The following is a 71,930-nucleotide window of genomic DNA, read 5'->3' as shown; positions in this document are numbered from 1 at the left end:
CCCACAGAATTTTTACATGTCGGGGGGCCATGTCTAAATTTCTTGTGTATGCGTAAGTATTTTTTAGGTGCCGAGAGTTCGGGTCGAATTTTTTTGTATTCTACAATAGTAGCGTCCATAAGGACCTGGAGAACGACTCCAGTTTCCCCGGCGGCGCTATAGAGGGGTTTAGGAGCATTTTATTGGCGGCGCAATAGGAATTAGGCAATTTTACCACTTTTTCATGTGTGTTAGCCCACGGATATTTTAGGTGTCGGGGGTTCGGATCAAGTTTTCATGGATTCTTCCATAGTAGCATCCGTAATGACTCCAGTAGCCCCGACGTCGCTGTAGAGGCGTTTAGGAGCATTTTATTGGCGACGCAATAGAAATTAGGCAAATTTGCAAGTTTTTCGTTTGTGTCAGCCCACAGATTTTTTAGGTGCCGGGGGTCCGGGTCGAATTTTCTTCCATTCTTCCATATTAGCGTCCGTAACGACCTGGGGAATGACTCCAGTTTCCCTGGCGGCGCTATAGAGGGGTTTAGGAGCATTGTATTGGCGACGCAATAGGAATTAGGCGATTTTGCCAGTTTTTCGTGTGTGTTAGCTCATAGATTTTTTAGGTGCCGGGGGTCCGGGTCAAATTTTCATGGATTTTTCAATAGTAGCGTCCGAAACAACATGGGCAACGACTCCAGTAGCCCCAGCGGTGCTTTAGAGGGGTTTAGGAGCATGTTATTAGAGAAGCAATAGGCATTATGCGATTTTGCCAATTTTTCGTATTTGTTAGCCCACAAATGTTTTACGTGCCGGTGGGTCCGTGTTGAATTTTCTTGGATTCTTCCATAGTAGCGTCCGTAACGACCTGGGGAACGACTTCAGTAGCCCTGGCGGCGCTATAGAGGGTTTAGGAGCATTGTATTGGAGATGCAATAGGAATTAGGCGATTTTGCCAGTTTTTCGTGTGTGCTAGCCCACGGATATTTAAGGTGTTGGGGTCCGGGTCAAAATTTCTTGGATTCTTCCATAGTAGCGTCCGTAACGACCTGGGGAACAACTCCTGTAGCCCCGTCGGCGCTTTAGAGGGGTTTATGAGCATTTTATTGGCGACGCAATAGGAAGTAGGCAATTTTGCCAGTTTTTTGTGTGTGTTAGCCCGCGGATTTTTTAGGTGCCGGGTGTTTGGGTCAAATTTTCTTGGATTCTTCCATAGTAGTGTCCGTAACGACCTGGGGAACGACTCCAGTAGCCCCGACGGCATTATAGAGGGGTTTAAGAGCATTTTATTGGCGACGCAATAGGATTTAAGCGATTTTGCCCGTTGTTCGTGTATATTAGCCCACGGATTTTTTAAGTGCCGGGGGTGCGGGTCGAATTTTCTTGGATTCTTCCGTAGTAGCGTTTGTAATGACCTGGGGAATGACTCCAGTAGCCCCGGCGGCACTATAGAGGGGCTTAGAAGCATTTTATTGGTGACGCAATAGGAATTAGGCAATTATACCACGTTTTCGTGTGTGTTAGCCCACGAATATTTTAGGTACCGAGGGTCCGGGTCAAATTTTGTTGGATTGTTCCATAGTAGCGTCCATAACGACCTGGGAAACGACTCCAGCGGCCCCGGCGGCGCTATAGAGGGGTTTAGGAGCATTTTATTGGCGGCGCAATAGGAATTAGGCAATTTTGCCACTTTTTCGTGTGTGTTAGCCCACGGATATTTTAGGTGTCGGGGTCCGGGTCGACTTTTCTTGTATTCTTCCATAGTAGAGTCCATAACGACCTGGGAAAAACTCCAGTAGCCCGGGCGGTGCTATAGAGGGGTTTAGGAGTATTTTATTGGCGACACAATAGGAATTAGGCGATTTTGCTAGTTTTTCGTGTGTGTTTACCCACGGATTTTTAAGGTGCTGGGGGTTCGGGTCAAATTTTCTTGGATTCTTCCATAGTAGCGTCCGTAACGACCTAGGAAATGACTCCAGTAGCCCCGACGGTGCTTTAGAGGGCTTCAAAAGCATTTTATTAGCAACGCAATATGAATTAGTCGATTTTGCAAGTTTTTCGTGTGTGTTAGCCCACGGATATTTTAGGTGTCGGGGGTCTGGGTCGAATTTTATTGTATTCTTCTATAGTAGCGTCCGTAACGATTTAGGGAATGACTCTAGTAGCCCCGGAGGTGCTTTAGAGGGGTTTAGGAGTATTTTATTAGAGACGCAATAGGCATTAGGTGATTTTCCAGTTTTTGGTGTTTGTTAGACCACCGATTTTTTACATGCCGGTGGGTCCGTGTCGAATTTTCTTGGATTCTTCAATACTAGCGTCCATAACGACCTGGGGAACGACTCAAGTAGTCCCGGCGGCACTATAGAGAGGTTTAGGAGCATTTTATTGGCGGCGCAATAGGAATTAGGCAATTTTGCCACTTTTTCGTGTGTGTTAGCCCACATAATTTTTTGGTGCCGGGGGTCTAGGTCGAATTTTCTTGGATTCTTCAATAGTAGCGTCCGTAACGACCTGGGGAACGACTCCAGCAGCCCCGGCGGCGCTATAGAGGGTTTAAGAGCATTTTATTGGCGACGCAATAGGAATTAAGCGATTTTGTCAGTTTTTCGTGTATGTTAGCCCACGAATTTTTTACGTGCTGGGGGGCCGTGTCGAAATTTCTTGGATTCTTCCATTATAGCGTTCGTAACGACCTGGGGAACGACTCTAGTAGCCCTGGTGGCGCTTTAGAGGGTTTAGGAGCATTTTATTGGCTACGCAATAGGAATTAGGCAATTTTGCAAATTTTTCGTGTATGTTAGCCTACGGATTTTTTAGGTGCCGGGGTGCGGGTCGAATATTCTTCGATTATTCCATAGTAGTGTCCGTAACGACCTGAGGAATGACTCCAATAGCCTCGGCAGTTCTTTAGAGGGATTTAGGAGCATTTTATTGACGACGCAATAGGAATTAGGTGATTTTGCCAGTTTTTTGTGTGTGTTAGCCCACGGATTTTTTACATACCGGGGGGCTTGTCTAAATTTCTTGGATTCTTTCATTGTAGCATTCGTACCGACCTGGGGAATGACTCCAGCAGCCCCGACGGTGCTATAGAGGGGTTTAGGAGCATTTTCTTGGCGGCGCAATAGGAATTAGGCAATTTTGCCACTTTTTCGTGTGTGTTAGCCCACGGATATTTTAGGTGTCGGGGTCCGGGTCGACTTTTCTTGTATTCTTCCATAGTAGAGTCCATAACGACCTGGGAAAAACTCCAGTAGCCCGGGCGGTGCTATAGAGGGGTTTAAGAGCATTTTATTGCCGACGCAATAGAAATTAGTCAATTTTGCCAGTTTTTCGTGTGTGTTAGCCCACATATTTTTTTACATGCTGGGGGGCCGTATCTAAATTTCTTGGATTCTTCGATTGTAGCATATGTAACGACCTGGGGAACAACTCCAACAGCCCCGGCGGCACTATAGAGGGTTTAGGAGCATTTTATTGGCGGCATAATAGGAATTAGGCAAATTTTCCAGTTTTTCATGTGTGTTAGCCCACGGATATTTTAGATGCCGGGGGTTCGGATCAAAATTTCATGGATTATTCCATATTAGCGTCCGTAATGACCTGGGGAACGACTCCAGTAGCCCCGACGTCGCTGTAGAGGCGTTTAGGAGCATTTTATTGGCGACGCAATAGAAATTAGGCAAATTTGCAAGTTTTTCGTGTGTGTCAGCCCACGGATTTTTTAGGTGCCGGGGGTCCGGGTCGAATTTTCTTCCATTCTTCCATAGTAGCGTCCGTAACGACCTGGGAAATGACTCCAGTTTCCCTGGCGGCGCTATAGAGGGGTTTAGGAGCATTGTATTGGCGACGCAATAGGAATTAGGCGATTTTGCCAGTTTTTCGTGTGTGTTAGCTCATAAATTTTTTAGGTGCCGGGGGTCCGGGTCAAATTTTTATGGATTCTTCAATAGTAGCGTCCGAAACGACATGGGCAACGACTCCAGTAGCCCCAGCGTGCTTTAGAGGGGTTAGGAGCATGTTATTAGAGAAGCAATAGGCATTATGCGATTTTGCCAATCTTTTGTATTTGTTAGCCCATAAATATTTTACGTGCCGGTGGATCCGTGTTGAATTTTCTTGGATTCTTCCATAGTAGCATCCGTAACGACCTGGGGAACGACTTCAGTAGCCCTGGTGGCGCTATAGAGGGTTTAGGAGCATTGTATTAGAGATGTAATAGGAATTAGGCGATTTTGCCTGTTTTTCGTGTGTGCTAGCCCACGGATTTTTAAGGTGTCGGGGGTCCGGGTCAAAATTTCTTGGATTCATCCATAGTAGCGTCCGTAACGACCTGGGGAACTACTCCAGTAGCCCCGTCGGCGCTTTAGATGGGTTTAGGAGTATTTTATTGGCGACGCAATAGGAAGTAGGGAATTTTGCCAGTTTTTCGTGTGTGTTAGCCCGCGGATTTTTTAGGTGCCGGGTGTTTGGGTCAAATTTTCTTGGATTCTTCCATAGTAGTGTCTGTAACGACCTGGGGAACGACTCCAGTAGCCCCGACGGCATTATAGAGGGGTTTAGGAGCATTTTATTGGCGACGCAATAGGATTTAAGCGATTTTGCCCGTTCGTGTATATTAGCCCACGGATTTTTTAAGTGCCAGGGGTGCGGGTCGAATTTTCTTGGATTCTTCCGTAGTAGCGTTTGTAATGACCTGGGGAACGACTCCAGTAGCCCCGGCGGCACTATAGAGGGGCTTAGAAGCATTTTATTGGTGACGCAATAGGAATTAGGCAATTATACCACGTTTTCGTGTGTGTTAGCCCACGAATATTTTAGGTACCGAGGTTCCGGGTCAAATTTTGTTGGATTGTTCCATAGTAGCGTCCGTAACGACCTGGGAAATGACTCAAGCAGCCCCGGCGGTGCTATAGAGGGGTTTAGGAGCATTTTATTGGCGGCGCAATAGGAATTAGGCAATTTTGCCACTTTTTTGTGTGTGTTAGCCCATGGATTTTTAGGTGCCGGGGGTCTGGATCGAATTTTTTTGGATTCTTCCATAGTAACGTCCGTAACGACCTGGGGATTGACTCCAGTAGCCCCAGCGGCGCTATAGAGGGTTTTAGGAGTATTTTATTGGCGACACAATAGGAATTAGGCGATTTTGCCAGTTTTTCGTGTGTGTTTACCCACGGATTTTTAAGGTGCTGGGGGTTCGGGTCAAATTTTCTTGGATTCTTCCATAGTAGCGTCCGTAACGACCTAGGGAATGACTCCAGTAGCCCCGACGGTGCTTTAGAGGGCTTCAAAAGCATTTTATTAGCAACGCAATATGAATTAGTCGATTTTGCAAGTTTTTCGTGTGTGTTAGCCCATGGATATTTTAGGTGTCGGGGGTCTGGGTCGAATTTTATTGTATTCTTCTATAGTAGCGTCCGTAACAACTTAGGGAATGACTCTAGTAGCCCCGGCGGTGCTTTAGAGGGGTTTAGGAGTATTTTATTAGTGATGCAATAGGTATTAGGTGATTTTGCCAGTTTTTGGTATTTGTTAGACCACCGATTTTTTACATGTCGGTGGGTCCATGTCGAATTTTCTTGGATTATTCAATACTAGCGTCCGTAATGACCTGGGGAACGACTCCAGTAGCCCCGGCGGCACTATAGAGAGGTTTAGGAGCATTTTATTGGCAGCCCAATAGGAATTAGGCAATTTTGCCACGTTTTCGTGTGTGTTAGCCCACGAATATTTTAGGTACCGAGGGTCCGGGTCAAATTTTGTTGGATTGTTCCATAGTAGCGTCCGTAACGACCTGGGAAATGACTCCAGCAGCCCCGGCGGTGCTATAGAGGGGTTTAGGAGCATTTTATTGGCGGCGCAATAGGAATTAGGCAATTTTGCCACTTTTTCATATGTGTTAGCCCACGGATTTTTTAGGTGTCGGGGGTCTGAGTCAAATTTTCTTGGATTCTTCCATAATAGCGTCCGTAACGACCTGGGGAACGACTCCAGTAGCCCCGGTAATGCTATAAAGGGGTTTAGGAGCATTTTATTGGCGACACAATAGGAATTAGGCGATTTTGCCAGTTTTTCGTGTGTGTTAACCCACAGATTTTTTAGGTGCCGGGGGTTTGTGTCAAAATTTCTTAGATTTTTCCATAGTAGCGTCCGTACCGACCTGGGGAACGACTCCAGTTGCTCCAACGGCGCTTTAGAGAGGTTTAGGAGCATTTTATTAGCGACGCAATAGGAATTAGGCAATTATGCCAGTTTTTCGTGTTTGTTAGCCCACAGATATTTTAGGTGTCGGGGGTTTGAGTCAAATTTTATTGGATTCGTCCATAGTAGCGTACGTAATGACCTCGAGAATGACTCTAGTAGCCTCGGCGGTGCTTTAGAGGGGTTTAGGAGCATTTTATTAGAGACACAATAGGTATTAGGCAATTTTGCCAGTTTTTCGTGTGTATTAGCCCACGAAATTTTTACGTGCCAGGGGTTCGTGTTGAAATTTCTTGGATTCTTTCATAGTAGAGTCCGTAACGACCTAGGGAACGACTCATTTAGCCCCGACGACACTTTAGAGGGGTTTAGGAGCATTTAATTATAGACGCAATAGGAATTAGGCGATTTTGCCAGTTATTTGTGTGTTTTAGCCCACGGATTTTTAAGGTGCCGGGGGTCCGAGTCAAAATTACTTTCATTCTTCCATAGTAGCTTCCGTAACGACTTGGGAAACGACTCCAGTAGCCCCGATGGCGCTTTAGAGAGGTTTAGGAGCATTTTATTGGCGACGCAATAGGAATTAGGCAATTTTGCCAGTATTTCGTGTGTGTTAGCTTGTAGATTTTTTAGGTGCCGGGGGTCCGGGTCGAATTTTCTTCCATTCTTCCATAGTAGCGTCGGTAACGACCTGGGTAATGACTCCAATAACCCCGACGATGCTATAGAGGGGTTTAGGAGCATTTTATTGGCGACGCAATAGGAATTAGGCGATTTTGCCAGTTTTTCGTGTGTGTTAGGCCACTGCTTTTTTAGGTTAAGGGGGTCCGGGTCAAATTTTTTTGAATTCTTCCATAGTAGCATTCATAACGACTTAGGGAACGACTCCAATAGCCTCGACGATGCTTTAGAGGGGTTTAGAAGTATTTTATTGGCAGAGCAATAGGAATTAAGCAATTTTGCCACTTTTTCGTGTGTGTTAGCCCACAGATATTTTGGGTGCCGGGGGTCCGGGTCGAATTTTCTTGGATTCTTCAATAGTTGCATCCGTAACGACCTGGGGAACGACTCCAGTAGCCCCGGCGGCGCTATAGATAGGTTTAGGAGCATTTTATTGGAGATGCAATAGAAATTAGGTAATTTTGCCAGTTTTTCGTGTGTATTAGCGTAAGGATTTTTTAGGTACCAAGAGTCCGGGTTGAATTTTCTTGGATTCTTTCATAGTAGCATCCGTAACGACCTGGGGAACGACTCCAGTAGCCCTGGCGGCGCTATAGAGGGGTTTAGGAGCATTTTATTGGAGATGCAATAGAAATTAGGTAATTTTGCCAGTTTTTCGTGTGTATTAGCGTAAGGATTTTTTAGGTGCCAAGAGTTCGGGTTGAATTTTCTTGGATTCTTTCATAGTAGCGTTTGAAACGACCTGGGGAACGACTCCAGTAGCCCCAACGACGCTTTAGAGAGGGTTAGGAGCATTTTATTGGCGACGCAATAGGAATTAGGCAATTTTGCCAGTTTTTCGTGTGTGTTAGCCCACGGATATTTTAGGTGTCGGGGGTCCGGGTTGAATTTTATTATATTCTTCCATAGTAGCATACGTAACGACCTAGGGAATGACTCTTGTAGCCCCGGCGGTGCTATAGAGGGGTTTAGGAGCATTTTATTAGAGAAGCAATAGGCATTAAGCGATTTTGCCAGTTTTTCGTGTGTATTAGCCCATAGATGTTTTACGTGCCAGGGGTCCGTGTTGAAATTTATTAGATTCTTTCATAGTAGAGTCCATAATGACCTAGGGAACGACTCATGTAGACCCGACGACGCTTTAGAGGGGTTTAGGAGCATTTTATTAGAGACGCAATAAGAATTATGCAATTTTGCCAGTTTTTCGTGTGTGTTAGCCCACGGATTTTAAGATGCCAGGGGTCCGGGTCGAATTTTCTTCCATTCTTCCATAGTAGCTTCCGTAACGACCTGGGGAACGACTACAGTAGCCCTGATGGCGCTTTAGAGTGGTTTAGGAGCATTTTATTGGCGACGCAATAGAAATTAGGCGATTTTGCCAGTTTTTCGTGTGTGTTAGCCTGCGGATTTTTTAGTTGCCGGGGGTCTGGGTCGAATTTTCTTCCATTCTTACATAGTAGCATCCGTAACGACCTGGGGAATGACTCTAGTAGCTCTAGCGGCGCTATAGAGGGGTTTCAGAGCATTTTGTTGACGACGCAATAGGAATCAGGCGATTTTACCAGTTTTTCGTGTGTGTTAGCCCACAGATATTTTAGGTGAAGGGGGTCCAGGTCAAATATTCTTGAATTCTTCCATAATAGCATTCGTAACGACCTGGGAAATGACTCCAGTAGCCCCGACGGCGATTTAGAGGGGTTTAGGAGCATTTTATTGGCAGCGCAATAGGAATTAAGCAATTTTGCCAGTTTTTCGTGTGTGTTAGCCTACAGATTTTTTAGGTGCCGGGGGTTTGGGTTGCATTTTCTTGGATTCTTCCATAGTAGCATCCGTAACAACCTGGGGAACTACTCCAATAGCCCCGATGGCACTTTAGAGTGGTTTAGGAGCATTTTATTGGTGATGCAATAGGAATTAGGCAATTTTGCTAGTTTTTCATGTATTAATGCCCACAGATTTTTTAGGTGTCGGGGGTGCGAGTCGAATTTTCTTGGATTCTTCCATAGTAGCGTCCGTAACGACCTGGGGAACGACTCTAGTAGCCCCGGCGGCACTATAGAGGGGTTTAGGAGCATTGTATTGGCAACGCAATAGGAATTAAGCGATTTTGCTAATATTTCGTGTGTGTTAGCCTACATATTTTTTAGGTGCCGGGTGTTTGGGTCAAATTTTCTTGGATTCTTCTATAGTAGCGTCCGTAACGACCTGGGGAACAACTCCAGTAGCCCCGGTGGCACTGTAAAGTGATTTAGGAGCATTTTATTGGCGACGCAATAGGAATTAGGCGATTTTGCCATTTTTTCGTGTATTAATGCCCACGGATTTTTTAGGTGTCGGGGGTGCGAGTCGAATTTTTTTGGATTCTTCCATAGTAGCGTCTGTAAAGACCTGGGGAATGACTCTAGTAGCCCCGACGGCACTATAGAGGGGTTTAGGAGCATTGTATTGGCAACGCAAAAGGAATTAGGCGATTTTGCCAGTTTTTCGTGTGTGTTAGCCCATGGATATTTTAGGGTTCGGGTCAAATTTTTATGGATTCTTCCATAGTAGCGTCCGTAACGACCTGGGGAACGACTCAAGTAGCCCTGGCATCACTGTAGAGGGGTTTAGGAGCATTTTATTGGCGACGCAATAGAAATTAGATAATTTTGCAAGTTTTTCGTGTGTATGCGTAAGGAGTTTTTAGGTGCCGAGAGTCCAGGTCGAATATTTTTGGATACTTTCATAGTAGCGTCCGCAAGGACCTGGGGAACGACTCCAGTTGCCCCGGCGGCACTATAGAGGGGTTTAGAAGCATTTTATTGGCGGCGCAATAGGAATTAGGCAATTTTGCCACTTTTTCATGTGTGTTAGCCCACGGATATTTTAGGTGCCGGGGGTCCGGGTCGGATTTTCTTGGATTCTTCTATAGTAGCGTCCGTAACGACCTGGGGAACGACTCCAGTAGCCCCGACGATGCGATAGAGGTGTTTAAGAGCATTTTATTAGCGACACAATAGAAATTAGGTAATTTTTCCAGTTTTTCGTGTGTGTTAGCCCACGGATTTTTTACATGCCGGGGGGCCGTGTCTATATTTCTTGGATTTTTCCATTGTAGCGTCCGTACCGACTTAGGTAACGATTCCAGCAGCCCCGACGGCGCTATAGAGGGGTTTAGGAGCATTTTAATTGCGGCGCAATAGGAATTAGGTAATTTTGCCACTTTTTCGTGTTTGTTAGCCCACAGATATTTTAGGTGCCGGGGGTTCAGGTCGAATTTTCTTGGATTCTTCTATAGTAGAGTCCGTAACGACCTGGGGAACGACTCTAGTAGCTCCGGCGGAGCTATAGAGGGGTTTAAGAGCATTTTATTGGCGACGCAATAGGAATTAGGTGATTTTGCCAGTTTTTCGTGTGTGTTAGCCCACGGATTTTTTACATGCCGCGGGGCCGTGTGTAAATTTATTGAATTCTTCCATTTTAGCATCCGTAACAACCTGGGGAATGACTCCAGCAGCCCCGGCGGCGCTATAAAGGGGTTTAAGAGCATTTTATTGGCGGCGCAATAGAAATTAGGCAATTTTGCTACTTTTTCATGTGGGTTAGCCCACAAATATTTTAGATGCCGGGGGTCTGGGTCGAATTTTCTTGGATTCTTCAATAGTAGCATCCGTAACTACCTGGGAAACGACTCTAGTAGCCCCGGCAGCACTATAGAGGGGTTCAGGAGCATTTTATTTGCGACGCAATAGGAATTTGGCAATTTTTCCAGTTTTTCGTGTGTGTTAGCCCACAGATTTTTTAGGTGTCGGGGGTCCGAGTCGAATTTTCTTAGATTCTTCCATAGTTGCGTCCGTAACGACTTGGGGAACGACTCCAATTGCCCCGGTGGCGCTTTAGAGGGGTTTAAGAGGATTTTATTGGCGACGCAATAGGAATTAGGCGATTTTGCCAATTTTTCGTGTGCGTTAGCCCACGGATTTTTTAGGTGCTGAGGGTCCGGGTCGAATTTTCTTAGATTGTTCAATAGTAGCATCCGCAACGACCTGGGCAATGACTCTAGTAGCGCCGGCGGAGCTATAGAGGGGTTTAGGAGCATTTTATTTGCGACGCAATAGGAATTAGGCAATTTAGGCAGTTTTTCGTGTGTGTTAACCTACGGATTTTTAAGGTGCTGGGGGTTCGGGTCTAATTTTCTTGGATTCTTCCATCGTAGCGTCCGTAACGACCTAGGGAACGACTATAGTAGCCCCAGCGGTGGTTTAGAGGGGTTCAGGAGCATTTTATTAGAAACGCAATATGAATTAGTCGATTTTGCAAGTTTTTCGTGTGTGTTAGCCCACGGATCTTTTAGGTGCGGGGGGGTGCGGGTCGAATTTTCTTGATTTCTTCTATAGTAGCATCCGTAACGACCTGGGGAACGACTCCAGTAGCCCCGGCGGTGCTTTAGAGGCAATTAGGAGCATTTTATTTGGGACGCAATAGAAATTAGGCAATTTTGCCAGTTTTTCTTGTGTGTTAGCCCACGGATTTTTTCCGTGCAGGGGGGCCGTGTCGAATTTTCTTAATTTCTTCCATAGTAGAATCTGTAACGACCTGGGGAACGACTCCAGTAGCCCCGGCGGTGCTTTAGAGGGGTTTAAGAGCATTTTATTAAAGACGCAATATGAATTAGGCGATTATGCCAGTTTTTCTTGTGTGTTAGCCCACGGAATTTTTACGTGCTGGGGGGCCGTGTCGAAATTTCTTGGAATCTTCCATTGTAGCGTCCGTAACGACCTGGGGAACGACTCCAGTAGCCCCAGTGGTGCTTTAGAGAGGTTTAGGTGCATTTTATTAGAGACGCAATAGGAATTAGGCAATTTTGCCAGTTTTTCATATGTGTTAGCACACAGATTTTTTAGGTGCCAGGGGTCCGTGTTAAATTTTCTTAGATTCTTCCATAGTAGCGTCCGTAGCGACCTGGGGAACGACTCCAGTAGCCCCAGCGGCGCTTTAGAGAGGTTTATGAGCATTTTATTGGCGACGCAATAGGAATTAGGCAATTTTGCCAGTTTTTCGTGTGTGTTAGCCCACATATATTTTAGGCGTCGGGGGTCCGAGTTGTATTTTATTGGATTCTTCCATAGTAGCATCCGTAACGACTTAGGGAATGGCTCCAGTTGCCCCGGTGGTGCTTTAGAGGGGTTTACGATATTTTTATTAGAGACGCAATAGGCATTAGGCGATTTTGCCAGTTTTTCTTATTTGTTAGCCCATCGTGTTTTTACGTGCCGGTGGGTCCGTGTCGAATTTTCTTAGATTCTTCAATAGTAGCATCCGTAATGACTTGTGGAATGACTCCAGTAGCCCCGACGGCACTATAGAGAGGTTTAGGAGCATTTTATTGGCGACGAAATAGGAATTAGGCAATTTTGCCAGTTTTTCGTGTGTGTTAGCCCACAGAATTTTTAGGTGCTGGGGGTCTAGGTCGAATTTTCTTGGATTCTTCCATAGTAGCATCCGTAACGACCTGGGGAACTACTCTAGCAGCCTTGGCGGCGCTATAGAGGGTTTAGGAGCATTTTATTGGCGGCGCAATAGGAATTAGATGATTTTTGCAAATATTTCGTGTATGTAAGCCCACGGATTTTTTAGGTGCCGGGGTGCTGGTCGAATTTTCTTGGATTCTTCCATTGTAGCGTCTGTTACGACCTGGGGAATGACTTCAGTAGCCCCGGTGGCGCTTTAGAGGGGTTTAGGAGTATTTTATTGGCGACGCAATAGGAATTAGGCAATTTTGCCATTTTTTCTTGTGTGTTAGCCCACAGATCTTTTAGGTGCCGGGGATCCGGGTTGAATCTTCTTGGATTATTCTATAGTAGCGTCCGTAACGACCTGGGGAATGACTCCAGTAGCCCCGGCGGTGCTATAGAGGTGTTTAAGAGCATTTTATTGGCGACGCAATAGAAATTAGGCAATTTTGCCAGTTTTTCGTGTGTGTTAGCCCACAGAATTTTTAGGTGCCGGGGGTCTAGGTCAAATTTTCTTGGATTCTTCCATAGTAGCGTCTGTAACGACCTGGGGAACTACTCTAGCAGCCCAGGCGGCGCTATAGAGGGTTTAGGAGCATTTTATTGGCGACGCAATAGAAATTAGGTGATTTTGCAAATTTTTCGTGTATGTAAGCCCACGGATTTTTTAGGTGCCGGGGTCCGGATCGAAATTTCTTGGATTCTTCCATTGTAGCGTCCATAACGACCTGGGGAACGACTCCAGCTGCCCCGACGGCGCTATAGTGGGTTTAGGAGCATTTTATTAGCGGCGCAATAGGAATTAGGCAATTTTGCCACTTTTTCGTGTGTGTTAACTCATGGATATTTTAGGTGCCGGGGGTCCGAGTCGAATTTTCTTGGATTCTTCAATAGTAGCATCTGTATCAACCTGGTCAACGACTCCAGTAGCCCCGGAGGCGCTATAGAGGGGTTCAAGAGCATTTTATTGGCGACGCAATCGGAATTAGGCTATTTTGCCAGTTTTTCGTGTGTGTCAGCCCACGGATTTTTTAGGTGCCGGGGGTCTGGGTCAAATTTTCTTGGATTATTCTACAGTAGCGTCTGTAACGACCTGGGGAACGACTCCAGTAGCCCTGGCGGCGCTTTAGAGGGGTTTAGGAGCATTTTATTTGAGACGCAATAGGAATTAGGCGATTTTGCCAGTTTTTCGTGTGTGTTAGCCCACACATTTTTTACGTGCTGGGGGTCTGTGTCGAAATTTCTTGGAATCATCCATTGTAGCAGCTGTAACGACCTAGGGAACGATTCCAGTAGCCCCGGCGGTGCTTTAGAGGGGTTTAGGAGCATTTTATTGGCGATGCAATAGGAATTAAGCAATTTTGCCAGTTTTTCGTGTATGTTTGCTCACAGATTTTTTAGGTGCCGGGGGTCCGGTTCAAATTTTCTTGGATTCTTCAATAGTAACGTCCGTAACGACCTGGGGAATGACTCCAATAGCACCGACGACGCTTTAGAGGGGTTTAGGAGCATTTTATTGGCGACGCAATAGGAATTAGATAATTTTGCCAGTTTTTCGTGTGTGTTAACCCATGGATTTTTGACATGCCGGGGGCCTTATCTAAATTTCTTGGATTCTTGCATTTTAGCATCCGTAACAACCTGGGGAACGACTCTAGTAGCCCCGGCGGCGCCATAGAGGGGCTTAGGAGCATTTTATTGGCGGCGCAATAGGAATTAGGCAATTTTGCCACTTTTTCATGTGTGTTAGCCCACAGATATTTTAGGTGCCGGGGGTCCGGGTGCCGGGGGTCCGGGCGTCCGTAACGACCTGGGGAACGACTCCATTAGCCCCGGTGGTGCTATAGAGGGGTTTAGGAGCATTTTATTGGCGGCGCAATAGGAATTAGGTAATTTTGCTAGTTTTTCGTGTGTGTTAACCCACGGATTATTTAGGTGCCGGGGGTTCGGGACAAAGTTTCTTGGATTATTCAATAGTAGCGTCCGTAAGGACCTGGGGAACGACTCCATTAGCCCCGGCGGTGCTATAGAGGGGTTTAGGAGCATTTTATTGGCGGCACAATAGGAATTAGGTAATTTTGCTAGTTTTTCGTGTGTGTTAACCCACGGATTATTTAGGTGCCGGGGGTTCGGGACAAAGTTTCTTGGATTATTCAATAGTAGCGTCCGTAAGGACCTGGGGAACGACTCCAGTAGCCCCGGCGGTGCTTTAGAGGGGTTTAAGAGCATTTTATTGGAGACGCAATAGGAATTAGGCGATTTTACCAGTTTTTCGTGTGTGTTAGCCCACAGATTTTTAAGGTGCCGAGGGTCCAGGTCAAAGTTTCTTGGATTCTTCAATAGTAGCGTCCGTAACAACCTGGGGAATGACTCCAGTAGCCTCGGCGGCGTTTTAGAGGGGTTTAAGAGCATTTTAGTAGCGATGAAATAGGAATTAGGCAATTTTATCCACTTTTTCGTGTGTTAGCCCACGGATATTTTAGGTGCCGGGGGTTCGGGTCAAATGTTCTTGGATTCTTCCATAGTAGCGTCTGTAACGACCTGGGGAACGACTCCAGTAGCCCCGGCAGCACTATAGAGAGGTTTAGGAGCATTTTATTGGCGACACAATAGGAATTAGGCGATTTTGCCAGTTTTTCGTATGTGTTAGCCCACGGATTTTTAAGGTGCCGGGGGTCTGGGTCAAATTTTCTTAGATTCTTCCATTGTAGCGTCCGTAACGACCTGGGGAACGACTCTAGTCACCCCGACTGTGCTTTAGAGGGGCTTAGGAGCATTTTATTAGAGATGCAATAGTAATTAGGCGATTTTGCTAGTTTTTCGTGTGTGTTAACTCACAGATTTTTTACGTGTTGGGGGTCCGTGTTGAAATTTCTTGGATTCTTCCATAGCAGCATATGTAACGACCTAGGGAATGACTCCAGTAGCCCCGGCGGTGGTTTAGAGGGGTTTAGGAGCATTTTATTAGAGACGCAATAGGAATTAGGCGATTTTGCAAGTTTTTCATGTGTGTTAGCCCACAGATTTTTTAGGTGCCGAGGGTCCGGGTCGAAATTTCTCTGATTCTTCTATAGTAGCGTCCGTAACGACCTGGGGAATGATTCCAGTAGCCACAGTAGCGCTATAGAGGGGTTTAGGAGCATTTTATTAGCGGCGCAACAGGAATTAGGCAATTTTGCCACTTTTTCGTGTGTTAGCCCACGGATATTTTAGGTGCCGGAGGTCCGGGTCGAATTTTCTTGGATGTTTCAATAGTAGCATCCGTAACGACCTGGGGAACGACTCTAGTAGCCCCGACGGTGCTATAGAGGGGTTTAGGAGCATTTTATTGGCAACGCAATAGGAATTAAGCGATTTTGCAAGTTTTTCGTGTGTGTTAGTCCACAGATTTTTTAGGTTTCGGGGGTACGGGTCGAATTTTCTTAGATTCTTCCATTGTAGAGTTCGTACCGACCTGGAGAACGACTCCAGCAGCCCCAACAGTGCTATAGAAGGGTTTAGGAGCATTTTATTGGCGGCGCAATAGGAATTAGGTAATTTTGCCACTTTTTCGTGTGTGTTAGCCCACGGATTTTTTACATGCCGGGGTACTTGTCTAAATTTCTTGGTTTCTTCCATTGTAACATCCGTAACGACCTGGGGAACGACTCCAGTAGCCCCGGCAGCGCTATAGAGGGGTTTAGGAGCATTTGATTGGCGGCGCAATGGGATTAGGCAATTTTGCCACTTTTTTGTGTGTGGTAGCCCACAGATATTTTAGGTGCCGGGGTTCCGGGTCGAATTTCTTGGATTCATCCATAGTAGCTTCCATAACGACCTGGGGAACGACTCCAGTAGCCCCGGTGATGCTATAGAGGTGTTTAAGAGCATTTTATTGGCAACGCAATATAAAATAGGCAATTTTTGCCAGTTTTTTATGTGTGTTAGCCCACAGATTTTTTACATGCCGGGGGGCCGTGTCTAAATTTCTTGGATTCTTTCATTATAGCATTCGTATCGACCTGGAGAACGACTCCAGCAGCTCCGACGACGCTATAGAGGGGTTTAAGAGCATTTTATTGGCGACGCAATAGAAATTAGGCAATTTTGCCAGTTTTTTGTTTGTGTTAGCCCACGGATATTTTAGGTGCCGGGGGTCCGGATCAAAATTTCTTGGATTCTTCCATTGTAGCATCCATAACGACCTGGGGAACGACTCTAGCTGCCCCGATGGCGCTATAGTGGGGTTTAGGAGCATTTTATTAGCAGCGCAATAGGAATTAGGCAATTTTGCCACTTTTTCGTGTGTGTTAGCCCATGGATATTTTAGGTGTCGGGGGTCCGGGTCGAATTTTCTTGGATTCTTCAATAGTAGCGTCCGTAAAAACCTGGGCAACGACTCCAGTAGCCCCGGCGGCGCTATAGAGGGGTTCAAGTGCATTTTATTGGCGATGCAATAGGAAATAGGCTATTTTGCCAGTTTTTCGTGTGTCAGCCCACGAATTTTTTAGGTGCCGGGGGTCTGGGTCGAACTTTCTTAGATTTTTCCATAGTAGCGTCCGTAACGACTTGGGGAACGACTCCAGTAGCCCTGGCGGCGCTTTAGAGGGGTTTAGGAGCATTTTATTTGAGACGCAATAGGAATTAGGCGATTTTGCCAGTTTTTCATGTGTGTTAGCTCACACATTTTTTACGTGCTGGGGGTCTATGTCGAAATTTCTTGGAATCATCCATTGTAGCAGCTGTAACGACCTGGGAACGATTCCAGTAGCCCCGGCGGTGCTTTAGAGGGGTTTAGGAGCATTTTATTGGCGATGCAATAGGAATTAAGCGATTTTGCCAGTTTTTCGTGTATGTTTGCTCACAGATTTTGTTAGGTGCCGGGGGTCTGGTTCAAATTTTCTTGGATTCTTCAATAGTAACGTCCGTTACAACCTGGGGAATGACTCCAGTAGCCCTGACGGTGCTTTAGAGGGGTTTAGGAGCATTTTATTGGCGACGCAATAGGAATTAGGTGATTTTGCCAGTTTTTCATGTGTGTTAGCCCACAAATTTTTTAGGTGCCGGGGATCCGGATTGAATTTTCTTGGATTCTTCCATAGTAGCATCCGTAACGACCTGGGGAAGGACTCCAGTATACCCGACGGTGCTATAGAGGTGTTTAAGAGCATTTTATTGGCGACGCAATAGAAATTAGGCAATTTTGCCAGTTTTTTCGTGTGTGTTAGCCTACGGATTTTTTACATGCCGGGGGCCGTGTCTAGATTTCTTGGTTTCTTCCATTGTAACATCTGTACCGACCTAGGGAACAACTACATCAGCTCCAACGGCGCTATAGAGGGGTTTAAGAGCATTTTATTGGCGGCGCAATAGGAATTAGGCAATTTTATCCACTTTTTCGTGTGTTAGCCCACAGATATTTTAGTTGTCGGGGGTCCGGGTCGAATTTTCTTCGATTCTTCCATAGTAGCATCCGTAATGACCTGGGGAACAACTCCAGTAGCCCCGGCGGCACTTTAGAGGGGTTTAGGAGCATTTTATTTGAGACGCAATAGGAATTAGGCAATTTTGCCAGTTTTTCGTGTGTGTTAGCCCACAAATGTTTTACGTGCTGGGAGGCCGTGAGGAAATTTCTTGGAAACTTCCATTATAGCATCCGTAACGACCTGGGGAACGACTCCAGTTGCCCCGGCTACGCTTTAGAGGGGTTTAGGAGCATTTTATTGGCGACGCAATAGGAATTAGGCAATTTTGCCAGTTTTTCGTGTATGTTTGCCCACGGATTTTTTAGGTGCCGGGGGTACGGTTTAAATTTTCTTAGAGTCTTCCATAGTTACGTCCGTAACGACCTGGGAAACGACTCCAGTAGCCCCGGCGGTGCTTTAGAGGGGTTTAGGAGCATTTTCTTGGCGACGCAATAGGAATTAGGTGATTTTGCCAATTTTTCGTGTGTTTTAGCCCACGGATTTTTTACATGCCGGGGTCCTTGTCTAAATTTCTTGGTTTCTTCCATTGTAACATCCATAACGACCTGGGGAACAACTCCAGTAGCCCCGGCAGCGCTATAGAGGGGTTTAGGAGCATTTGATTGGCGGCGCAATGGGAATTAGGCAATTTTGCCACTTTTTTGTGTGTGGTAGCCCACGGATATTTTAGGTGCCGGGGTTTCGGGTCGAATTTCTTTAATTCTTCCATAGTAGCATCCATAACGACCTGGGGAACGACTCCAGTAGCCCCGGCGATGCTATATAGGTGTTTAAGAGCATTTTATTGGCAACGCAATATAAAATAGGCAATTTTTGCCAGTTTTTCATGTGTGTTAGCCCACAGATATTTTACATGCCGGGGGGCCGTGTCTAAATTTCTTGGATTCTTCCATTATAGCATTCGTACCGACCTGGAGAACAACTCCAACAGCCCCGACGACGCTATAGAGGGGTTTAAGAGCATTTTATTGGCGACGCAATAGAAATTAGGCAATTTTGCCAGTTTTTTGTTTGTGTTAGCCCACGAATATTTTAGGTGCCGGGGGTCCAGATCGAAATTTCTTGGATTCTTCCATTGTAGCGTCCATAACGACCTGGGGAACGACTCTAGCTGCCCCGACGGCGCTATAGTGGGGTTTAGGAGCATTTTATTAGCAGCGCAATAGGAATTAGGCAATTTTGCCACTTTTTCGTGTGTGTTAGCTCATGGATATTTTAGGTGTCGGGGGTCTGGGTCGAATTTTCTTGGATTCTTCAATAGTAGCGTCCGTAAAAACCTGGGCAACGACTCCAGTAGCCCCGGCGGCGCTATAGAGGGGTTCAAGTGCATTTTATTGGCGATGCAATAGGAAATAGGCTATTTTGCCAGTTTTTCGTGTGTCAGCCCACGAATTTTTTAGGTGCCGGGGGTCTGGGTCGAATTTTCTTGGATTTTTCCATAGTAGAGTCCGTAACGACTTGGGGAATGACTTCAGTAGCCCTGGCGGTGCTTTAGAGGGGTTTAGGAGCATTTTATTTGAGACGCAATAGGAATTAGGCGATTTTGCCAGTTTTTCATGTGTGTTAGCTCACACATTTTTTACGTGCTGGGGGTCTATGTCAAAATTTCTTGGAATCATCCATTGTAGCAGCTGTAACGACCTGGGAACGATTCCAGTAGCCCCAGCAGTGCTTTAGAGGGGTTTAGGAGCATTTTATTGGCGATGCAATAGGAATTGAGCGATTTGTCCAGTTTTTCGTGTATGTTTGCTCACAGATTTTTTAGGTGCCAGGGGTCCGGTTCAAATTTTCTTGGATTCTTTAATAGTAACGTCCGTAACGACCTGGGGAATGACTCCAATAGCCCCGACGGCGCTTTAGAGGGGATTAGGAGCATTTTATTGGCGACGCAATAGGAATTCGGTGATTTTGCCAGTTTTTCGTGTGTGTTAGCCTATGGATTTTTTACATGCCGGGGGCCTTATCTAAATTTCTTGGATTCTTGCATTTTAGCATCCGTAACAACCTGGGGAATGACTCTAGTAACCCCGGCGGCGCCATAGAGGGGTTTAGGAGCATTTTATTGGCGGCGCAATAGGAATTAGGCAATTTTGCCACTTTTTCATGTGTGTTACCCCACAGATATTTTAGGTGCCGGGGGTCCGGGTCGGATTTTCTTGGATTCTTCCATAGTAGCGTCCGTAACGACCTGGGGAACGACTCCATTAGCCCCGGCGGTGCTATAGAGGGGTTTAGGAGCATTTTATTTGCGGCGCAATAGGAATTAGGCAATTTTGCCAGTTTTTTGTGTGTTTTAACCCATGGATTATTTAGGTGCCGGGGGTTCGGGACAAAGTTTCTTGGATTATTCAATAGTAGCGTCCGTAAGGACCTGGGGAACGACTTCAGTAGCCCCGGCGGTGCTTTAGAGGGGTTTAAGAGCATTTTATTGGAGACGCAATAGGAATTAGGCGATTTTACCAGTTTTTTGTGTGTGTTAGCCCACGGATTTTAAGGTGCCGAGGGTCCAGGTCAAAGTTTCTTGGATTCTTCAATAGTAGCGTCCGTAACAACCTGGGGAACGACTCCAGTAGCCTCAGCGACGTTTTAGAGGGGTTTAGGAGCATTTTAGTAGCAATGAAATAGGAATTAGGCAATTTTATCCACTTTTTCGTGTGTTAGCCCACGGATATTTTAGGTGCCGGGGGTCCGGGTGAAATTTTCTTGGATTATTCAATAGTAGCGTCCATAACGACCTGGGGAACGACTCCAGTCGCTCCGACGGTGCTTTAGAGGGGCTTAGGAGCATTTTATTAGAGATGCACTAGTAATTAGGCGATTTTTCTAGTTTTTCATGTGTGTTAGCTCACAGATTTTTTACGTGCTGGGGGTCCATATTTTCTTGGATTCTTCCATAGTAGCATTCGTAACGACCTAGGAAACGACTCCAGTAGCCCCGGCGGCGGTTTAGAGGGGTTTAGGAGCATTTTATTAGAGACGCAATAGGAATTAGGCAATTTTGCAAGTTTTTCATGTGTGTTAGCCCACAGATTTTTTAGGTGCCGAGGGTCTGGGTCGAAATTTCTCTGATTCTTCCATAGTAGCGTCCGTAACGACCTGGGGAACGATTCCAGTAGCCACAGTAGCGCTATAGAGGGGTTTAGGAGCATTTTATTGGCGGTGCAACAGGAATTAGGCAATTTTGCCACTTTTTCGTGTGTGTTAGCCCGCGGATATTTTAGGTGCCGAAGGTCCGGGTCGAATTTTCTTGGATTTTTCAATAGTAGCATCCATAACGACCTGGGGAACGACTCCAGTAGCCCCGACGGTGCTATAGAGGGGTTTAGGAGCATTTTATTGGAAACGCAATAGGAATTAGGCAATTTTGCCAGTTTTTCGTGTGTGTCAGCCCACGGATTTTTTAGGTGCCGGGGGTCCGGGTCGAATTTTCTTGGATTCTTCCATAGTAGCGTCCGTAACGACCTGGGGAATAACTCCAGTTGCCTCGGCGGTGCTACAGAGGTGTTTAAGAGCATTTTATTGGCGACGCAATAGAAATTAGGCAATTTTGCTAGTTTTTTCGTGTGTGTTAGTCCACGGATTTTTTACATGCCGGGGGGGCATGCCTAGATTTCTTGGATTCTTCCATTGTAGCGTTCGTACCGACCTGGAGAACGACTCCAGCAGCCCCAACAGCGCTATAGAGGGGTTTAGGAGCATTTTATTGGCGGCGCAATAGGAATTAGGCAATTTTGCCACTTTTTCGTGTGTGTTAGCCCACGGATATTTTAGGTGCCGGGGGTCCGGGTCGAATTTTCTTGGATTCTTCCATAGTAGCGTCCGTAACGACCTGGGGAACGACTCTAGTAGGTGTCGGGGGTTTGGGTCAAATTTTATTGGATTTGTCTATAGTAGCGTATGTAACGACCTAGAGAATGACTCTAGTAGCCCCGGCGGTGCGTTAGAGGGGTTTAGGAATATTTTATTAAAGACGCAATAGGCATTAGGCGATTTTGCCAGTTTTTCGTGTGTATTAGCCCCCGGATTTTTTACGTGCTAGGGGTCCGTGTTGAAATTTCTTGGATTCTTCAATAGTAGCGTCCGTAACGACCTGGGGAACGACTCCAGCAGCCCTGGCGGCGCTATAGAGGGTTTAGGAGCATTGTATTGGAGATGCAATAGGAATTAGGCGATTTTGCCAATTTTTCGTGTGTGCTAGCCCACGGATTTTTAAGGTGTCGGGGGTCCAGGTCAAAATTTCTTGGATTCTTCCATAGTAGTGTCCGTAACGACTTGGGGAACGACTCCAGTAGCCCCGACGGCATTATAGAGGGGTTTAGGAGCATTTTATTGGCGACGCAATAGGAATTAGGCAATTTTGCCAGTTTTTCGTGTATGTTAACCCACGGATTTTTTAAGTGCCGTGGGTGCGGGTCAAATTTTCTTGGATTCTTCTATAGTAGCGTCTGTAATGACCTGGGGAATGACTCCAGTAGCCCCGACGGTACTATAGAGGGGTTTAGGAGCATTTTATCGGTGACACAGTAGGAATTAGGCAATTATACCACGTTTTCGTATGTGTTAGCCCAAGAATATTTTAGGTACCGGGGGTCCGGGTCAAATTTTGTTGGATTTTTCCATAGTAGCGTCCGTAACGACCTGGGAAACGACTCCAGTAGCCCTGGCGGTGCTTTAGAGGGGTTTAGGAGCATTTTATTTGAGACGCAAAAGGAATTAGGCGATTTTGCCAGTTTTTCGTGTGTGTTAGCCCACACATTTTTTATGTGCTGGGGGTCTGTGTCCAAATTTCTTGGAATCATCCATTGTAGCAGCCGTAACGACCTGGGGAACGATTCCAGTAGCCCCGACGGTGCTTTAGAGGGGTTTAGGAGCATTTTATTGGCGATGCAATAGGAATTGAGAGATTTGTCCAGTTTTTCGTGTATGTTTGCTCACAGATTTTTTAGGTGCCAGGGGTCCGGTTCAAATTTTCTTGGATTCTTCAATAGTAACATCCGTAACGACCTGGGGAATGACTCTAGTAGCCCCGACGGCGCTTTAGAAGGGTTTAGGAGCATTTTATTGTCGACGCAATAGGAATTCGGTGATTTTGCCAGTTTTTCGTGTGTGTTAGCCCATGGATTTTTTACATGCCGGGGGCCTTATCTAAATTTCTTGGATTCTTGCATTTTAGCATCCGTAACAACCTGGGGAACGACTCTAGTAGCCCCGGCGGCGCCATAAAGGGGCTTAGGAGCATTTTATTGGCGGCGCAATGGGAATTAGGCAATTTTGCCACTTTTTCATGTAACGCCCACGGATATTTTAGGTGCCGGGGGTCCGGGTCGGATGTTCTTGGATTCTTCCATAGTAGCGTCCGTAATGACCAGGGGAACGACTCCATTAGCCCCGGCGGTGCTATAGAGGGGTTTAGGAGCATTTTATTTGCGGCGCAATAGGAATTAGGCAATTTTGCCAGTTTTTCGTGTGTTAACCAACAAATTATTTAGGTGCCGGGAGTTCGGGACAAAGTTTCTTGGATTATTAAATAGTAGCATCCGTAACGACCTGAGGAACGACTCCAATAGCCCCGACGGTGCTTTAGAGGGGTTTAAGAGCATTTTATTGAAGACGCAATAGGAATTAGGCGATTTTACCAGTTTTTCGTGTGTGTTAGCCCACAGATTTTTAAAGTGTCGAGGGTCCAGGTCAAAGTTTCTTGGATTCTTCAATAGTAGCATCCGTAACAACCTGGGGAACAACTCCAGTAGCCTCGGCGGCATTTTAGAGGGGTTTAGGAGCATTTTAGTAGCGATGAAATAGGAATTAGGCAATTTTATCCACTTTTTCGTGTGTTAGCTCACGGATATTTTAGGTGCCGGGGGTCCGGGTCAAATTTTGTTGGATTTTTCCATAGTAGCGTCCGTAACGACCTGGGAAACGACTCCAGTAGCCCCGGCAGCACTATAGAGAGGTTTAGGAGCATTTTATTGGCGACACAATAGGAATTAGGCAATTTTGCTAGTTTTTCGTGTGTGTTAGCCCACAGATTTTTTAGGTGTCGGGGGTCCGGGTCAAATTTTCTTAGACTCTTCCATTGTAGCGTCCGTAACGACCTGGGGAACGACTCCAGTCACCCCGACGGTGCTTTAGAGGGGCTTAGGAGCATTTTATTAGAGATGCAATAGTAATTAGGCGATTTTGCCAGTTTTTCATGTGTGTTAGTTCACAGATTTTTTACGTGCTGGGGGTCCATGTTGAAATTTCTTGGATTCTTCCATAGTAGCATCCATAACGACCTAGGGAACGACTCCAGTAGCCCCGGCGGCGGTTTAGAGGGGTTCAGGAGCATTTTATTAGAGACGCAATAGTAATTAGGCAATTTTGCAAGTTTTTCATGTGTGTTAGCCCACAGATTTTTTTGGTGCCGAGGGTCCGGGTCGAAATTTCTCTGATTCTTCAATAGTAGCGTCCATAACGACCTGGGGAACGATTTCAGTAGACACAGTAGCGCTATAGAGGGGTTTAGGAACATTTTATTGGCGGTGCAACAGGAATTAGGCAATTTTGCCACTTTTTCGTGTGTGTTAGCCCACGGATATTTTAGGTGCCGGAGGTCCGGGTCGAATTTTCTTGGATTTTTCAATAGTAGCATCCGTAACGATCTGGGGAACGACTCCAGTAGCCCCGACGGTGCTATAGAGGGGTTTAGGAGCATTTTATTGGTAACGCAATAGGAATTAAGCGATTTTGCAAGTTTTTCGTGTGTGTTAGTCCACGGATTTTTTAGGTTTCGGGGGTGCGGGTCGAATTTTCTTAGATTCTTCCATTGTAGCGTTTGTAACGACCTGGGTAATAACTCTAGTAGCCCCGGCGGTGCTATAGAGGGGTTCAAGAGCATTTTATTGGCGACGCAATAGGAATTAGGCAATTTTGCCAGTTTTTCGTGTGTGTCAGCCCACGGATTTTTTAGGTGCCGGGGGTCCGGGTCGAATATTCTTGGATTCTTCCATAGTAGCGTCCGTAACGACCTGGGGAATAACTCCAGTAGCCCCGGCGGTGCTACAGAGGTGTTTAAGAGCATTTTATTGGCGACGCAATAGAAATTAGACACTTTTGCCAGTGTATTCGTGTGTGTTAGTCCACGGATATTTTACATGCCGGGGGGCCGTGCCTAGATTTCTTAGATTCTTCCATTGTAGCGTTCGTACCGACCTGGAGAACGACTCCAGCAGCCCCAACAACGCTATAGAGGGGTTTAGGAACATTTTATTGGCGGCGCAATAGGAATTAGGCAATTTTGCCACTTTTTCGTGTGTGTTAGCCCACGGATATTTTAGGTGCTGGGGGTACGGGTCGAATTTTCTTGGATTCTTCCATAGTAGCGTCCGTAACGACCTAGAGAACAACTCCAGTAGCCCCGGCGGCGCTTTAGAGGGGTTTAGGAGCATTTTATTTGAGATGCAATAGGAATTAGGCGATTTTGCCAGTTTTTCGTGTGTGTTAGCCCACGAATATTTTACGTGCTGGGGGGACATGTCGAAATTTCTTAGAATCGTCCATTATAGCGTCCGTAACGACCTGAGGAACGACTCCAGTAGACCCGGCGGCGCTTTAGAGGGGTTTAGGAGCATTGTCTTGGCGACGCAATAGGAATTAGGTGATTTTTCCAATTTTTCGTGTGTGTTATCCCACAGATTTTTTACATGCCGGGGTCCTTGTCTAAATTTCTTGGTTTCTTCCATTGTAACATTCGTAACGACCTGGGGAACGACTCCTATAGCCCCGGCATCGCTATAGAGGGGTTTAGGAGCATTTGATTGGCGGCGCAATGGGAATTAGGCAATTTTGCCACTTTTTTGTGTGTGGTAGCCCACGGATATTTTAGGTGCTGGGGTTCCGTGTCGAATTTCTTTAATTCTTCCATATTAGCATCCATAACGACCTGGGGAACGACTCCAGTAGCCCCGGCGATGCTATATAGGTGTTTAAGAGCATTTTATTGGCAACGCAATATAAAATAGACAATTTTTGCCAGTTTTTCATGTGTGTTAGCCCACGGATATTTTACATGCCGGGGGGCCGTGTCTAAATTTCTTGGATTCTTCCATTATAGCATTCGTACCGACCTGGAGAATGACTCCAGCAGCCCCGACGACGCTATAGAGGGGTTTAAGAGCATTTTATTAGCGACGCAATAGAAATTAGGCAATTTTGCCAGTTTGTCGTTTGTGTTAGCCCACGGATATTTTAGGTGCCGGGGGTACGGATCGAAATTTCTTAGATTCTTCAATAGTAGCGTCCGTAACAGCCTGGGCAACGACTCCAGTAGCCCCGGTGGCGCTATAGAGGGGTTCAAGTGCATTTTATTGGCGACGCAATAGGAATTAGGCAATTTTGCCAGTTTTTCGTGTGTGTCAGCCTATGGCTTTTTTAGGTGCCGGGGGTTCGGGTCGAATTTTCTTGGATTCTTCAATAGTAGCGTCCGTAACGACCTGGGGAATGACTCCAGTATGCGTGGCGGTACTTTAGAGGGGTTTAGGAGCATTTTATTTGAGACGCAATAGGAATTAGGCGATTTTGCCAGTTTTTTGTGTGTTAGCCCATACATTTTTTACGTGCTGGGGGTCTGTGTCCAAATTTCTTGGAATCATCCATTGTAGCAGCCGTAACGACCTGGGGAACGACTCCAGTAGCCCCGGCGGTGCTTTAAAGGGGTTTAGGAGCATTTTATTGGCGACGCAATAGGAATTAAGCGATTTTGCCAGTTTTTCGTGTATGTTTGCTCACAGATTTTTTAGGTGCCGGGGGTCCGGTTCAAATTTTTTTGGATTCTTCAATAGTAACGTCCGTAACGACCTGGGGAACGACTCCAGTAGCCCCGACGACGCTTTAGAGGGGTTTAGGAGCATTTTCTTGGCGACGCAATAGGAATTAGGTGATTTTGCTAATTTTTCGTGTGTGTTAGCCCACGGATTTTTTACATGCCGGGGTCCTTGTCTAAATTTCTTGGTTTCTTCCATTGTAACATCCGTAACGACCTGGGGAACGACTCCAGTAGCCCCGGCAGCGCTATAGAGGGGTTTAGGAGCATTTGATTGGCGGCGCAATAGGAATTAGGCAATTTTGCCACTTTTTCATGTGTGTTAGCCCACGGATATTTTAGGTGCCGGGGGTCCGGGTCGGATTTTCTTGGATTCTTCCATAGTAGCGTCCGTAACGACCTGGGGAACGACTCCATTAGCCCCGGCGGTGCTATAGAGGGGTTTAGGAGCATTTTATTGGCGGCGCAATAGGAATTAGGCAATTTTGCCAGTGTTTTCGTGTGTGTTAGTCCACGGATATTTTACATGCCGAGGGGCCGTGCCTAGATTTCTTGGATTCTTCCATAGTAGCGTTCGTACAGACCTGGAGAATGACTCCAGCAGCCCCAACAACGCTATAGAGGGGTTTAGGAACATTTTATTGGCGGCGCAATAGGAATTAGGCAATTTTGCCACTTTTTCGTGTGTGTTAGCCCACGGATATTTTAGGTGCCGGGGGTCCGGGTCGAATTTTCTTAGATTCTTCCATAGTAGCGTCCGTAATGACCTGGAGAACAACTCTAGTAGCCCCGGCGGCGCTTTAAAGGGGTTTAGGAGCATTTTATTTGAGACGCAATAGGAATTAGGCGATTTTGCCAGTTTTTCGTGTGTGTTAGCCCACGAATTTTTTACGTGCTGGGGGCCATGTCGAAATTTCTTAGAATCTTCCATTATAGCGTCCATAACGACTTGAGGAACGACTCCAGTAGACCCGACGGCGCTTTAGAGGGGTTTAGGAGCATTGTCTTGGCGACGCAATAGGAATTAGGGGATTTTGCCAATTTTTCGTGTGTGTTAGCCCACAGATTTTTTACATGCCGGGGTCCTTTTCTAAATTTCTTGGTTTCTTCCATTGTAACATCCGTAACGACCTGGGGAACGACTCCAGTAGCCCCGACAGCGCTATAGAGGGGTTTAGGAGCATTTGATTGGCGGCGCAATAGGAATTAGGCAATTTTGCCATTTTTTCATGTGTGTTAGCCCACGGATATTTTAGGTGCCGGGGGTCCGGGTCGGATGTTCTTGGATTCTTCCATAGTAGCGTCCGTAATGACCAGGGGAACGACTCCATTAGCCCCGGCGGTGCTATAGAGGGGTTTAGGAGCATTTTATTTGCGGCGCAATAGGAATTAGGCAATTTTGCCAGTTTTTCGTGTGTTAACCAACAAATTATTTAGGTGCCGGGAGTTCGGGACAAAGTTTCTTGGATTATTAAATAGTAGCATCCGTAACGACCTGAGGAACGACTCCAATAGCCCCGACGGTGCTTTAGAGGGGTTTAAGAGCATTTTATTGGAGACGCAATAGGAATTAGGCGATTTTACCAGTTTTTCGTGTGTGTTAGCCCACAGATTTTTAAAGTGTCGAGGGTCCAGGTCAAAGTTTCTTGGATTCTTCAATAGTAGCATCCGTAACAACCTGGGGAACAACTCCAGTAGCCTCGGCGGCATTTTAGAGGGGTTTAGGAGCATTTTAGTAGCGATGAAATAGGAATTAGGCAATTTTATCTACTTTTTTGTGTGTTAGCCCACGGATATTTTAGGTGCCGGGGGTCCGGGTCAAATTTTCTTGAATTCTTCCATAGTAGCGTCTCTAACGACCTAGGGAACGACTCCAGTAGCCCCAGCAGCACTATAGAGAGGTTTAGGAGCATTTTATTGGCGACACAATAGGAATTAGGCAATTTTGCCAGTTTTTCGTGTATGTTAGCCCACGGATTTTTAAGGTGCTGGGGGTCTAGGTCAAATTTTCTTAGACTCTTCCATTGTAGCGTCCGTAACGACCAAGGAAACGACTCCGGTCACCCCGACGGTGCTTTAGAGGGGCTTAGGAGCATTTTATTAGAGATGCAATAGTAATTAGGCGATTTTGCCAGTTTTTCATGTGTGTTAGCTCACAGATTTTTTACGTGCTGGGGGTCCGGGTCAAATTTTCTTAGACTCTTCCATTGTAGCGTCCGTAACGACTTAGGGAACGACTCCAGTCGCCCCGATGGTGTTTTAGAGAGGCTTAGGAGCATTTTATTAGAGATGCAATAGTAATTAGGCGATTTTGCCATTGAAATTTCTTGGATTCTTCCATTGTAGCATCCGTAACGACCTAGGGAACGACTCCAGTAGCCCCGACGGCGGTTTAGAGGGGTTTAGGAGCATTTTATTAGAGACGCAATAGGAATTAGGTGATTTTGCAAGTTTTTCATGTGTTAGCCCACGGATTTTTTAGGTGCTGAGGGTTCGGGTCGAAATTTCTCTGATTCTTCCATAGTAGCGTCCGTAACGACCTGGGGAACGAATACAGTAGCCACAGTAGCGCTATAGAGGGGTTTAGGAGCATTTTATTGGCGGCGCAACGGAAATTAGGCAATTTTGCCACTTTTTCGTGTGTGTTAGCCCACAGATATTTTACGTGCCGGAGGTCCGGGTCGAATTTTCTTGGATTTTTCAATAGTAGCGTCCGTAATGAACTGGGAACGACTCCAGTAGCCCTGGCGGTGTTATAGAGGGGTTTAGGAGCATTTTATTGGCAACGCAATAGGAATTAAGCGAATTTGCAAGTTTTTCGTGTGTGTTAGTCCACGGATTTTTTAGGTTTCGGAGGTGCGGGTCGAATTTTCTTAAATTCTTCCATTGTAGCGTTTGTAACGACCTGGGGAATAACTCTAGTAGCCCCGGCGGCGCTATTGAGGGGTTCAAGAGCATTTTATTGGCGACGCAATAGGAATTAGGCAATATTGCCAGTTTTTCGTGTGTGTCAGCCCACGGATTTTTTAGGTGCCGGGGGTCCGGGTCGAATTTTCTTGGATTCTTTCATAGTAGCGTCCGTAATGACCTGGGGAATAACTCCAGTAGCCCCGGCGGTGCTATAGAGGTGTTTAAGAGCATTTTATTGGCGACGCAATAGAAATTAGGAAATGTTTCTAGTGTTTTCGTGTGTGTTAGTCCACGGATTTTTTACATGCCGGGGGGCCGTATCTAGATTTCTTGGATTCTTCCATTGTAGCATTCGTACCAACCTGGAGAACGACTCCAGCAGCCCCAACAACGCTATAGAGGGGTTTAGGAACATTTTATTGGCGGCGCAATAGGAATTAGGCAATTTTGCCACTTTTTCGTGTGTGTTAGCCCACGGATATTTTAGGTGCCGGGGGTCTGGATCGAAATTTCTTGGATTCTTCCATAGTAGCGTCCGTAACGACCTGGGGAACAACTCCAGTAGCCCCGACGGCGCTTTAGAGGGGTTTAGGAGCATTTTATTTGAGACGCAATAGGATTTAGGCGATTTTGCCAGTTTTTTGTGTGTGTTAGCCCACGAATTTTTTACGTGCTGGGGTCCATGTCGAAATTTCTTAGAATCTTCCATTATAGCGTCCGTAACGACCTGGGGAACGACTCCAGTAGACCCAGCGGCGCTTTAGAGGGGTTTAGGAGCATTTTCTTGGCGACGCAATAGGAATTAGGTGATTTTGCCAATTTTTCGTGTGTGTTAGCCCACGGATTTTTTACATGCCGGGGTCCTTGTCTAAATTTCTTGGTTTCTTACATTGTAACATCCGTAACGACTTGGGGAACGACTCCAGTAGCCCCGACAGCGCTATAGAGGGGTTTAGGAGCATTTGATTGGCGGCGCAATGGGAATTAGGCAATTTTGCCACTTTTTTGTGTGTGGTACCCCACGTATATTTTAGGTGCCGGGGTTTCGGGTCGAATTTCTTGGATTCTTCCATAGTAGCATCCGTAACGACCTGGGGGAACGACTCCAGTAGCCCCGACGATGCTATAGAGGTGTTTAAGAGCATTTTATTGGCAATGCAATAGAAAATAGGCAATTTTTGCCAGTTTTTCATGTGTGTTAGCCCACGGATTTTTTACATGCCGGGGGGCCGTATCTAAATTTCTTGGATTCTTCCATTATAGAATTCGTACCGACTTGGAGAATGACTCTAGCAGCCCCGACGGTGCTATAGAGGGGTTTAAGAGCATTTTATTGGCGACCCAATAGAAATTAGACAATTTTGCTAGTTTTTTGTTTGTGTTAGCCCACGGATGTTTTAGGTGCCGGGGGTCCGGATCGAAATTTCTTGGATTCTTCCATTGTAGCGTCCGTAACGACCTGGGGAATCACTCCAGCAGCCCCGGCGGCGCTATAGAGGGGTTTAGGAGCATTTTATAGGCGGCGCAATAGGAATTAGGCAATTTTGCCACTTTTTCGTGTGTGTTAGCCCACAGATTTTTTAGGTGCCGGGGGTTCAGGTAGAATTTTCTTGGATTCTTCCATAGTAGCGTCCGTAACGACCTGGGGAACGACTCCAGTAGCCCTGGCGGCACTTTAGAGGGGTTTAGGAGCATTTTATTTGAGACGCAATAGGAATTAGGTGATTTTTCCAGTTTTTCGTGTGTGTTAGCCCACAAAATTTTTACGTGCTGGGGGTCTGTGTCAAAATTTCTTGGAATCATCCATTGTAGCAGCCGTAACGACCTGGGGAACGACACCAGTAGCCCCGGCGGTGCTTTAGAGGGGTTTAGGAGCATTTTATTGGCGATGCAATAGGAATTAAGCGATTTTTCCAGTTTTTCGTGTATGTTTGCTCACATATTTTTTAGGAGCCGGGGGTCCAGTTCAAATTTTCTTGGATTTTTCAATAGTAACGTCCGTAACGACCTGGGGAATGACTCCAGTAGCCCCGGCGACGCTTTAGAGGGTTTTAGGAGTATTTTATTGGCGACGCAATAGGAATTAGGTGATTTTGCCAGTTGTTCGTGTGTGTTAGCCCATGGATTTTTTACATGCCAGGGGCCTTATCTAAATTTTTTGGATTCTTCTATTGTAGCATCCGTAACGTCCTGGGGAACGACTCTAGATACCCCAGCGGCGCCATAGAGGGGCTTAGGAGCATTTTATTAGCGGCGCAATAAGAATTAGGCAATTTTGCCACTTTTTCATGTGTGTTAGCCCATGAATATTTTAGGTGTCGGGGGTCCGGGTCGGATTTTCTTGGATTCTTCAATAGTAGCGTCCGTAACGACCTGGGGAATGACTCCAGTAGCCCCGGCGGTGCTTTAGAGGGGTTTAGGAGCATTTTATTGGCGACGCAATAGGAATTAGGTGATTTTGCCAGTTTTTCGTGTGTGTTAGCCCATGGATTTTTTACATGCCGGGGGCCTTATCTAAGTTTCTTGGATTATTCAATAGTAGCGTCCGTAACGACCTGGGGAACGAATCCAGTAGCCCCGGTGGTGCTTTAGAGGGGTTTAGGAGCATTTTATTGGAAACGCAATAGGAATTAGGCAATTTTACCAGTTTTTCGTGTGTGTTAGCCCACGAATTTTTAAGGTGCCTAGGGTCCGGGTCAAAGTTTCTTGGATTCTTTAATAGTAGCATCTGTAACAACCTAGGGAACGACTCCAGTAGCCTCGGCGGCATTTTAGAGGGGTTTAGGAGCATTTTATTAGCGACGAAATAGGAATTAGGCAATTTTTCCACTTTTTCGTGTGTTTGCCCACGGATATTTTAGGTGCCGGGGGTTCGGGTCAAATTTTGTTACATTATTCCATAGTAGCGTCTGTAACGACCTGGAGAACGACTCCAGTAGTCCCGACAGCGCTATAGAGAGGTTTATGAGCTTTTTATTGGCGACACAATAGGAATTAGGCGATTTTGCCAGTTTTTCGTGTGTGTTAGCCCACAGATTTTTAAGGTAACGGGGGTCTGGGTCAAATTTTCTTAGACTCGTTCATTGTAGCGTCCGTAATGACCTGGGGAACGACTTCAGTCGCCCCGGCGGTGCTTTAGAGGGGCTTAGGAGCATTTTATTAGAGATGTAATAGTGATTAGGCAATTTTGCCAGTTTTTCATGTGTGTTAGCTCACAGAGTTTTTACGTGCTGGGGGTCCATGTTGAAATTTCTTGGATTCTTCCATAGTGGCATCCGTAACGACCTAGGGAACGAGTCCAGTAGCCCTGGCGGCGGTTTAGAGGGATTAGGAGCATTTTATTAGAGACGCAATAGGAATTAGGCGATTTTGTAAGTTTTTCACGTGTGTTAGCCCATGGATTTTTTAGGTGTCGAGGGTCGAGTCGAAATTTGTTGGATTCTTCCATAGTAGCATCCGTAACGAACTGGGAAACGACTCCAGTAGCCACAGTGGCGCTATAGAGGGGTTTAGGAGCATTTTATTGGCGGCGCAACAGGAATTAGGCAATTTTCCCACTTTTTCGTGTGTGTTAGCCCATGGATATTTTAGGTGCCGGAGGTCCGGGTCGAAGTTTCTTTGATTTTTCAATAATAGTATCCGTAACGACCTGGGGAATGACTCCAGTTGCCCCGACGGTGCTATAGAGGGGTTTAGGAGCATTTTATTGGCGACGCAATAGGAATTAAGCGATTTTGCAAGTTTTTCGTGTGTGTTAGTCCACGGATTTTTTAGGTGTCGGGGGTGCGGGTTGAATTTTCTTAGATTCTTCCATTGTAGCATTCGTAACGACCTTGGGAATAACTCCAGTAGCCCCGATGGCACTTTAGAGGGGCATAGGAGCATTTTATTAGAAAAGCAATATTAATTAGGCAATTTTGCCAGTTTTTAATGTGTGTTAGCCCACAGATTTTTTACGTGCCGGTGGTCCGTGTTGAAATTTCTTGGATTCTTCCATACTAGCATCCGTAATGACCAGGGGAACAACTCCAGTAGCCCCGGCGGCGGTTTAGAGGGGTGTAGGAGCATTTTATTGGATACGCAATAGGAATTAGGCGATTTTGCAAGTTTTTCATGTCTGTTAGCCTACGGATTTTTTAGGTGCCGAGGGACCGGGTTAAAATTTCTTAGATTCTTCCATTGTAGCATCCGTAACGACCTGGAGAACGACTCCAGCAGCCTCGGCGGCGCTATAGAGGGGTTTAGGAGCATTTTATTGGCGGCGCAATAGGAATTAGGCAATTTTGCCACTTTTTCGTGTGTGTTAGCCCATGGATATTTTAGGTGCCGGGGGTCCGGGTCGAATTTTCTTGGATTCTTCAATAGTAGCATCCGTAACAACCTGGGCAACGACTCCAGTAATCCCGGCGGCGCTATAGAGGGGTTCAAGATCATTTTATTGGTGACGCAATAGGAATTAGACAATTTTGCCAGTTTTTCGTGTGTGTCAGCCCACAGATTTTTTAGGTGCCGGGGGTCCGGGTCGAATTTTCTTAGATTCTTCCATAGTAGCGTCCGTAACGACCTGGGGAACGACTCCAGTAGCCCTGGCGGCGCTTTAGAGGGGTTTAGGAGCATTTTATTTGAGAAGCAATAGGAATTAGGCGATTTTGCCAGTTTTTCGTGAGTGTTATCCCACGAATTTTTTACGTGCTAGGGGTCTGCGTCGAAATTTTTTGGAATCATCCATTGTAGCAGCCGTAACGACCTGGGGAATGACTCCAGTAGCCCCGACGCTGCTTTAGAGGGGTTTAGGAGCATTTTAATTGCGACGCAATAGGAATTAGACAATTTTACCAGTTTTTCGTGTGTGTCAGCCCACAAAATTTTTAGGTGCTGGGGGTCCGGGTCGAATTTTCTTGGATTCTTCCATAGTAGCGTCCGTAACGACCTGGGGAACGACTCCAGTAGCCCTGGCGGCGCTTTAGAGGGGTTTAGGAGCATTTTATTTGAGACGCAATAGGAATTAGGCGATTTTGCCAGTTTTTCGTGAGTGTTAGCCCACGAATTTTTTACGTGCAGGGGGTCTATGTCGAAATTTCTTGGATTCTTCAATAGTAGTGTCCGTAACAACCCGGGGAACGACTCCAGTAGCCTCGATGACATTTTAGAGGGGTTTAGGTGCATTGTATTAGCGACGCAATAGCAATTAGGCAATTTTTGCCACTTTTCATGTGTTTGCCCACGGATATTTTAGGTGCCGGGGGTCCGGGTCAAATTTTCTTGGATTCTTCCATAGTAGCGTCTGTAACGACTTGGGGAACGACTCCAGTAGCCCCGGCAGTACTATAGAGAGGTTTAGGAGCATTTTATTGGTGACACAATAGGAATTAGGCGATTTTGCCTGTTTTTCGTGTGTGTTAGCCCACGAATTTTTAAGGTGCCGGGGGTCCGGGTCAAATTTTCTTAGACTCTTCTATTGTAGCATCCGTAACGACTTGGGTAACGACTCCAGTCGCCCCGGCGGTGCTTCAGAGGGCTTAGGAGCATTTCATTAGAGATGCAATAGTAATTAGGCGATTTTGCCAGTTTTTCATGTGTGTTAGCTCACAGATTTTTTACGTGCTGGGGGTCCGTGTTGAAATTTCTTGGATTCTTCCATAGTAGCAACTGTAAGGACCTAGGGAATGACTCCAGTAGCCCCACCGGCGGTTTAGAGGGGTTTAGGAGCATTTTATTAGAGACGCAGTAGGAATTAGGCAATTTTGCAAGTTTTTCATGTGTGTTAGCCCACGGATTTTTTTGGTGCCGAGGGTCCGGGTCGAAATTTCTAGGATTCTTCCATAGTAGCATCCGTAACGACGTGGGAATCGACTCCAATAGCCACAGTGGTGCTATAGAGGGTTTTAGGAGCATTTTATTGGCGACGCAATAGGAATTAGGCGATTTTGCCAGTTTTTCTTGTGTTGCTAGGGGTCCGGGTCAAAGTTTCTTGGATTCATCTATAGTAACATCTGTAACGACCTGGGGAACGACTCCAGTAGCCCCGGCGGTGCTATAGAGGGGTTTAGGAGCATTTTATTGGCAACACAATAGGAATTAAGCGATTTTGCAAGTTTTTCGTGTGTGTTAGTCCACCAATTTTTTAGGTGTCAAGGGTGCGGGTCGAATTTTCTTACATTCTTCCATTGTAGCATTCGTAACGACCTGGAGAATAACTCTAGTAGCCCCGATGGCGCTTTAGAGGGGCTTTGGAGCATTTTATTAGAGACGCAATAGTAATTAGGCAATTTTGCCAGTTTTTCATGTGTGTTAGCCCACATATTTTTTACGTGCCGGTGGTCCGTGTTGAAATTTCTTGGATTCTTCCATAGTAGCATCAGTAATGACCAGTGGAACAACTCCAGTAGCCCCGGCGGCAGTTTAGAGGGGTGTAGGAGCATTGTATTGGAGATGCAATAGGAATTAGGCGATTTTGCCAGTTTTTCGTGTGTGTTAGCCCACGGATTTTTTACTTGCTAGGGGGCCATGTCGAAATTTCTTGGAATCTTCCATTATAGCGTTTGTAAAGATTTGGGGAACGACTCCAATAGCCCTGGCGGTGCTTTAGAGGGGTTTAGGAGCATTTTATTGGCGACTCAATAGGAATTAGGCGATTTTGCCAGTTTTTTCGTGTATGTTTGCCCACAGATTTTTTAGGTGCCGGGGGTCCGGTTCAAATTTTATTGGATTCTTCCTTAGTAACGTCTGTAACGACTTGGGGAACGACTCCAGTAGCCTCGGCGGTGCTTTAGAGGGGTTTAGGAGCATTTGATTGGCGACGCAATAGGAATTAGGTGATTTTGCCAGTTTTTTGTGTGTGTTAGCCCACAGATTTTTTACATGCCGGGGTCCTTATCTAAATTTCTTGGATTCTTCCATTGTAACATCCGTAACGACTTGGGAAACGACTCCAGTAGCCCCGGCGGTTCTATAGAGGGGTTTAGGAGTATTTTATTGGCGGCACAATGGGAATTAGGCAATTTTGCCACTTTTTCGTGTGTGTTAGCTCACAGATATTATAGGTGCCGGGGGTCCAGGTCGAATATCTTGGATTCTTTTATAGTAGCGTCCGTAACGACCTGGGGAACGACTCCGGTAGCCCCGGCAGAGCTATAGAGGTGTTTAAGAGCATTTTATTGGCTACGCAATAGAAATTAGACAATTTTGCTAGTTTTTTGTTTGTGTTAGCCAACGGATATTTTAGGTGCCGGGGTTCTGGGTCGAAATATCTTGGATTCTTCCATTGTAGCATGCGTAACGACTTGGGGAACGACTCCAGCAGCCCCAGCGGCGCTATAGAGGGGTTTAGGAGCATTTTATTGGCGGCGCAATAGGAATTAGGCAATTTTGCCACTTTTTCGTGTGTGTTAGCCCACGGATATTTTAGGTGCCGGGGTCCGGGTGGAATTTTCTTGGATTCTTAAATAGTAGCGTCCGTAACGACCTGGGAAACGACTCTAGTAGCCCCGGCGGCGCTATAGAGGGGTTCAGGAGCATTTTATTGGCGACGCTATAGGAATTAGGCAATTTTACCAGTTTTTCGTGTGTGTCAGCCCACGGATTTTTAGGTGCTTGGGGTCCGGGTCGAATTTTCATGGAATCTTCCATTATAGCGTCCGTAACGATCTGGGGAACGACTCCAGTAGCCCCGGCGGTGCTTTAGAGGGGTTTAAGAGCATTTTATTGGCGACGCAATAGGAATTAGGCGATTTTGCCAATTTTTCATGTATGTTTGCCCACGGATATTTTAGGTGCCGGGGGTCCGGTTCAAATTTTCTTGGATTCTTCCATAGTAACGTCCGTAACGACTTGGGGAACGACTCCAGTAGCCCTGGCGGCGCTTTAGAGGGGTTTAGGAGCATTTTATTGGCGACGCAATAGGAATTAGGTGATTTTGCCAGTTTTCTTGTGTGTTAGCCCACGAATTTTTTACATGCCGGGGTCCTTATCTTCCATTGTAACATCCGTAATGACCTGGGGAACGACTCCAGTAGCCTCGGCGGCGCTATAGAGGGGTTTATGAGCATTTTATTAGCGGCGCAATGGGAATTAGGCAATTTTGCCACTTTTTCATGTGTGTTAGCCCACGGATATTTTAGGTGCCGGGGGTCCAGGTCAAATTTCTTGGATTCTTCCATAGTAGCGTGCGTAACGACCTGGGGAACGACTCCAGTAGCCCCGGCAGTGCTATAAAGGTGTTTAAAAGCATTTTATTGGCGACGCAATAGAAATTATGCAATTTTGCTAGTTTTTCGTTTGTGTTAGACCACGGATATTTTAGGTGCCGGGGGTCCGGGTAGAAATTTCTTGGATTCTTCCATTGTAACGTCCGTAACGACCTGGGGAACGACTCCAGCAGCCCCGCCAGTGTTATAGAGGGGTTTAGGAGCACTTTATTGGCGGCGCAATAGGAATTAGGCAATTTTGCCACTTTTTCGTGTGTGTTAGCCCACGGATTTTTTAGGTTTTGGGGGTCCGGGTCGAATTTTCTTGGATTCTTCAATAGTAGCATCCGTAATGACCTGGGCAACGACTCCAGTAGCCCCGGCGGTGCTATAGAGGGGTTCAGGAGCATTTTATTGGCAACGCTATAAGAATTAGGCAATTTTACCAGTTTTCCGTGTGTGTCAGCCCACGAATTTATTAGGTGCCTGGGGTCCGGGTCGAATTTTCTTGGATTCTTCCATAGTAGCGTCCGTAACAACTTGGGGAATGACTCCAGTAGCTTCGGCGGCGCTTTAGAGGGGTTTAGGAGCATTTTATTTGAGACGCAACAGGAATTAGGCGATTTTGCCAGTTTTTCGTGTGTGTTAGCCCACGGATTTTTTACGTGCTGGGGGGCCGTGTCCAAATTTCTTGGAATCTTCCATTGTAGCATCCGTAACGACCTGGGTAATGACTCTAGCAGCCCCGACGGCGCTATAGAGGGATTTAGGAGCATTTTAATTGCGGCGCAATAGGAATTCGACAATTTTGCCACTTTTTCGTGTGTATTAGCCCACAGATATTTTAGGTGCCAGGGGTTCAGGTTGAATTTTCTTGGATTCTTCCATAGTAGCGTCTGTAATGACCTGGGAATGACTCCAGTACCTCTGGCGGTGCTATAGAGGGGTTTAAGAGCATTTTATTGGCGACGCAATAGAAATTAGGCAATTTTACCAGTTTTTCGTGTGTGTTAGCCCACGGACTTTTTACATGCCGCGGGGCGTATTCTAAATTTCTTGGATTCTTCTATTGTAGCGTCCGTAACGACCTGGGGAACGACTCCAGTAGCCCCGGCAGTGCTATAGAGGGGTTTAGGAGCATTTTATTGGCAGCGCAATAGGAATTAGACAATTTTGCCACTTTTTTATGTGTGTTAGCCCACGGATATTTTAGGTGTTGGGGGTACGGGTCGGATTTTCTTGGATTCTTCTATAGTAGCATCCGTAACGACCTGGAGAACGACTCCAGTAGCCCCGGCGAAGCTATAGAGGTGTTTAAGAGCATTTTATTGGCGATGCAATAGAAATTAGGCAATTTTTCTAGTTTTTCGTGTGTGTTAGCCCACAGATTTTTTACATGCCGGGGTCTTGTTTAAATTTCTTGGATTCTTCCATTGTAGCGTCCGTACCGACATTGGTAACGACTCCACCAGCCTCGATGGCGCTATATAGGGGTTTAGGAGCATTTTAATTGCGGCGTAATAGGAATTAGGCAATTTTGCCACATTTTCGTGTGTGTTAGCCTACAGATATTTTAGGTGCCGGGGGTTCAGGTCGAATTCTCTTGGATTTTTCCATATTAGCATCCGTAATGACCTAGGGAACGACTCCAATAGCTCCGGCGGTGCTATAGAGGAGTTTAAGAGCATTTTATTGGCGACGCAATAGAAATTAGGAAATTTTGCCAGTTTTTCGTGTGTGTTAGCCCACGGATTTTTTACATGTCAGGGGACCGTGTCTAAATTTCTTGGATTCTTCCATTGTAGTGTCCGTAACGACTTGGGGAATGACTCCAGCAGCACCGGCGGCGCTATAGAGTGGTTTAGGAGCATTTTATTTGCGGCGCAATAGGAATTAGGCAATTTTGCCACTTTTTCATGTGTGTTAGCCCACAGATATTTTAGGTGTCGAGGGTTCGCGTCGAATTTTCTTGGATTCTTCAATAGTAGCATGCATAACGACCTGGGCAGCGACTCCAGTAGCCCCGGCGGTGCTATAGAGGGGTTTAGGAGCAATTTATTGGCGACGGAATAGGAATTTGGCAATTTTGCCAGTTTTTCGTGTGTCTTAGCCCACGTATTTTTTAGGTGTCGGGGGTCCGGGTCGAATTTTCTTGGATTCTTCCATAGTAGCGTCCGTAACGACCTCGGGAACGACTCCAGTAGCCCCGACGGCGCTTTAGAGGGGTATAAGAGCATTTTATTGGCGACGCAATAGGAATTAGGCGATTTTGCCAGTTTTTCATGTGTGTTAGCCCACGGATTTTTTAGGTGCCGGGGGTCCTGGTCAAATTTTCTTGGATTCTTCAATTATAACATCTATAACGACCTGGGGAACGACTCTAGTAGCTCCGGCGGCGCTATAGAGCGGTTTAGGAGCATTTTATTGGCGGCGCAATGGGAATTAGGCGATTTTGCCAATTTTTCGTGTGCGTTAGCCCACAGATATTTTAGGTGCTGGGGGTTCGGGTCAAATTTTCTTGGATTCTTCCATAGTAGCGTCTGTAACGACCTAGGGAATGACTGCAGTAGCCCCGGCGGCACTTTAGAGGTGTTCAGGAGCATTTTATTAGCGAGGCAATATGAATTAGTCGATTTTGCAAGTTTTTCGTGTGTGTTAGCCCACGGATCATTTAGGTGTCGGGGGTGCGAGATGAAATTTCTTGATTTCTTCCATTGTAGAATCCATAACGACCTGGGGAACGACTCCAGTAGCCCCGGCGGTGCTTTAGAGGGGTTTAGGAGCATTTTATTGTAGACGCAATAGAAATTAGGCGATTTTTCTAGTTTTTCTTGTGTGTTAGCCCACAGATATTTTATGTGCTGGGGGGCCGTGTCGAAATTTCTTGGAATCTTCCATTGTAGCATCCGTAACGACCTGGGTAACGACTCTAGAAGCCCCGACGGTGCTATAGAGGGGTTTAGGAGCATTTTAATTGCGGCGCAATAGGAATTAGGCAATTTTGCCATTTTTTCGTGTGTGTTAGCCCACGAATATTTTAGGTGTCGGAGGTTCAGGTCGATTTTTCTTGGATTCTTCCATAGTAGCGTCTGTAACGACCTAGGGAACGACTCCAGTAGCCCTGACGGTGCTATAGAGGGGTTTAGGAGCATTTTATTAGAGATGCAATAGGAATTAAGCAATTTTGCCTGTTTTTTTGTGTGTTAGCCCATGGATTTTTTACATGCTGGGGGGCCGTATCGAAATTTTTTGGTATCTTCCATTATAGCATCCGTAGCAACCTGGGGAACGACTCCAGTAGCCCCGGCGGTGCTTTAGAGGGTTTAGGAGCATTTTATTAGAGACGCAATAGAAATTAGGCGATTTTGCCCGTTTTTCTTGTGTGTTAGCCCACAGATTTTTTATGTGCATGGGGGCCGTATCGAAATTTTGTGGAATCTTAAATTGTAGCATCCGTAACGACCTGGGGAACGACTCCAGTAGCCCCGGCGGTGCTTTAAAGGGGTTTAGGAGCATTTTATTAGAGATGAAATAGGAATTAGGCAATTTTGCCAGTTTTTCGTGTGTGTTAGCACACAGATTTTTTAAGTGCCAGGGGTCCGTGTCAAATTTTCTTGGATTCGTCTATAGTAGCATTCGTAGCGACCTGGGGAACGACTCCAGTAGCCCCAGCGGCGCTTTAGAGAGGTTTAGGAGCATTTTATTGGCGACGCAATAGGAATTAGGCAATTTTGCCAGTTTTTCGTGTGTGTTAGCCCACAGATATTTTTAGGTGCCGGGGGTCTAGGTCGAATTTTCTTGGATTCTTTAATAGTAGCGTTCTTAACGACCTGGGGAACGACTCCAGCAGCTCTGTCGGCTCTATAGAAGGTTTAGGAGCATTTTATTGGCGACGCAATAGGAATTAGGCAATTTTGCTAGTTTTTCGTGTGTATTAGCCCATAGACTTTTTTGGTGCCGGGGGTCTGGGTCGAATTTTCTTCCATTCTTCCATAGTAGCGTCCGTAACGACCTGGGGAACGATTCCAGTTTCGCCGGCGGTGCTTTAGAGGGGTTTAGGTTCATTTTATTAGAGATGCAGTAGGAATTAGGCGATATTGCAAGTTTTTCATGTGTGTTAGCACACAGGTTTTTTAGGTGCCAGGGGTCTGTGACAAATTTTCTTTGATTCTTCCGTAGTAGCATCCGTAGCGACCTAGGGAATGACTCCAGTAGCCTCAGCGGCTCTTTAGAGTGGTTTAGGAGCATTTTATTGGCGATGCAATAGGAATTAGGCAATTTTGCCAGTTTTTCGTGTTTGTTAGCCCACAGATATTTTAGGTGTCGGGGGTACGGGTCGTATTTTATTGGATGTTTCTATAGTAGTGTCCGTACTGACTTAGGGAATGACTCCAGTAGCCCCGGCGGTGCTTTAGAGGGGTTTAGGAGCATTTTATTAGAGACGCAATAGGCATTAGGCAATTTTGCCAGTTTTTTGTGTTTGTTAGCCCACGGATTATTTACGTACTATTGGTTCCATGTCGAATTTTCTTGGATTCTTCCATAGTAGCGTCCGTAACGACCTGGGGAACGACTCCAGTAGCCCCGGTGGCACTATAGAGAGGTTTAGGAGCATTTTATTGGCGACGCAATAGGAATTAGGAAATTTTGCCAGTTTTTCGTGTGTGTTAGCCCACAGAATTTTTAGGTGCCGGGGGTCTAGGTCGAATTTTCTTGGATTCTTCCATAGTAGTGTCCGTAACAACCTGTAGAACGACTCCAGCAGCCCTAGCGGTGCTATAGAGGGTTTAGGAGCATTGTATTGGCGACGCAATAGGAATTGGGCGATTTTGCCAGTTTTTCGTGTGTGCTAGCCTATGGGTTTTTAAGGTGTCGGGGGTCTAGATCAAATTTTCTTGGATTCTTCAATAGTAGCATCCGTAACGACCTAGGAAACGACTCCAGTAGCCCCAACGGTGATATAGAGGGGTTTAGGAGCATTTTATTGGCGACACAATAGGAATTAGGCAATTTTGCCAGTTTTTGGTGTGTGTTAGCCTACAGATTTTTTAGGTGCCGGGGGTTTGGGTCAAATTTTCTCGGATTCTTCCATAGTAGCGTCTTTAACGACCTAGGGAACAACTCTAGTAGCCCCAGCGGCATTATAGAGGGGTTTAGGAGCAATTTATTGGCGACACAATAGGAATCAGGCGATTTTGCTAGTTGTTCGTGCATGTTAGCGTATGGATTTTTTAAGTGCCGGGGTGCGGGTTGAATTTTCTTAGATTCTTCCATAGTAGCGTCCGTAACGACCTGGGAAATGACTCCAGCAGCCCCAGCGGCGCTATAGAGGGGTTTAGGAGCATTTTATTGGCGGCGCAATAGGAATTAGGCAATTTTGCCACTTTTTCATATGTGTTAGCCCACGGATTTTTTAGGTGTCGGGGGTCTGAGTCAAATTTTCTTGGATTCTTCCATAATAGCGTCCGTAACGACCTGGGGAACGACTCCAGTAGCCCCGGTAGTGCTATAAAGGGGTTTAGGAGCATTTTATTGGCGACACAATAGGAATTAGGCGATTTTGCCAGTTTTTCGTGTGTTAGCCCACAGATTTTTTAGGTGCCGGGGGTTTGTGTCAAAATTTCTTGGATTCTTCCATAGTAGCGTCCGTACCGACCTGGGGAACGACTCCAGTTGCTCCAACGGCGCTTTAGAGAGGTTTAGGAGCATTTTATTAGCGACGCAATAGGAATTAGGCAATTATGCCAGTTTTTCGTGTTTGTTAGCCCACAGATATTTTAGGTGTCGGGGGTTTGGGTCAAATTTTATTGGATTCGTCCATAGTAGCGTACGTAATGACCTCGAGAATGACTCTAGTAGCCCCGGCGGTGCTTTAGAGGGGTTTAGGAGCATTTTATTAGAGACACAATAGGTATTAGGCAATTTTGCCAGTTTTTCGTGTGTATTAGCCCACGAAATTTTTACGTGCCAGGGGTTCGTGTTGAAATTTCTTGGATTCTTTCATAGTAGAGTCCGTAACGACCTAGGGAACGACTCATTTAGCCCCGACGACACTTTATAGGGGTTTAGGAGCAGTTAATTATAGACGCAATAGGAATTAGGTGATTTTTCCAGTTATTCGTGTGTTTTAGCCCACGGTTTTTTAAGGTGCCGGGGGTCCGAGTCAAAATTACTTTCATTCTTCCATAGTAGCTTCCGTAACGACTTGGGAAATGACTCCAGTAGCCCCGATGGCGCTTTAGAGAGGTTTAGGAGCATTTTATTGGCGACGCAATAGGAATTAGGCAATTTTGCCAGTATTTCGTGTGTGTTAGCTTGCAGATTTTTTAGGTGCCGGGGGTCCGGGTCGAATTTTCTTCCATTCTTCCATAGTAGCGTCCGTAACGACCTGGGTAATGACTCCAATAACCCCGACGATGCTATAGAGGGGTTTAGGAGCATTTTATTGGCGACGCAATAGGAATTAGGCGATTTTGCCAGTTTTTCGTGTGTGTTAGGCCACTGCTTTTTTAGGTTAACGGGGTCTGGGTCAAATTTTTTTGAATTCTTCCATAGTAGCATTCATAACAACTTAGGGAACGACTCCAGTAGCCTCGACGATGCTTTAGAGGGGTTTAGAAGTATTTTATTGGCAGAGCAATAGGAATTAAGCAATTTTGCCACTTTTTCGTGTGTGTTAGCCCACAGATATTTTGGGTGCCGGGGGTCCGGGTCGAATTTTCTTGGATTCTTCAATAGTTGCATCCGTAACGACCTGGGGAACGACTCCAGTAGCCCCGGCGGCGCTATAGATAGGCTTAGGAGCATTTTATTGGAGATGCAATAGAAATTAGGTAATTTTGCCAGTTTTTCGTGTGTATTAGCGTAAGGATTTTTTAGGTACCAAGAGTCCGGGTTGAATTTTCTTGGATTCTTTCATAGTAGCATCCGTAACGACCTGGGGAACGACTCCAGTAGCCCTGGCGGCGCTATAGAGGGGTTTAGGAGCATTTTATTGGAGATGCAATAGAAATTAGGTAATTTTGCCAGTTTTTCGTGTGTATTAGCGTAAGGATTTTTTAGGTGCCAAGAGTTCGGGTTGAATTTTCTTGGATTCTTTCATAGTAGCATTTGAAACGACCTGGGGAACGACTCCAGTAGCCCCAACGACGCTTTAGAGAGGGTTAGGAGCATTTTATTGGCGACGCAATAGGAATTAGGCAATTTTGCCAGTTTTTCGTGTGTGTTAGCCCACGGATATTTTAGGTGTCGGGGGTCCGGGTTGAATTTTATTATATTCTTCCATAGTAGCATACGTAACGACCTAGGGAATGACTCTTGTAGCCCCGGCGGTGCTATAGAGGGGTTTAGGAGCATTTTATTAGAGAAGCAATAGGCATTAAGCGATTTTGCCAGTTTTTCGTGTGTATTAGCCCATAGATGTTTTACGTGCCAGGGGTCCGTGTTGAAATTTATTAGATTCTTTCATAGTAGCGTCCATAATGACCTAGGGAACGATTCATGTAGACCCGACGACGCTTTAGAGGGGTTTAGGAGCATTTTATTAGAGACGCAATAAGAATTATGCAATTTTGCCAGTTTTTCGTGTGTGTTAGCCCACAGATTTTAAGATGCCAGGGGTCCGGGTCGAATTTTCTTCCATTCTTCCATAGTAGCTTCCGTAACGACCTGGGGAACGACTACAGTAGCCCCGATGGCGCTTTAGAGTGGTTTAGGAGCATTTTATTGGCGACGCAATAGAAATTAGGCGATTTTGCCAGTTTTTCGTGTGTGTTAGCCTGCGGATTTTTTAGGTGCCGGGGGTCTGGGTCGAATTTTCTTCCATTCTTACATAGTAGCGTCCGTAACGACCTGGGGAATGACTCTAGTAGCTCTAGCGGCGCTATAGAGGGGTTTCAGAGCATTTTGTTGACGACGCAATAGGAATCAGGCGATTTTACCAGTTTTTCGTGTGTGTTAGCCCACAGATATTTTAGGTGAAGGGGGTCCAGGTCAAATATTCTTGAATTCTTCCATAATAGCATTCGTAACGACCTGGGAAATGACTCCAGTAGCCCCGACGGCGATTTAGAGGGGTTTAGGAGCATTTTATTGGCAGCGCAATAGGAATTAAGCAATTTTGCCAGTTTTTCGTGTGTGTTAGCCTACAGATTTTTTAGGTGCCAGGGGTTTGGGTTGCATTTTCTTGGATTCTTCCATAGTAGCATCCGTAACAACCTGGGGAATTACTCCAATAGCCCCGATGGCGCTTTAGAGTGGTTTAGGAGCATTTTATTGGTGATGCAATAGGAATTAGGCAATTTTGCTAGTTTTTCGTGTATTAATGCCCACGGATTTTTTAGGTATCGGGGGTGCGAGTCGAATTTTCTTGGATTCTTCCATAGTAGCGTCCGTAACGACCTGGGGAACGACTCTAGTAGCCCCGGCGGCACTATAGAGGGGTTTATGAGCATTGTATTGGCAACGCAATAGGAATTAAGCGATTTTGCCAATATTTCGTGTGTGTTAGCCTACATATTTTTTAGGTGCCGGGTGTTTGGGTCAAATTTTCTTGGATTCTTCTATAGTAGCGTCCGTAACGACCTGGGGAACAACTCCAGTAGCCCCGGTGGCACTGTAAAGTGGTTTAGGAGCATTTTATTGGCGACGCAATAGGAATTAGGCGATTTTGCTAATTTTTCGTGTATTAATGCCCACAGATTTTTTAGGTGTCGGGGGTGCGAGTCGAATTTTCTTGGATTCTTCCATAGTAGCGTCTGTAAAGACCTGGGGAACGACTCTAGTAGCCCCGACGGCACTATAGAGGGGTTTAGGAGCATTGTATTGGCAACGCAAAAGGAATTAGGCGATTTTGCCAGTTTTTCGTGTGTGTTAGCCCATGGATATTTTAGGGTTCGGGTCAAATTTTTATGGATTCTTCCATAGTAGCGTCCGTAACGACCTGGGGAACGACTCAAGTAGCCCTGGCATCACTGTAGAGGGGTTTAGGAGCATTTTATTGGCGACGCAATAGAAATTAGATAATTTTGCAAGTTTTTCGTGTGTATGCGTAAGGATTTTTTAGGTGCCGAGAGTCCAGGTCGAATTTTTTTGGATACTTTCATAGTAGCGTCCGCAAGGACCTGGGGAACGACTCCAGTTGCCCCGGCGGCACTATAGAGGGGTTTAGAAGCATTTTATTGGCGGCGCAATAGGAATTAGGCAATTTTGCCACTTTTTCATGTGTGTTAGCCCACGGATATTTTAGGTGCCGGGGGTCCGGGTCGGATTTTCTTGGATTTTTCTATAGTAGCGTCCGTAACGACCTGGGGAACGACTCCAGTAGCCCCGACGATGCGATAGAGGTGTTTAAGAGCATTTTATTAGCGACATTTTTTCGTGTGTGCTAGCCCACGGATTTTTAAGGTGTCGGGAGTCCCAGGTCAAAATTTCTTGGATTCTTCCATAGTAGTGTCCGTAACGACTTGGGGAACGACTCCAGTAGCCCCGACGGCATTATAGAGGGGTTTAGGAGCATTTTATTGGCGACGCAATAGGAATTAGGCGATTTTGCCAGTTTTTTCGTGTATGTTAACCCACAGATTTTTTAAGTGCCGGGGGTGCGGGTCAAATTTTTCTTGGATTCTTCCATAGTAGCGTCTGTAATTGACCTGGGGAATGACTCCAGTAGCCCCCGACGGTACTATAGAGGGGGTTTAGGGAGCATTTTATATCGGTGACACAGTAGGAATTAGGCAATTATACCACGTTTTCCCGTATGTGTTAGCCCAAGAATATTTTAGGTACCCCCCCCCCGGGGGTCCGGGTCAAATTTTGTTGGATTTTCCATAGTAGCGTCCGTAACGACCTGGGGAAACGACTCCAGTAGCCCTGGCGGTGCTTTAGAGGGGTTTAGGAGCATTTTATTTGAGATGCAAAAGGAATTAGGCGATTTTGCCAGTTTTTCGTGTGTGTTAGCCCACACATTTTTTATGTGCTGGGGGTCTGTGTCCAAATTTCTTGGAATCATCCATTGTAGCAACCGTAACGACCTGGGGAACGATTCCAGTAGCCCCGGCGGTGCTTTAGAGGGGTTTAGGAGCATTTTATTGGCGATGCAATAGGAATTGAGAGATTTGTCCAGTTTTCTCGTGTATGTTTGCTCACAAGATTTTTTTAGCTGCCAGGGGGTCCGGTTCAAATTTTCTTGGATTCTTCAATAGTAACATCCGTAACGACCTGGGGAATGACTCTAGTAGCCCCGACGACGCTTTAGAAGGGTTTAGGAGCATTTTAATTGTCGACGCAATAGGAATTCGGTGATTTTGCCAGTTTTTTCGTGTGTGTTAGCCCATGGATTTTTTACATGCCGGGGGCCTTATCTAAATTTCTTGGATTCTTGCATTTTAGCATCCGTAACAACCTGGGGAACGACTCTAGTAGCCCCGGCGGCGCCATAAAGGGGCTTAGGAGCATTTTATTGGCGGCGCAATGGGAATTAGGCAATTTTGCCACTTTTTCATGTGTGTTAGCCCACGAATATTTTAGGTGCCGGGGGTCCGGGTCGGATTTTCTTGGATTCTTCCATAGTAGCGTCCGTAATGACCAGGGGAACGACTCCATTAGCCCCGGCGGTGCTATAGAGGGGTTTAGGAGCATTTTATTTGCGGCGCAATAGGAATTAGGCAATTTTGCCAGTTTTTCGTGTGTTAACCAACAAATTATTTAGGTGCCGGGAGTTCGGGACAAAGTTTCTTGGATTATTAAATAGTAGCATCCGTAACGACCTGAGGAACGACTCCAATAGCCCCGACGGTGCTTTAGAGGGGTTTAAGAGCATTTTATTGGAGACGCAATAGGAATTAGGCGATTTTACCAGTTTTTCGTGTGTGTTAGCCCACGGATTTTTAAAGTGTCGAGGGTCCAGGTCAAAGTTTCTTGGATTCTTCAATAGTAGCATCCGTAACAACCTGGGGAACAACTCCAGTAGCCTCAGCGGCATTTTAGAGGGGTTTAGGAGCATTTTAGTAGCGATGAAATAGGAATTAGGCAATTTTATCCACTTTTTCGTGTGTTAGCTCACGGATATTTTAGGTGCCGGGGGTCCGGGTCAAATTTTGTTGGATTTTTCCATAGTAGCGTCCGTAACGACCTGGGAAACGACTCCAGTAGCCCCGGCAGCACTATAGAGAGGTTTAGGAGCATTTTATTGGCGACACAATAGGAATTAGGCAATTTTGCCAGTTTTTCGTGTGTGTTAGCCCACAGATTTTTAAGGTGTCGGGGGTCCGGGTCAAATTTTCTTAGACTCTTCCATTGTAGCGTCCGTAACGACCTGGGGAACGACTCCAGTCACCCCGACGGTGCTTTAGAGGGGCTTAGGAGCATTTTATTAGAGATGCAATAGTAATTAGGCGATTTTGCCAGTTTTTCATGTGTGTTAGTTCACAGATTTTTTACGTGCTGGGGGTCCATGTTGAAATTTCTTGGATTCTTCCATAGTAGCATCCATAACGACCTAGGGAACGACTCCAGTAGCCCCGGCGGCGGTTTAGAGGGGTTCAGGAGCATTTTATTAGAGACGCAATAGTAATTAGGCAATTTTGCAAGTTTTTCATGTGTGTTAGCCCACAGATTTTTTTGGTGCCGAGGGTCCGGGTCGAAATTTCTCTGATTCTTCAATAGTAGCGTCCATAACGACCTGGGGAACGATTTCAGTAGACACAGTAGCGCTATAAAGGGGTTTAGGAACATTTTATTGGCGGTGCAACAGGAATTAGGCAATTTTGCCACTTTTTCGTGTGTGTTAGCCCACGGATATTTTAGGTGCTGGAGGTCCGGGTCGAATTTTCTTGGATTTTTCAACAGTAGCGTCCGTAACGATCTGGGGAACGACTCCAGTAGCCCCGACGGTGCTATAGAGGGGTTTAGGAGCATTTTATTGGTAACGCAATAGGAATTAAGCGATTTTGCAAGTTTTTCGTGTGTGTTAGTCCACGGATTTTTTAGGTTTCGGGGGTGCGGGTCGAATTTTCTTAGATTCTTCCATTGTAGCGTTTGTAACGACCTGGGGAATAACTCTAGTAGCCCCGGTGGTGCTATAGAGGGGTTCAAGAGCATTTTATTGGCGACGCAATAGGAATTAGGCAATTTTGCCAGTTTTTCGTGTGTGTCAGCCCACGGATTTTTTAGGTGCCGGGGGTCCGGGTCGAATATTCTTGGATTCTTCCATAGTAGCGTCCGTAACGACCTGGGGAATAACTCCAGTAGCCCCGGCGGTGCTACAGAGGTGTTTAAGAGCATTTTATTGGCGACGCAATAGAAATTAGGCACTTTTGCCAGTGTATTCGTGTGTGTTAGTCCACGGATATTTTACATGCCCGGGGGCCGTGCCTAGATTTCTTGGATTCTTCCATTGTAGCGTTCGTACCGACCTGGAGAACGACTCCAGCAGCCCCAACAACGCTATAGAGGGGTTTAGGAACATTTTATTGGCGGCGCAATAGGAATTAGGCAATTTTGCCACTTTTTCGTGTGTGTTAGCCCACGGATATTTTAGGTGCTGGGGGTACGGGTCGAATTTTCTTGGATTCTTCCATAGTAGCGTCCGTAACGACCTAGAGAACAACTCCAGTAGCCCCGGCGGCGCTTTAGAGGGGTTTAGGAGCATTTTATTTGAGATGCAATAGGAATTAGGCGATTTTGCCAGTTTTTCGTGTGTGTTAGCCCACGAATATTTTACGTGCTGGGGAGACATGTCGAAATTTCTTAGAATCTTCCATTATAGCGTCCGTAACGACCTGAGGAACGACTCCAGTAGACCCGGCGGCGCTTTAGAGGGGTTTAGGAGCATTGTCTTGGCGACGCAATAGGAATTAGGTGATTTTGCCAATTTTTCGTGTGTGTTATCCCACAGATTTTTTTCATACCGGGGTCCTTGTCTAAATTTCTTGGTTTCTTCCATTGTAACATTCGTAACGACCTGGGGAACGACTCCTATAGCCCCGGCAGCGCTATAGAGGGGTTTAGGAGCATTTGATTGGCGGCGCAATGGGAATTAGGCAATTTTGCCACTTTTTTGTGTGTGGTAGCCCACGGATATTTTAGGTGCCGGGGTTCCGTGTCGAATTTCTTTAATTCTTCCATATTAGCATCCATAACGACCTGGGGAACAACTCCAGTAGCCCCGGCGATGCTATATAGGTGTTTAAGAGCATTTTATTGGCAACGCAATATAAAATAGACAATTTTTGCCAGTTTTTCATGTGTGTTAGCCCACGGATATTTTACATGCCGGGGGGCCGTGTCTAAATTTCTTGGATTCTTCCATTATAGCATTTGACCGACCTGGAGAATGACTCCAGCAGCCCCGACGACGCTATAGAGGGGTTTAAGAGCATTTTATTAGCGACGCAATAGAAATTAGGCAATTTTGCCAGTTTTTCGTTTGTGTTAGCCCACGGATATTTTAGGTGCCGGGGGTCCGGATCGAAATTTCGTGGATTCTTCAATAGTAGCGTCCGTAACAGCCTGGGCAACGACTCCAGTAGCCCCGGTGGCGCTATAGAGGGGTTCAAGTGCATTTTATTGGCGACGCAATAGGAATTAGGCAATTTTGCCAGTTTTTCGTGTGTGTCAGCCTATGGATTTTTTAGGTGCCGGGGGTTCGGGTCGAATTTTCTTGGATTCTTCCATAGTAGCGTCCGTAACGACCTGGGGAATGACTCCAGTATGCGTGGCGGTACTTTAGAGGGGTTTAGGAGCATTTTATTTGAGACGCAATAGGAATTAGGCGATTTTGCCAGTTTTTTGTGTGTTAGCCCATACATTTTTTACGTGCTGGGGGTCTGTGTCCAAATTTCTTGGAATCATCCATTGTAGCAGCCGTAACGACCTGGGGAACGACTCCAGTAGCCCCGGCGGTGCTTTAAAGGGGTTTAGGAGCATTTTATTGGCGACGCAATAGGAATTAGGTGATTTTGCCAGTTTTTCGTGTGTGTTAGCCCATGGATTTTTTACATGCCGGGGGCCTTATCTAAGTTTCTTGGATTATTCAATAGTAGCGTTCGTAACGACCTGGGGAACGAATCCAGTAGCCCCGGTGGTGCTTTAGAGGGGTTTAGGAGCATTTTATTGGAAACGCAATAGGAATTAGGCAATTTTACCAGTTTTTCGTGTGTGTTAGCCCACGGATTTTTAAGGTGCCTAGGGTCCGGGTCAAAGTTTCTTGGATTCTTTAATAGTAGCATCTGTAACAACCTAGGGAACGACTCCAGTAGCCTCGGCGGCATTTTAGAGGGGTTTAGGAGCATTTTATTAGCGACGAAATAGGAATTAGGCAATTTTTCCACTTTTTTGTGTGTTTGCCCACGGATATTTTAGGTGCCGGGGATTCGGGTCAAATTTTGTTACATTATTCCATAGTAGCGTCTGTAACGACCTGGAGAACGACTCCAGTAGTCCCGACAGCGCTATAGAGAGGTTTATGAGCTTTTTATTGGCGACACAATAGGAATTAGGCGATTTTGCCAGTTTTTCGTGTGTGTTAGCCCACAGATTTTTAAGGTAACGGGGGTCTGGGTCAAATTTTCTTAGACTCGTTCATTGTAGCGTCCGTAATGACCTGGGGAACGACTTCAGTCGCCCCGGTGGTGCTTTAGAGGGGCTTAGGAGCATTTTATTAGAGATGTAATAGTGATTAGGCAATTTTGCCAGTTTTTCATGTGTGTTAGCTCACAGAGTTTTTACGTGCTGGGGGTCCATGTTGAAATTTCTTGGATTCTTCCATAGTGGCATCCGTAACGACCTAGGGAACGAGTCCAGTAACCCCGGCGGCGGTTTAGAGGGATTAGGAGTATTTTATTAGAGACGCAATAGGAATTAGGCGATTTTGTAAGTTTTTCACGTGTGTTAGCCCACGGATTTTTTAGGTGTCGAGGGTCGAGTCGAAATTTGTTGGATTCTTCCATAGTAGCATCCGTAACGAACTGGGAAACGACTCCAGTAGCCACAGTGGCATTATAGAGGGGTTTAGGAGCATTTTATTGGCGGCGCAACAGGAATTAGGCAATTTTCCCACTTTTTCGTGTGTGTTAGCCCACGGATATTTTAGGTGCCGGAGGTCCGGGTCGAAGTTTCTTTGATTTTTCAATAATAGTATCCGTAACGACCTGGGGAATGACTCCAGTTGCCCCGACGGTGCTATAGAGGGGTTTAGGAGCATTTTATTGGCGACGCAATAGGAATTAAGCGATTTTGCAAGTTTTTCGTGTGTGTTAGTCCACGGATTTTTTAGGTGTCGGGGGTGCGGGTTGAATTTTCTTAGATTCTTCCATTGTAGCATTCGTAACGACCTTGGGAATAACTCCAGTAGCCCCGATGGCACTTTAGAGGGGCATAGGAGCATTTTATTAGAAAAGCAATATTAATTAGGCAATTTTGCCAGTTTTTAATGTGTGTTAGCCCACAGATTTTTTACGTGCTGGTGGTCCGTGTTGAAATTTCTTGGATTCTTCCATACTAGCATCCGTAATGACCAGGGGAACAACTCCAGTAGCCCCGGCGGCGGTTTAGAGGGGTGTAGGAGCATTTTATTGGATACGCAATAGGAATTAGGCGATTTTGCAAGTTTTTCATGTCTGTTAGCCTACGGATTTTTTAGGTGCCGAGGGACCGGGTTAAAATTTCTTAGATTCTTCCATTGTAGCATCCGTAACGACCTGGAGAACGACTCCAGCAGCCTCGGCGGCGCTATAGAGGGGTTTAGGAGCATTTTATTGGCGGCGCAATAGGAATTAGGCAATTTTGCCACTTTTTCGTGTGTGTTAGCCCATGGATATTTTAGGTGCCGGGGGTCCTGGTCGAATTTTCTTGGATTCTTCAATAGTAGCATCCGTAACAACCTGGGCAACGACTCTAGTAATCCCGGCGGCGCTATAGAGGGGTTCAAGATCATTTTATTGGTGACGCAATAGGAATTAGACAATTTTGCCAGTTTTTCGTGTGTGTCAGCCCACAGATTTTTTAGGTGCCGGGGGTCCGGGTCGAATTTTCTTAGATTCTTCCATAGTAGCGTCCGTAACGACCTGGGGAACGACTCCAGTAGCCCTGGCGGCGCTTTAGAGGGGTTTAGGAGCATTTTATTTGAGAAGCAATAGGAATTAGGCGATTTTGCCAGTTTTTCGTGAGTGTTATCCCACGAATTTTTTACGTGCTAGGGGTCTGCGTCAAAATTTTTTGGAATCATCCATTGTAGCAGCCGTAACGACCTGGGGAACGACTCCAGTAGCCCCGACGGTGCTTTAGAGGGGTTTAGGAGCATTTTAATTGCGACGCAATAGGGATTAGACAATTTTACCAGTTTTTCGTGTGTGTCAGCCCACAAATTTTTTAGGTGCTGGGGGTCCGGGTCGAATTTTCTTGGATTCTTCCATAGTAGCGTCCGTAACGACCTGGGGAATGACTCCAGTAGCCCTGGCGGCGCTTTAGAGGGGTTTAGGAGCATTTTATTTGAGACGCAATAGGAATTAGGCGATTTTGCCAGTTTTTCGTGAGTGTTAGCTCACGAATTTTTTACGTGCTGGGGGTCTGTGTCGAAATTTCTTGGATTCTTCAATAGTAGTGTCCGTAACAACCCGGGGAACGACTCCAGTAGCCTCGATGACATTTTAGAGGGGTTTAGGTGCATTGTATTAGCGACGCAATAGCAATTAGGCAATTTTTGCCACTTTTCATGTGTTTGCCCACGGATATTTTAGGTGCCGGGGGTCCGGGTCAAATTTTCTTGGATTCTTCCATAGTAGCGTCTGTAACGACTTGGGGAACGACTCCAGTAGCCCCGGCAGTACTATAGAGAGGTTTAGGAGCATTTTATTGGTGACACAATAGGAATTAGGCGATTTTGCCAGTTTTTCGTGTGTGTTAGCCCACAAATTTTTAAGGTGCCGGGGGTCCGGGTCAAATTTTCTTAGACTCTTCTATTGTAGCATCCGTAACGACTTGGGTAATGACTCCAGTCGCCCCGGCGGTGCTTCAGAGGGCTTAGGAGCATTTCATTAGAGATGCAATAGTAATTAGGCGATTTTGCCAGTTTTTCATGTGTGTTAGCTCACAGATTTTTTACGTGCTGGGGGTCCGTGTTGAAATTTCTTGGATTCTTCCATAGTAGCAACTGTAAGGACCTAGGGAATGACTCCAGTAGCCCCACCGGCGGTTTAGAGGGGTTTAGGAGCATTTTATTAGAGACGCAGTAGGAATTAGGCAATTTTGCAAGTTTTTCATGTGTGTTAGCCCACGGATTTTTTTGGTGCCGAGGGTCCGGGTCGAAATTTCTAGGATTCTTCCATAGTAGCATCCGTAACGACTTGGGAATCGACTCCAATAGCCACAGTGGTGCTATAGAGGGTTTTAGGAGCATTTTATTGGCGACGCAATAGGAATTAGGCGATTTTGCCAGTTTTTCTTGTGTTGCTAGGGGTCCGGGTCAAAGTTTCTTGGATTCATCTATAGTAACATCTGTAACGACCTGGGGAACGACTCCAGTAGCCCCGGCGGTGCTATAGAGGGGTTTAGGAGCATTTTATTGGCAACACAATAGGAATTAAGCGATTTTGCAAGTTTTTCGTGTGTGTTAGTCCACCAATTTTTTAGGTGTCGAGGGTGCGGGTCGAATTTTCTTACATTCTTCCATTGTAGCATTCGTAACGACCTGGAGAATAACTCTAGTAGCCCCGATGGCGCTTTAGAGGGGCTTTGGAGCATTTTATTAGAGACGCAATAGTAATTAGGCAATTTTGCCAGTTTTTCATGTGTGTTAGCCCACATATTTTTTACGTGCCGGTGGTCCGTGTTGAAATTTCTTGGATTCTTCCATAGTAGCATCAGTAATGACCAGTGGAACAACTCCAGTAGCCCCGGCGACAGTTTAGAGGGGTGTAGGAGCATTGTATTGGAGATGCAATAGGAATTAGGCGATTTTGCCAGTTTTTCGTGTGTGTTAGCCCACGGATTTTTTACTTGCTAGGGGGCCATGTCAAAATTTCTTGGAATCTTCCATTATAGCGTTCGTAAAGATTTGGGGAACGACTCCAATAGCCCTGGCGGTGCTTTAGAGGGGTTTAGGAGCATTTTATTGGCGACTCAATAGGAATTAGGCGATTTTGCCAGTTTTTTCGTGTATGTTTGCCCACAGATTTTTTAGGGCCGGGGGTCTGGTTCAAATTTTATTGGATTCTTCCTTAGTAACGTCTGTAACGACTTGGGGAACGACTCCAGTAGCCTCGGCGGTGCTTTAGAGGGGTTTAGGAGCATTTGATTGGCGACGCAATAGGAATTAGGTGATTTTGCCAGTTTTTTGTGTGTGTTAGCCCACAGATTTTTTACATGCCGGGGTCCTTATCTAAATTTCTTGGATTCTTCCATTGTAACATCCGTAACGACTTGGGAAACGACTCCAGTAGCCCCGGCGGTTCTATAGAGGGGTTTAGGAGTATTTTATTGGCGGCACAATGGGAATTAGGCAATTTTGCCACTTTTTCGTGTGTGTTAGCTCACAGATATTATAGGTGCCGGGGGTCCAGGTCGAATATCTTGGATTCTTTTATAGTAGCGTTCGTAACGACCTGGGGAACGACTCCGGTAGCCCCGGCAGAGCTATAGAGGTGTTTAAGAGCATTTTATTGGCGACGCAATAGAAATTAGACAATTTTGCTAGTTTTTTGTTTGTGTTAGCCAACGGATATTTTAGGTGCCGGGGTTCTGGGTCGAAATATCTTGGATTCTTCCATTGTAACATGCGTAACGACTTGGGGAACGACTCCAGCAGCCCCGGCGGCGCTATAGAGTGGTTTAGGAGCATTTTATTGGCGTTGCAATAGGAATTAGGCAATTTTGCCACTTTTTCGTGTGTGTTAGCCCACGGATATTTTAGGTGCCGGGGTCCGGGTGGAATTTTCTTGGATTCTTAAATAGTAGCGTCCGTAACGACCTGGGAAACGACTCTAGTAGCCCCGGCGGCGCTATAGAGGGGTTCAGGAGCATTTTATTGGCGACGCTATAGGAATTAGGCAATTTTACCAGTTTTTCGTGTGTGTCAGCCCACGGATTTTTAGGTGCCTAGGGTCCGGGTCGAATTTTCATGGAATCTTCCATTATAGCGTCCGTAACGATCTGGGGAACGACTCCAATAGCCCCGGCGGTGCTTTAGAGGGGTTTAAGAGCATTTTATTGGCGACGCAATAGGAATTAGGCGATTTTGCCAATTTTTCATGTATGTTTGCCCACGGATATTTTAGGTGCCGGGGGTCCGGTTCAAATTTTCTTGGATTCTTCCATAGTAACGTCCGTAACGACATGGGGAACGACTCCAGTAGCCCTGGCGGCGCTTTAGAGGGGTTTAGGAGCATTTTATTGGCGACGCAATAGGAATTAGGTGATTTTGCCAGTTTTCTTGTGTGTTAGCCCACGAATTTTTTACATGCCGGGGTCCTTATCTTCCATTGTAACATCCGTAACGACCTGGGGAACGACTCCAGTAGCCTCGGCGGCGCTATAGAGGGGTTTATGAGCATTTTATTAGCGGCGCAATGGGAATTAGGCAATTTTGCCACTTTTTCATGTGTGTTAGCCCACGGATATTTTAGGTGCCGGGGGTCCAGGTCGAATTTCTTGGATTCTTCCATAGTAGCGTGCGTAACGACCTGGGGAACGACTCCAGTAGCCCCGGCAGTGCTATAAAGGTGTTTAAAAGCATTTTATTGGCGACGCAATAGAAATTATGCAATTTTGCTAGTTTTTTCGTTTGTGTTAGACCACGGATATTTTAGGTGCCGGGGGTACGGGTAGAAATTTCTTGGATTCTTCCATTGTAACGTCCGTAACGACCTGGGGAATGACTCCAGCAGCCCCGGCAGTGTTATAGAGGGGTTTAGGAGCACTTTATTGGCGGCGCAATAGGAATTAGGCAATTTTGCCACTTTTTCGTGTGTGTTAGCCCACGGATTTTTTAGGTTTTGGGGGTCCGGGTCGAATTTTCTTGGATTCTTCAATAGTAGCGTCCGTAATGACCTGGGCAACGACTCCAGTAGCCCCGGCGGTGCTATAGAGGGATTCAGGAGCATTTTATTGGCAACGCTATAAGAATTAGGCAATTTTACCAGTTTTTCGTGTGTGTCAGCCCACGAATTTATTAGGTGCCTGGGGTCCGGGTCGAATTTTCTTGGATTCTTCCATAGTAGCGTCCGTAACAACTTGGGGAATGACTCCAGTAGCTTCGGCGGCGCTTTAGAGGGGTTTAGGAACATTTTATTTGAGACGCAACAGGAATTAGGCGATTTTGCCAGTTTTTCGTGTGTGTTAGCCCACGGATTTTTTACGTGCTGGGGGGCCGTGTCCAAATTTCTTGGAATCTTCCATTGTAGCATCCGTAACGACCTGGGTAATGACTCTAGCAGCCCCGACGGCGCTATAGAGGGATTTAGGAGCATTTTAATTGCGGCGCAATAAGAATTCGACAATTTTGCCACTTTTTCGTGTGTATTAGCCCACAGATATTTTAGGTGCCAGGGGTTCAGGTTGAATTTTCTTGGATTCTTCCATAGTAGCGTCTGTAATGACCTGGGAACGACTCCAGTTCCTCTGGCGGTGCTATAGAGGGGTTTAAGAGCATTTTATTGGCGACGCAATAGAAATTAGGCAATTTTACCAATTTTTCGTGTGTGTTAGCCCACGGACTTTTTACATGCCGCGGGGCGTATTCTAAATTTCTTGGATTCTTCTATTGTAGCGTCCGTAACGACCTGGGGAACGACTCCAGTAGCCCCGGCAGTGCTATAGAGGGGTTTAGGAGCATTTTATTGGCAGCGCAATAGGAATTAGACAATTTTGCCACTTTTTTATGTGTGTTAGCCCACGGATATTTTAGGTGTTGGGGGTACGGGTCGGATTTTCTTGGATTCTTCTATAGTAGCATCCGTAACGACCTGGAGAACGACTCCAGTAGCCCCGGCGAAGCTATAGAGGTGTTTAAGAGCATTTTATTGGCGATGCAATAGAAATTAGGCAATTTTTCCAGTTTTTCGTGTGTGTTAGCCCACGGATTTTTTACATGCCGGGGTCTTGTTTAAATTTCTTGGATTCTTCCATTGTAGCGTCCGTACCGACATTGGTAACGACTCCACCAGCCTCGATGGCGCTATATAGGGGTTTAGGAGCATTTTAATTGCGGCGTAATAGGAATTAGGCAATTTTGCCACATTTTCGTGTGTGTTAGCCTACAGATATTTTAGGTGCCGGGGGTTCAGGTCGAATTCTCTTGGATTTTTCCATATTAGCATCCGTAATGACCTGGGGAACGACTCCAATAGCTCCGGCGGTGCTATAGAGGAGTTTAAGAGCATTTTATTGGCGACGCAATAGAAATTAGGAAATTTTGCCAGTTTTTCGTGTGTGTTAGCCCACGGATTTTTTACATGTCAGGGGACCGTCTCTAAATTTCTTGGATTCTTCCATTGTAGTGTCCGTAACGACTTGGGGAATGACTCCAGCAGCACCGGCGGCGCTATAGAGTGGTTTAGGAGCATTTTATTTGCGGCGCAATAGGAATTAGGCAATTTTGCCACTTTTTCATGTGTGTTAGCCCACAGATATTTTAGGTGTCGAGGGTTCGCGTCGAATTTTCTTGGATTCTTCAATAGTAGCATGCGTAACGACCTGGGCAGCGACTCCAGTAGCCCCGGCGGTGCTATAGAGGGGTTTAGGAGCAATTTATTGGCGACGGAATAGGAATTTGGCAATTTTGCCAGTTTTTCGTGTGTCTTAGCCCACGTATTTTTTAGGTGTCGGGGGTCCGGGTCGAATTTTCTTGGATTCTTCCATAGTAGCGTCCGTAACGACCTCGGGAACGACTCCAGTAGCCCCGACGGCGCTTTAGAGGGGTATAAGAGCATTTTATTGGCGACGCAATAGGAATTAGGCGATTTTACCAGTTTTTCATGTGTGTTAGCCCACGGATTTTTTAGGTGCCGGGGGTCCTGGTCAAATTTTCTTGGATTCTTCAATTATAACATCTATAACGACCTGGGGAACGACTCTAGTAGCTCCGGCGGCGCTATAGAGCGGTTTAGGAGCATTTTATTGGCGGCGCAGTGGGAATTAGGCGATTTTGCCAATTTTTCGTGTGCGTTAGCCCACAGATATTTTAGGTGCTGGGGGTTCAGGTCAAATTTTCTTGGATTCTTCCATAGTAGCGTCTGTAACGACCTAGGGAATGACTGCAGTAGCCCCGGCGGCACTTTAGAGGTGTTCAGGAGCATTTTATTAGCGACGCAATATGAATTAGTCGATTTTGCAAGTTTTTCGTGTGTGTTAGCCCACGGATCATTTAGGTGTCGGGGGTGCGAGATGAAATTTCTTGATTTCTTCCATTATAGAATCCATAACGACCTGGGGAACGACTCCAGTAGCCCCGGCGGTGCTTTAGAGGGGTTTAGGAGCATTTTATTGTAGACGCAATAGAAATTAGGCGATTTTTCTAGTTTTTCTTGTGTGTTAGCCCACAGATATTTTATGTGCTGGGGGGCCGTGTTGAAATTTCTTGGAATCTTCCATTGTAGCATCCGTAATGACCTGGGTAACGACTCTAGAAGCCCCGACGGTGCTATAGAGGGGTTTAGGAGCATTTTAATTGCGGCGCAATAGGAATTAGGCAATTTTGCCATTTTTTCATGTGTGTTAGCCCACGAATATTTTAGGTGTCGGAGGTTCAGGTCGATTTTTCTTGGATTCTTCCATAGTAGCGTCTGTAACGACCTAGGAAACGACTCCAGTAGCCCTGACGGTGCTATAGAGGGGTTTAGGAGCATTTTATTAGAGATGCAATAGGAATTAAGCAATTTTGCCTGTTTTTTTGTGTGTTAGCCCATGGATTTTTTACATGCTGGGGGGCCGTATCGAAATTTTTTGGAATCTTCCATTATAGCATCCGTAGCAACCTGGGGAACGACTCCAGTAGCCCCGGCGGTGCTTTAGAGGGTTTAGGAGCATTTTATTAGAGACGCAATAGAAATTAGGCGATTTTGCCCGTTTTTCTTGTGTGTTAGCCCACAGATTTTTTACGTGCATGGGGGCCGTATCGAAATTTTGTGGAATCTTCAATTGTAGCATCCGTAACGACCTGGGGAACGACTCCAGTAGCCCCGGCGGTGCTTTAAAGGGGTTTAGGAGCATTTTATTAGAGATGAAATAGGAATTAGGCAATTTTGCCAGTTTTTCGTGTGTGTTAGCACACAGATTTTTTAGGTGCCAGGGGTCCGTGTCAAATTTTCTTGGATTCGTCTATAGTAGCATTCGTAGCGACCTGGGGAACGGCTCCAGTAGCCCCAGCGGCGCTTTAGAGAGGTTTAGGAGCATTTTATTGGCGACGCAATAGGAATTAGGCAATTTTGCCAGTTTTTCGTGTGTGTTAGCCCACAGATATTTTTAGGTGCCGGGGGTCTAGGTCAAATTTTCTTGGATTCTTTAATAGTAGCGTTCTTAACGACCTGGGGAACGACTCCAGCAGCTCTGTCGGCTCTATAGAAGGTTTAGGAGCATTTTATTGGCGACGCAATAGGAATTAGGCAATTTTGCTAGTTTTTCGTGTGTATTAGCCCACAGACTTTTTTGGTGCCGGGGGTCCGGGTCGAATTTTCTTCCATTCTTCCATAGTAGCGTCCGTAACGACCTGGGATAGATTCCAGTTTTGCCGGCGGTGCTTTAGAGGGGTTTAGGTTCATTTTATTAGAGATGCAGTAGGAATTAGGCGATTTTGCAAGTTTTTCATGTGTGTTAGCACACAGGTTTTTTAGGTGCCAGGGGTCTGTGACAAATTTTCTTTGATTCTTCCGTAGTAGCATCCGTAGCGACCTAGGGAATGACTCCAGTAGCCTCAGCGGCTCTTTAGAGTGGTTTAGGAGCATTTTATTGGCGATGCAATAGGAATTAGGCAATTTTGCCAGTTTTTCGTGTTTGTTAGCCCACAGATATTTTAGGTGTCGGGGGTACGGGTCGTATTTTATTGGATTTTTCTATAGTAGTGTCCGTACTGACTTAGGGAATGACTCCAGTAGCCCCGGCGGTGCTTTAGAGGGGTTTAGGAGCATTTTATTAGAGACGCAATAGGCATTAGGCAATTTTGCCAGTTTTTTGTGTTTGTTAGCCCACGGATTATTTACGTACTATTGGTTCCATGTCGAATTTTCTTGGATTCTTCCATAGTAGCGTCCGTAACGACCTGGGGAACGACTCCAGTAGCCCCGGTGGCACTATAGAGAGGTTTAGGAGCATTTTATTGGCGACGCAATAGGAATTAGGAAATTTTGCCAGTTTTTCGTGTGTGTTAGCCCACAGAATTTTTAGGTGCCGGGGGTCTAGGTCGAATTTTCTTGGATTCTTCCATAGTAGTGTCCGTAACGACCTATAGAACGACTCCAGTAGCCCTAGCGGTGCTATAGAGGGTTTAGGAGCATTGTATTGGCGACGCAATAGGAATTGGGCGATTTTGCCAGTTTTTCGTGTGTGCTAGCCTATGGGTTTTTAAGGTGTCGGGGGTCTAGATCAAATTTTCTTGGATTCTTCAATAGTAGCATCCGTAACGACCTAGGAAACGACTCCAGTAGCCCCAGCGGTGATATAGAGGGGTTTAGGAGCATTTTATTGGCGACACAATAGGAATTAGGCAATTTTGCCAGTTTTTGGTGTGTGTTAGCCTACAGATTTTTTAGGTGCCGGGGGTTTGGGTCAAATTTTCTCGGATTCTTCCATAGTAGCGTCTTTAACGACCTGGGGAACAACTCTAGTAGCCCCAGCGGCATTATAGAGGGGTTTAGGAGCAATTTATTGGCGACACAATAGGAATCAGGCGATTTTGCTAGTTGTTCGTGCATGTTAGCGTATGGATTTTTTAAGTGCCGGGGTGCGGGTTGAATTTTCTTAGATTCTTCCATAGTAGCGTCCGTAACGACCTGGGAAATGACTCCAGCAGCCCCAACGGCGCTATAGAGGGGTTTAGGAGCATTTTATTGGCGGCGCAATAGGAATTAGGCAATTTTGCCACTTTTTCATATGTGTTAGCCCACGGATTTTTTAGGTGTCGGGGGTCTGAGTCAAATTTTCTTGGATTCTTCCATAATAGCGTCCGTAACGACCTGGGGAACGACTCCAGTAGCCCCGGTAGTGCTATAAAGGGGTTTAGGAGCATTTTATTGGCGACACAATAGGAATTAGGCGATTTTGCCAGTTTTTCGTGTGTGTTAGCCCACAGATTTTTTAGGTGCCGGGGGTTTGTGTCAAAATTTCTTGGATTCTTCCATAGTAGCGTCCGTACCGACCTGGGGAACGACTCCAGTTGCTCCAACGGCGCTTTAGAGAGGTTTAGGAGCATTTTATTAGCGACGCAATAGGAATTAGGCAATTATGCCAGTTTTTCATGTTTGTTAGCCCACAGATATTTTAGGTGTCGGGGGTTTGGGTTAAATTTTATTGGATTCGTCCATAGTAGCGTACGTAATGACCTCGAGAATGACTCTAGTAGCCCCGGCGGTGCTTTAGAGGGGTTTAGGAGCATTTTATTAGAGACACAATAGGTATTAGGCAATTTTGCCAGTTTTTCGTGTGTATTAGCCCACGAAATTTTTACGTGCCAGGGGTTCGTGTTGAAATTTCTTGGATTCTTTCATAGTAGAGTCCGTAACGACCTAGGGAGCGACTCATTTAGCCCCGACGACACTTTATAGGGGTTTAGGAGCAGTTAATTATAGACGCAATAGGAATTAGGCGATTTTTCCAGTTATTTGTGTGTTTTAGCCCACGGATTTTTAAGGTGCCGGGGGTCCGAGTCAAAATTACTTTCATTCTTCCATAGTAGCTTCCGTAACGACTTGGGAAATGACTCCAGTAGCCCCGATGGCGCTTTAGAGAGGTTTAGGAGCATTTTATTGGCGACGCAATAGGAATTAGGCAATTTTGCCAGTATTTCGTGTGTGTTAGCTTGCAGATTTTTTAGGTGCCGGGGGTCCGGGTCGAATTTTCTTCCATTCTTCCATAGTAGCGTCCGTAACGACCTGGGTAATGACTCCAATAACCCCGACGATGCTATAGAGGGGTTTAGGAGCATTTTATTGGCGACGCAATAGGAATTAGGCGATTTTGCCAGTTTTTCGTGTGTGTTAGGCCACTGCTTTTTTAGGTTAACGGGGTATGGGTCAAATTTTTTTGAATTCTTCCATAGTAGCATTCATAACGACTTAGGGAACGACTCCAGTAGCCTCGACGATGCTTTAGAGGGGTTTAGAAGTATTTTATTGGCAGAGCAATAGGAATTAAGCAATTTTGCCACTTTTTCGTGTGTGTTAGCCCACAGATATTTTGGGTGCCGGGGGTCCGGGTCGAATTTTCTTGGATTCTTCAATAGTTGCATCCGTAACGACCTGGGGAACGACTCCAGTAGCCCCGGCGGCGCTATAGATAGGTTTAGGAGCATTTTATTGGAGATGCAATAGAAATTAGGTAATTTTGCCAGTTTTTCGTGTGTATTAGCGTAAGGATTTTTTAGGTACCAAGAGTCCGGGTTGAATTTTCTTGGATTCTTTCATAGTAGCATCCGTAACGACCTGGGGAACGACTCCAGTAGCCCTGGTGGCGCTATAGAGGGGTTTAGGAGCATTTTATTGGAGATGCAATAGAAATTAGGTAATTTTGCCAGTTTTTCGTGTGTATTAGCGTAAGGATTTTTTAGGTGCCAAGAGTTCGGGTTGAATTTTCTTGGATTCTTTCATAGTAGCGTTTGAAACGACCTGGGGAACGACTCCAGTAGCCCCAACGACGCTTTAGAGAGGGTTAGGAGCATTTTATTGGCGACGCAATAGGAATTAGGCAATTTTGCCAGTTTTTTGTGTGTGTTAGCCCACAGATATTTTAGGTGTCGGGGGTCCGGGTTGAATTTTATTATATTCTTCCATAGTAGCATACGTAACGACCTAGGGAATGACTCTTGTAGCCCCGGCGGTGCTATAGAGGGGTTTAGGAGCATTTTATTAGAGAAGCAATAGGCATTAAGCGATTTTGCCAGTTTTTCGTGTGTATTAGCCCATAGATGTTTTACGTGCCAGGGGTCCGTGTTGAAATTTATTAGATTCTTTCATAGTAGCGTCCATAATGACCTAGGGAACGACTCATATAGACCCGACGACGCTTTAGAGGGGTTTAGGAGCATTTTATTAGAGACGCAATAAGAATTATGCAATTTTGCCAGTTTTTCGTGTGTGTTAGCCCACGGATTTTAAGATGCCAGGGGTCCGGGTCGAATTTTCTTCCATTCTTCCATAGTAGCTTCCGTAACGACCTGGGGAACGACTACAGTAGCCCCGATGGCGCTTTAGAGTGGTTTAGGAGCATTTTATTGGCGACGCAATAGAAATTAGGCGATTTTGCCAGTTTTTCGTGTGTGTTAGCCTGCGGATTTTTTAGGTGCCGGGGGTCTGGGTCGAATTTTCTTCCATTCTTACATAGTAGCGTCCGTAACGACCTGGGGAATGACTCTAGTAGCTCTAGCGGCGCTATAGAGGGGTTTCAGAGCATTTTGTTGACGACGCAATAGGAATCAGGCGATTTTACCAGTTTTTCGTGTGTGTTAGCCCACAGATATTTTAGGTGAAGGGGGTCCAGGTCAAATATTCTTGAATTCTTCCATAATAGCATTCGTAACGACCTGGGAAATGACTCCAGTAGCCCCGACGGCGATTTAGAGGGGTTTAGGAGCATTTTATTGGCAGCGCAATAGGAATTAAGCAATTTTGCCAGTTTTTCGTGTGTGTTAGCCTACAGATTTTTTAGGTGCCGGGGGTTTGGGTTGCATTTTCTTGGATTCTTCCATAGTAGCATCCGTAACAACCTGGGGAACTACTCCAATAGCCCCGATGGCGCTTTAGAGTGGTTTAGGAGCATTTTATTGGTGATGCAATAGGAATTAGGCAATTTTGCTAGTTTTTCGTGTATTAATGCCCACGGATTTTTTAGGTATCGGGGGTGCGAGTCGAATTTTCTTGGATTCTTCCATAGTAGCGTCCGTAACGACCTGGGGAACGACTCTAGTAGCCCCGGCGGCACTATAGAGGGGTTTATGAGCATTGTATTGGCAACGCAATAGGAATTAAGCGATTTTGCCAATATTTCGTGTGTGTTAGCCTACATATTTTTTAGGTGCCGGGTGTTTGGGTCAAATTTTCTTGGATTCTTCTATAGTAGCGTCCGTAACGACCTGGGGAACAACTCCAGTAGCCCCGGTGGCACTGTAAAGTGGTTTAGGAGCATTTTATTGGCGACGCAATAGGAATTAGGCGATTTTGCCATTTTTTCGTGTATTAATGCCCACGGATTTTTTAGGTGTCGGGGGTGCGAGTCGAATTTTCTTGGATTCTTCCATAGTAGCGTCTGTAAAGACCTGGGGAACGACTCTAGTAGCCCCGACGGCACTATAGAGGGGTTTAGGAGCATTGTATTGGCAACGCAAAAGGAATTAGGCGATTTTGCCAGTTTTTCGTGTGTGTTAGCCCATGGATATTTTAGGGTTCGGGTCAAATTTTTATGGATTCTTCCATAGTAGCGTCCGTAACGACCTGGGGAACGACTCAAGTAGCCCTGACATCACTGTAGAGGGGTTTAGGAGCATTTTATTGGCGACGCAATAGAAATTAGATAATTTTGCAAGTTTTTCGTGTGTATGCGTAAGGATTTTTTAGGTGCCGAGAGTCCAGGTCGAATTTTTTTGGATACTTTCATAGTAGCGTCCGCAAGGACCTGGGGAACGACTCCAGTTGCCCCAGCGGCACTATAGAGGGGTTTAGAAGTATTTTATTGGCGGCGCAATATGAATTAGGCAATTTTGCCACTTTTTCATGTGTGTTAGCCCACGGATATTTTAGGTGCCGGGGGTCCGGGTTGGATTTTCTTGGATTTTTCTATAGTAGCGTCCGTAACGACCTGGGGAACGACTCCAGTAGCCCCGACGATGCGATAGAGGTGTTTAAGAGCATTTTATTAGCGACACAATAGAAATTAGGCAATTTTTCCAGTTTTTCGTGTGTGTTAGCCCACGGATTTTTTACATGTCGGGGGGCCGTGTCTATATTTCTTGGATTTTTCCATTGTAGCGTCCGTACCGACCTAGGTAACGATTCCAGCAGCCCCGACGGTGCTATAGAGGGGTTTAGGAGCATTTTAATTGCGGCGCAATAGGAATTAGGCAATTTTGCCACTTTTTCGTGTTTGTTAGCCCACAGATATTTTAGGTGCCGGGGGTTCAGGTTGAAGTTTCTTGGATTCTTCTATAGTAGAGTCCGTAACGACCTGGGGAACGACTCTAGTAGCTCCGGCGGAGCTATAGAGGGGTTTAAGAGCATTTTATTGGCGACGCAATAGGAATTAGGTGATTTTGCCAGTTTTTCGTGTGTGTTAGCCCACGGATTTTTTACATGCCGCGGGGTCATGTCTAAATTTATTGAATTCTTCCATTTTAGCATCCGTAACGACCTGGGGAATGACTCCAGCAGCCCCGGCGGCGCTATAAAGGGGTTTAAGAGCATTTTATTGGCGGCGCAATAGAAATTAGGCAATTTTGCTACTTTTTCATGTGGGTTAGCCCACAAATATTTTAGATGCCGGGGGTCTGGGTCGAATTTTCTTGGATTCTTCAATAGTATCATCCGTAACTACCTGGGGAACGACTCCAGTAGCCCCGGCAGCACTATAGAGGGGTTCAGGAGCATTTTATTTGCGACGCAATAGGAATTTGGCAATTTTTCCAGTTTTTCGTGTGTGTTAGCCCACAGATTTTTTAGGTGTCGGGGGTCCGAGTCGAATTTTCTTAGATTCTTCCATAGTTGCATCCGTAACGACTTGGGGAATGACTCCAATTGCCCCAGTGGCGCTTTAGAGGGGTTTAAGAGGATTTTATTGGCGACGCAATAGGAATTAGGCGATTTTGCCAGTTTTTCGTGTGCGTTAGCCCACGGATTTTTTAGGTGCTGAGGGTCTGGGTCGAATTTTCTTAGATTGTTCAATAGTAGCATCTGCAACGACCTGTTCAATGACTCTAGTAGCCCCGGCGGAGCTATAGAGGGGTTTAGGAGCATTTTATTTGCGACGCAATAGGAATTAGGCAATTTAGGCAGTTTTTCGTGCGTGTTAACCTACGGATTTTTAAGGTGCTGGGGGTTCGGGTCTAATTTTCTTGGATTCTTCCATCGTAGCGTCCGTAACGACCTAGGGAACGACTATAGTAGCCCCGGCGGTGGTTTAGAGGGGTTCAGGAGCATTTTATTAGAAACGCAATATGAATTAGTCGATTTTGCAAGTTTTTCGTGTGTGTTAGCCCACGGATCTTTTAGGTGCGGGGGGTGCGGGTCGAATTTTCTTGATTTCTTCTATAGTAGCATCCGTAACGACCTGGGGAACGACTCCAGTAGCCCCGGCGGTGCTTTAGAGGCAATTAGGAGCATTTTATTTGGGACGCAATAGAAATTAGGCAATTTTGCCAGTTTTTCTTGTGTGTTAGCCCACAGATTTTTTCCGTGCAGGGGGGCCGTGTCGAATTTTCTTAATTTCTTCCATAGTAGAATCTGTAACGACCTGGGGAACGACTCCAGTAGCCCCGGCGGTGCTTTAGAGGGGTTTAAGAGCATTTTATTAAAGACGCAATATGAATTAGGCGATTATGCCAGTTTTTCTTGTGTGTTAGCCCACGGAATTTTTACGTGCTGGGGGGCCGTGTCGAAATTTCTTGGAATCTTCCATTGTAGCGTCCGTAACGACCTGGGGAACGACTCCAGTAGCCCCAGTGGTGCTTTAGAGAGGTTTAGGTGCATTTTATTAGAGACGCAATAGGAATTAGGCAATTTTGCCAGTTTTTCATATGTGTTAGCACACAAATTTTTTAGGTGCCAGGGGTCCGTGTTAAATTTTCTTAGATTCTTCCATAGTAGCGTCCGTAGCGACCTGGGGAACGACTCCAGTAGCCTTAGCGGCGCTTTAGAGAGGTTTATGAGCATTTTATTGGCGACGCAATAGGAATTAGGCAATTTTGCCAGTTTTTCGTGTGTGTTAGCCCACATATATTTTAGGCGTCGGGGGTCCGAGTTGTATTTTATTGGATTCTTCCATAGTAGCATCCGTAACGACTTAGGGAATGGCTCCAGTAGCCCCGGTGGTGCTTTAGAGGGGTTTACGATATTTTTATTAGAGACGCAATAGGCATTAGGCGATTTTGCCAGTTTTTCTTATTTGTTAGCCCATCGAGTTTTTACGTGCCGGTGGGTCCGTGTCGAATTTTCTTAGATTCTTCAATAGTAGCATCCGTAATGACTTGTGGAATGAGTCCATTAGCCCCGGCGGCACTATAGAGAGGTTTAGGAGCATTTTATTGGCGACGAAATAGGAATTAGGCAATTTTGCCAGTTTTTCGTGTGTGTTAGCCCACAGAATTTTTAGGTGCTGGGGGTCTAGGTCGAATTTTCTTGGATTCTTCCATAGTAGCGTCCGTAACGACCTGGGGAACTACTCTAGCAGCCCTGGCGGCGCTATAGAGGATTTAGGAGCATTTTATTGGCGGCGCAATAGGAATTAGATGATTTTGCAAATTTTTCGTGTATGTAAGCCCACAGATTTTTTAGGTGCCGGGGTGCTGGTCGAATTTTCTTGGATTCTTCCGTTGTAGCGTCTGTTACGACCTGGGGAATGACTTCAGTAGCCCCGGTGGCGCTTTAGAGGGGTTTAGGAGTATTTTATTGGCGACGCAATAGGAATTAGGCAATTTTGCCATTTTTTCTTGTGTGTTAGCCCACAGATCTTTTAGGTGCCGGGGATCCGGGTTGAATCTTCTTGGATTCTTCTATAGTAGCGTCCGTAACGACCTGGGAAATGACTCCAGTAGCCCCGGCGGTGCTATAGAGGTGTTTAAGAGCATTTTATTGGCGACGCAATAGAAATTAGGCAATTTTGCCAGTTTTTCGTGTGTGTTAGCCCACAGAATTTTTAGGTGCCGGGGGTCTAGGTCGAATTTTCGTGGATTCTTCCATAGTAGCGTCTGTAACGACCTGGGGAACTACTCTAGCAGCCCAGGCGGCGCTATAGAGGGTTTAGGAGCATTTTATTGGCGACGCAATAGAAATTAGGTGATTTTGCAAATTTTTCGTGTATGTAAGCCCACGGATTTTTTAGGTGCCGGGGTCCGGATCGAAATTTCTTGGATTCTTCCATTGTAGCGTCCATAACGACCTGGGGAACGACTCCAGCTGCCCCGACGACGCTATAGTGGGTTTAGGAGCATTTTATTAGCGGCGCAATAGGAATTAGGCAATTTTGCCACTTTTTCGTGTGTGTTAACTCATCGATATTTTAGGTGCCGGGGGTCCGGGTCGAATTTTCTTGGATTCTTCAATAGTAGCGTCCGTATCAACCTGGTCAACGACTCCAGTAGCCCCGGAGGCGCTATAGAGGGGTTCAAGAGCATTTTATTGGCGACGCAATAGGAATTAGGCTATTTTGCCAGTTTTTCGTGTGTGTCAGCCCACGGATTTTTTAGGTGCCGGGGGTCTGGGTCGAATTTTCTTGGATTATTCTACAGTAGCGTCTGTAACGACCTAGGGAACGACTCCAGTAGCCCTGGCGGCGATTTAGAGGGGTTTAGGAGCATTTTATTTGAGACGCAATAGGAATTAGGCGATTTTTCCAGTTTTTCGTGTGTTTTAGCCCACACATTTTTTACGTGCTGGGGGTCTGTGTCGAAATTTCTTGAAATCATCCATTGTAGCAGCTGTAACGACCTAGGGAACAATTCCAGTAGCCCCGGCGGTGCTTTAGAGGGGTTTAGGAGCATTTTATTGGCGATGCAATAGGAATTAAGCAATTTTGCCAGTTTTTCGTGTATGTTTGCTCACAGATTTTTTAGGTGCCGGGGGTCCGGTTCAAATTTTCTTGGATTCTTCAATAGTAACGTCCGTAACGACCTGGGGAATGATTCCAATAGCACTGACGACGCTTTAGAGGGGTTTAGGAGCATTTTATTGGCGACGCAATAGGAATTAGGTAATTTTGCCAGTTTTTCGTGTGTGTTAACCCATGGATTTTTGACATGCCGGGGGACTTATCTAAATTTCTTGGATTCTTGCATTTTAGCATCCCTAACAACCTGGGGAACGACTCTAGTAGCCCCGGCGGCGCCATAGAGGGGCTTAGGAGCATTTTATTGGCGGCGCAATAGGAATTAGGCAATTTGGCCACTTTTTCATGTGTGTTAGCCCACAGATATTTTAGGTGCCGGGGGTCCGGGTTGGATTTTCTTGGATTCTTCAATAGTAGCGTCCGTAACGACCTGGGGAACGACTCTAGTAGCCCCAGTGGTGCTTTAGAGGGGTTTAAGAGCATTTTATTGGAGACGCAATAGGAATTAGGCGATTTTACCAGTTTTTCGTGTGTGTTAGCCCACAGATTTTTAAGGTGCCGAGGGTCCAGGTCAAAGTTTCTTGGATTCTTTAATAGTAGCGTCCGTAACAACCTGGGGAATGACTCCAGTAGCCTCGGCGTCGTTTTAGAGGGGTTTAAGAGCATTTTAGTAGCGATGAAATAGGAATTAGGCCATTTTATCCACTTTTTCGTGTGTTAGCCCACGGATATTTTAGGTGCCGGGGGTTTGGGTCAAATGTTCTTGGATTCTTCCATAGTAGCGTCTGTAACGACCTGGGGAACGACTCTAGTAGCCCCGGCAGCACTATAGAGAGGTTTAGGAGCATTTTATTGGCGACACAATAGGAATTAGGCGATTTTGCCAGTTTTTCGTGTGTGTTAGCTCACGGATTTTTAAGGTGCCGGGGGTCCGGGTCAAATTTTCTTAGACTCTTCCATTGTAGCGTCCGTAACGACCTGGGGAACGACTCTAGTCGCCCCGACTGTGCTTTAGAGGGGCTTAGGAGCATTTTATTAGAGATGCAATAGTAATTAGGCGATTTTGCCAGTTTTTCGTGTGTGTTAACTCACAGATTTTTTACGTGTTGGGGGTCCGTGTTGAAATTTCTTGGATTCTTCCATAGTAGCATCTGTAACGACCTAGGGAATGACTCCAGCAGCCCCGGCGGTGGTTTAGAGGGGTTTAGGAGCATTTTATTAGAGACGCAATAGGAATTAGGCGATTTTGCAAGTTTTTCATGTGT

Source organism: Solanum dulcamara, chromosome 1 (genome assembly GCF_947179165.1).
Source record: "Solanum dulcamara chromosome 1, daSolDulc1.2, whole genome shotgun sequence".
NCBI lineage: Eukaryota > Viridiplantae > Streptophyta > Magnoliopsida > Solanales > Solanaceae > Solanum > Solanum dulcamara.
This window is presented reverse-complemented; position numbering follows the sequence as displayed.